Below are 72,089 nucleotides of genomic sequence, written 5' to 3' on the forward strand. Positions count from 1 at the left end.
TCTACATCATTATAAAAAATTCGAAACGAGAAAAAAGAGTTATATACAGTACACGCAATTTAATCAATAAATTTATACTCAAGTTGTAATTATTAATATTTGGAATCAATAGTTCTAAAACATCAATTTGAAACTATTAAAATGCTATATTACACGAAGATGTTACATTTTAATTCTGTAAATCAATTAGAATGAGCAAGTGATTTTCTGAATAAAAAAGAAAAACACCATTTCTTTATATATCATAATTTTAAAATGATGGAGTGGATTTTTGTGCATTTTATGTTTAATTCCATGACAACTAACTATTTCCGAATTATTAAAAATAGAAACAGTTCAATCCATTAATATTTTTTTTCAATAGCTATTATTCAATGAAAAATTTTGAAGATTAAAATAGAAAAATTATCGATTCAAAGTTATTATGCTTCTAATAAATTTCTAGAGATTTTAATAAGGTTTAAAACTTTAGGGTGATATTTTTGAATTTTATCACCCATGACTTTGTGCACGACGGTTCTGTCTTTTTGCTTTCTGGCTTATATTTTGATATTCGTAGCACATTATATGTGACTCTTTATCTCTAACGGTGCTTATTTTAGGGATTTAATTCCATTCTTGCTTATTACTTCTTATATCAGGGAGCTAATTCAATCATTGTATACCTTTTGACCCCAAAATAATTATAAAATCATATCTGCCATTATCCATATCCAAAACAAACAAAGTAAATATTATTTTATGCTTCTACACAATTCAATAATATATACAACAAACTGCTATTTTATTCTTGCGATTAATTTTTTTTGGTAGATTATCTCTTATCGAGGGCCCTTATCTTCAGATTAAATTCGAATTTCAATGTTTGTTGTTGTAGGATCCACAAATATTGATTTAATTTTCTTTCTAAAACCAGTAAAATACAATCCGGGCTAATTATTTTTTATTTATATGTTAAATTTCTTTTTATCCATTCCATCTATTGAGAAGTAGTCACCATATCGGGAACATTGCAGAACTTTTTGATACATCCTTTGACACCTTCCCCTGGTCTATCTTCATCAACAGCCCTTCTTCTCCTAAATGAGATGAGTACAAGTGTCTTGCGTTTTCCGCGTTAAAATAATTATCTTTTATATATCGATCTTAAAATTTTAGCATATGCAATATAATATAGTGATGCTCTTTTCAGCGTTTAAATATCGATTCAAAATTATTATAAAAATATCGAATTAATATATCCCCGATATGTTCATTGATACCAAGTGTAAAAATTCTTCGATTTGGCTAGTCAAACTCCCAGCATTCTTAACCGAAAAAATACTTGAATCACAAAATGAGCTGAATGTTGGAACCTTAAATGTAATAAAAGACCAAAATGGCCAAATATGCTTTTCATTCGTTCTTAACGATGATCTTCTTAAAATTGGATTGCCGTCACAATATAGTATTGATTTTACAGAAACAACTAGCAATATGTATGTATTAAGAAACGGTTCATCATCAGCCACTATTGAAGGCAAAATAATGAAAGATTGTTGCATTAAGCCTATAATAAATGAAGAATATTTGAAATACAAGAGAAATGTATCGTTGAGCAATCCAAGAAAAACTAGGAGCATAAATGCCATAGATCATAATTATGGTAAAATTCAAGATAGATTTGAAAGTTTGAGTGAAATTCAATATTTAGCCAATAAGAGAAAGAAAATGTTGTGTGATAAGAAAAGAGAAAGACTTAGTTCTGAACAGGTTATGGACATGATTTTTAATGCATATGAAAGGAATGATTTATGGACCGTCAAAGATCTCGCTGAATTCTGTTCGCAGCCCGTGGCTCATATTCAAAGCATTGTGTCGGAAATATGTTCTTTGAACAAAACAGATAATCGAAATACTTGGGAACTCAAAAATGAGTACAGGATGACCAGGAGAAAAGAATAAAAAAATAATGACGGCAAAAGAAAAAAAAATACCATTATATTTTGCGATTATATCTTATAGATTTTTTTAAAAAAAGTATGGCGCAATTAAAATCCTTTGCAGCTGATTTTTATTATAAAATAAATGATCAAAATTAAATACTTTATAAAGCCAACAACATAAATCTTAGCAAACAACATGAATTAAAATTTCAGTGATTGTTGTATTATTCTTATCTATTTCTTTCAGCCTTCTCACAAAAAACCAAAATAATTTCAAGTCTAACATTATTATTTGTTCTTTGAAATTTTAGTCTGTGTAGTTGACCATAAAATTTTTATATATTTTTCCTGCCTAAATGTAAATAAATTTTCGTTGGTGTATTTTTTGGAGTTTATATACAAAAATTTCAACCCATATTTGTATATCAATGATTTATTTTAAAATTTGTGGGATTTATATGCTGAAAGAAGCTATTAATACAAAATAAATACTTTAAATCAACTTACAAGTAAATTCTGGAAAATATAGATGTTTGCTGTACCTTTTTTTACCATTATAGAAGTTTTACTTCTGAACATTTAAAATTATAATACATTTTACCCCAAAAAGCACATTTTTCGATCTTTGCTTAAAGAAAACTTATATATTATTCTTAAATTTTATGATTAAAGTGAATCTATAAACAAAAAATGAAAAATCATGCTTTACTTTGTATTACAAATACTAGAAAAAAACAAATTTTAATGAACCATGGATATTTTACTTTTTTATAAAAAGATTCCAGCTAGTTTCTTTTTGTTATTGTTAGTACAACAATCAAATTTATTATGGTGATATCACTTTTCGAATTCAGACAATGAAATTTGAATTCAATAAAAGTTCAAATATAATAATAAGAATCCCAATTTTATGGGTGAAGATCTAAGAATATGATTGATATCTCTAAGATTACCCAGAAGATCATCGATCCAGCTTAGCAACGAGCGAGATTTAAATACCACTAGATGGATTACACAAAAATAATATGAATTTTCATCTGATAAACTTTACTTTAGGCATATACAACACGAATGCTTCCCAAAATCTGGTGCGAACAATAAAAACCACTTATTTGGTCATAGGGATATTTACATGAGAGATTTTACCCAATTATTAGGGTAAATAAACTCGATACACGCCTTTTCGGTATAGTATTGATAGCATTATAATGCAAATTTACTATTTTCTCATTAAAAATACCATTTTTAATCAAATGAAACTCTAAAATTTTTTTAAAGAACATGAAGCTGCTGTTAAATAGTAATAAATTTATTTTCATTATTTTTACCTGTTTTAGAGAGAATTACGCACATATGGCACTAAATCATTTTTTAAGTTCTTGCTACCAGAAATATGCAGCCATATATAATTTAAGGGATTTGTAACAATAATTTCGACATGGATGCGACTTAAATTCCTGTCATATAAAGATAATTCTTTTTTTATATCAGTACATACTGTTTTTACAAAAATAAAATGAATGTTTTTCTTGCGCTGCTTAAAGATCTCGAAAAAAAATATTGACCATTAGCCTCTATTTATTTATTGTGCTATAATAAATTGTTTTTAAAACTAATAATGTTGGCATTTATTAATTTTTATTTCAAATTTTCCTTTCTTCCGTTTATACAATTTACTGTCGTTTTATAATTTTTTCTTGCATCATATGACTGATCTGTATTAATCAGTTTCTAAAAGTTGATAGAGAACACTAGAATAAGAATTTTATCCAAAAAATGTAAATATAGCACGCTCCATTTTCTTTTTCATGTTATAAAAAGGATAGAACCAAGTGTAATTTTTTTGAATTCAAAAATATTTTATTTCGTGACATTGAGAAATATCAAGCTTTTTTAGATACAGTTTTATGGCATAAAAAGATTACTTACATTTTTTATATTTAGAAAGAGCCCCTTATGGGGTTTGAAATATGTTGAGTAGATAAAATTCTAGAAAGGGGAATGTTATGCTAACACAAGCATAAAAATTTTAATCACCAGTTTTAAGTAAATCGCATTTTACCCAGATTATTTTTCGGTGATTCCATTTATACTGCTTGGGTTGTTTATTTTATTTCTTTATAATAATTTTGATGTAATTTAATAAAGATTACCTATGTTATAATGGTATTGAAAATCCACCTCGAAACATGAAAATTTCGCAATATCTTGGGTATAAAAATACAAAAAATATAAATGGTTGTTAAACATGCTTAAGTTCCAAGTTATTATACCTCGCTTTAGGGCATTTTAGCCATTGAAAATCTTGAAGTACAAATTTTAGCTTATTAAAAATAGTTAAAACAAGTATAAATAGTAATAGTGTCTATATGCATTCTTTATTCAAAGTTTCTCCTTATTTAAGTAATTCATGCCTACATTTAATACAAAGCGCATCCTTTTTATTATTGCTAGGTTCCTTGCATATAATACAAAGATTAACTACTTTAGGGTCTTTGTAATCTATTCCACAATGTATACAGCCATAGTAATAATCCGTAAAGCCCTCATTCATTCTACAGAAATAACATAATGAATATGTCTTGAATTTCTGCATTCGCATACACTTATCCGTGTTTTTACAATTGTTACATGTAATTGTGATGCTTTCACTATTTATTTTATAGTCTATCATATCGTGATCAAGCATAAAATCTACCCAGACTTTACTGAATTTGCAACACATTTTTATCTTTATATGATTGAATTTATGCAAGATGAAGTTCTTAAATTGTAAAGAAATCATCGATATTGTGCAATATCATAAATTCCAGCTCAATGAATAATAGGAACACAAATTTGACCATTTATAAATTTTATCTATATATTTCGGTACAGAAATTCTAAACTATCATAAAATAATTCTACCATAATAGCTTTTTTATTATTTTAATTTACTAAATTTTGTTTTCAAACGATAAAGAATAATTGACATACATTTTTACATAAATAGAAGACTGTATATTTATATATGTAATAATAATATTTAGCCTTTAATATTGAGGTTTTGCAACATATTTTTTTTTATTAAATATGGTAAATGTAAATTTTAAGAGAAAAATTATTAACAAAATTATAAAATTACTCTACAAATAATAAATACCAATAAATTAATTCTTTAAAAATAGAATTTTCGCTAATCATTTTACAATATTTATTTATGGATATAATATATAAATGAAAAATTTATTGAATGATCATATATATATAATCCAGTGCACGCACCTTTACCTAAAATCTAGAAACACAATAATTCAATTTAAATTGCAAAACATCATTTTTTTCTGTAATTAAAAACATATAGGCAAAAACAAATTATATAAAAGCCATATTTTACCTACATGAAAGGTTTTTTAGAAAATTATTTAGCTTTTAAAAACATGCAATTTGATTGGTATATTCAATAAATAAAGTTAGAAAATTTATTATACAAGTTATTTGTTAATTTAATGTCGCTTAGAATACACATTTTATTTTATTTTCTGAATTTGAGGGCTAAAAAATTATATTATTAGATCAAAGACAACAATAAAGCTCTGTATGTAAAATGTCACAGCGTTTTTAAAATTAAATATTTACATGTTTAGAAAAAGAACCAACAATTTCAGAAAAGAAAATGGATACATAAATTTTATATATAATATATTTTTATTTGTATTTACAGATTCAAGCTATTTGAAATGTATATTAAGAGTAGGTGATTTATAGAATGATTATTATGAATTTGCTATTTAATTTCTTTATATTTAAATATTTTTTTTGAAATATTTAGAATTAAACTTCAATTTCAATGAAACCTCAGTATATGCACGAAAAAATTTAGTTTAGCCACAAAAAACGAGTAGGTAAATATTTTTTTGCAACCCTAAAATTTACCCAGAATAAAAAATACAAAATTAATAATTAATAATTATAACTCTTCTATTGAAAAATTTACGCAAGAAAGGTATTTTTATTAATTTTTGAAATATGAATAATTATTATAATAGACAAAATTTTCAATATATATGATATTAAAACAAAGGAATAAAGAAATCATTTGTATTATGAAATACAAAGAACTATTTTTTTGGGGTTTCTGTGGAAATGTTTTCGCTTAGATCTAACGGAGGGCATAATTGAAAAAAGATTTAAAATTATAATACATAATAATAAATACTAACCCAATAAATATAAAATACATATTTAAAATAAATATAATAATAAGACCATACAGATACATGAAAAATTAGAAAAATTAGAAAAATTCATCTATAAAAGAAATGTTTTTGTTTTCTTATGTATCATAAATAAAGAAAGTTTTTCAAAAAGAAAATATCGCATCTGATAACATACATGTACAAAATATTTTTTTAGCATGTACTTTTTATCTTATAGAAACAATTAGCCACCTTTTCTTATTTATACTTAAACAGAGATCAATGATTTTTTTAAAAAGTTTAAAATATCGTATTTTGTCTTTATTTTAACCATATTGGTTGAATTTTCATAAAAATATAAATCAATAAAATGCTTAAAACGAAAAAAAATACTGGCTAGTTGCATTTTTATGTTCAATGAGTCTTATTTGGTGAATTTTTAAGGTTTATTATGATATTTTCTAAGATATATTATAAGGAATATTACTATTCGCAAATAAACAAATAGTATCTTTATAAAAATATATTTGATGCAATATTGCTTCATTAAACAAGATCATTTATACAAGAAAAATCATTAAATACCAAACTTCTATCTTTGAATCTTTAAAATAATTATATAATACGATTTTTTCAACGCAATATGAGTTTACAGGATAATTTCCTATAATATTATCACTTATACACAAACAAATCCACCTAAAAATTAGAACTTGATTATTTTTATATAATTAATACATGTAAATCGCGTTAAAAAAAATTCTGGTCATATGATGGTGTTGGTTTCTTTATAAAATTTTATCAATATTGATATATAATTTTTTCTCTTATTAATTTTTTCATTTTATGCCTTTGGCATTTAAAGTGCAGTAAAAAATCGTGAAATGTTATAAAAATTAGGAAACTTTCATATTATTTCTACTGTGCTTGGTTAACCTTATGTGCTAGCATGTATGTAGTTTAATTATAAACTATATATTGAAATAAATAACAATATATATCTTAAAAAAAGAAAAAGCGCTGAAATAAGTTCTATTTAATATCAAATATTTGCCAAATGAATGAGAAAAGTCAGTGAAAAGCTAGTAATAAAATATCCCAAAACATGAATAAATGTCATATTTCAAAATAAGAAGCGGTAATACCACAGTTATTATACATTAAATTTTATAAATACTTATAAGGTAGTATTTTCTGTTGGTTAAAACTTACACAAGCTTTTTAATATTTTATCAATGAACATACGACTAAACATAGTTTAAAATATCAAGATTTTTATAAATAAAAAAATCATTTCCGTATAAATAATATAGTACAGTAAGCCCCATATTTGGGTGTCATAAATACTAAAATGACTTCTAGGTTTTTAAAAATCGGCTCTTTGCCTATAATAATTTTAGCTTGGAAATATTAAGAATTTAGCGTATTTTTTGATAAAAGAAGGAGCCATAATTTTCTCTTCTTTGTAAAAACATCACAATTTTGATGTTTCGATTATACGAAGAGTGGTTAAGATTATAAATTAGTTTAAAATTTTTCTAATATATTCATTTTGTTCACTAATCGTATATTAAGGTGTTAGAAATACCAACGGAAGCATAGGCACATACTCAAACAATAGACATGAGGAAGATACGCGATTGATAAGCCTTGAATGTAAAAAAATGCTTGAAGGGTAATTGTTAAGAGGACAATATTGAAAGAAGTTTACTGTGTTACTTTTTTATAGAGCTTATTAGGTTTTTTTGGGTATTAAGGGGTAAAAATACAGTGTAAATTTAAACTATATAATCTACAAAAAATTATGCTTGTAGTGTTTTATAGACATAGATAAAGTTTCTATTGGTTGAAAAAAAGTAATAAGAAATAAATAACGCGTAAATTATTTAATAAATAAAAAATTACCATCGAACTGTTTTATAGACACATATAAAAATTTATTTTGTTTGAAAAGGGGTTATAAGAGCAAATCCCAATAAACTAATTATTTAATCCACAAAAAAATTATGATCATAACGCTCTATAATAGCGCGATCTAAATGCCTTTTTTTTAACAAAAGAAGACTAAAAATTATTGGAATAAAACTACACTATAAATAAATTTAAGTTTTTTTATTGAATATTATACGCTTAAAATCAGATGAAATAATTACGATCGTAGGTTTATGACTAATTATTTGGTTCGCAAACATTTTCATCAATAATTTCCCTCTAAATTATCAAGATATAAATAAGAAAAAAACATATTATAATTTGCAGCAGTACTGCCCAACATGACATATGTTTAATATATTTTCGCGTATTGATAATATCATCGTGACGTAAGTGATAATACAGATGCATAATCTAGATATTAAATCATTACATCAGATAATTATATGGTATTTAAGTATAAATAATTTATTTGAAATATACAGTTTAATACAATATTTTTTAATTGATAACCATGCCAAAATCGAAGCCTGTATATTAAATCAAACTTCATCCACAAAAAAAACCTTTAGCTATGTACATAAATCTCAAGAATTTTATATTTTTACACATATTAAGCAAGAAAACGTTCCAAAAATTCACTATTTGAACTTCTTATCTAATTTAAAAACGAGCATTCCATGAAAAATACTGGAACGGTTTTAAATATGCATAGATAAGAATGAAAATTTCATGACTTCGTATATTAAATAAACCTTTCTTATCATTTACTGATTGCAAAATTTTCGATTTATCGCATTTTTTTTTTATTTAGAATTTCAAGTTCCAATCATTTATTTAATTAATAAATGTTAATTTAAAAATACGATTTAACAAATCAACATACTGAAATGATCTAAATAATTTAATAATATTTTCTTGATCGAGAGAATATTTTAACTATGATAGAATATCCAAATGTATTCCAAAGGTCTTTTACCACTAAAAAAGGAATAATTATATCAATATTACAAATATAGTTATGACTCTAAAATATTTTGCAGCATTTAACACCCACGAATTGTGCCATGGCTATATTTAACAGAATTCGAAAATTTTATAGAAATAGATATAATAAAAAGGAAAAGAAAGCCGATGAGCTTCCAATATCTTTTGCAGAAATATCACAGCAAAATCACCAATCAATAGAGTTGACCGAAGAAGGAGCAGATGAAAAAGAAAAAAATAATTTTGAGAGTAGACGAAATGAAGAGGAAGATTCAAATTATTATAAGAACAAAAATATTAAAACTACTTCGGTGAAATACAACGATAATTCTTCCTCATTTACCACGGACGATGAAGTTACATGTGAAAACACACAGACATCTCTCTTTATAATCTTGGCGTTTAATATAAGACTAACTGATGATCACAATATTCCACAAACACTACAAATAAAAATTAAAGAACAAACTTACAAAAGAAAAATAGTTGGTAATGAGAGTTTTAATTTATTCGTCAATAGAGAATATATTGAAGACATTTCGATCAAGCTATTATCAAATGGATTTTTTCTTAATAAAACTATGAGCCTATTTAAAAATATAGTAATACCAAATACTTTGGATTTTGGGGCACTATGTCTAAATATAGAAAAGAAGCAGGAATCTGTTTTTCCAGTAAAAACTTATCACGCATTCTACACAAGTGAAGAGTATTTAAAATCTTTGATAAAAAACAGCACAAAAAATAGTTCTATATTTTCGAAAATACTTTTTTATTTTGTTTTTACGAACTCAAGATTTTCATTACCAGATACAACTATATTTGTTAAGGATCTTCATAGCGGAGAAATTAGTGCTGAGAAGATTTACGCAAAAATGAAATTTGCACTTACTTTTCTCTTTTCAAATAGACTTATTGAAAGCAAAATATACAAGAAGATCGTCAAAAAAATGACCTTGAGAATGGGATCGAAGTTCGAAAATCCGAAGAGCAGGAAAGCAATTGATCCCTTCATTCGCTTTTTTAATATTGATATGACTGAAGTAAAACTCCATAAAGATAGTTTTAATTCATTTAATGAATTTTTTAGCCGGGAATTAAAACCCGGTGCTAGAAATATCGAATTCAAAGATGGTATTTCATCACCCACTGATTGCAGGATGCTAGCATTTAAAACTATAGAGGATGCTACAAAAATATGGATCAAGGGAAAGAAATTTTCCATTGCGTCTTTACTCATGAAAAAAGAGGATATTAAATCTGTTTTCTTGTGTAGACTTGCACCACAAGACTACCATAGATTTCATTCGCCTCTAAAAGGTGTTATAAGAACAATAGATTATATATTTGGCGAATATTTGACTGTTCACCCACTTTCAATCAAAAAAACCAATGCTTTGACCGAAAATACAAGGGTAGTTATTCAAATAGAAACCGAAAAATTTGGAACAATATACTTTGTGGCTGTTGGCGCTACATTAGTTGGTTCTATTAAATTGAAAATAAAGTTAGATCAAACTATCGATGTTATGGAAGAAATAGGGTGGTTCGAGTTTGGAGGAAGCACAATCGTGCTACTTTTCAAAAATCAAATAAAACTGAATGAAAAGATATATGCCAACTCTTTGGCGTCTATTGAGACCTTGGTCAGAGTAGGTGACTGCATTGGAAAATAAATACAAAATAAACAATTACTATTATAATTTTTCGTGTATTTTTTTATTATAATCCCCATAATCACTTATCTCAAAGTCATATCTAAATATAAATTTTGTAAAAGGTGTTTACATATAGATTAAAACCATTTTTTTTTAGAAATATAAATTCTATTTATACTCCTTTTTATTTTCATTCATGGTTTTTAATCTATTACTTTGAAAATACCCCTGTTAATTGTATAATTTTACAATAAAAATTTACTGTACATGATTATATACACAAAGAATCAGCAATATTTTTTTTATTTTTTTATTTTCATTGTGCGATAATAAAATTTATTATGTGGGGTCTGAAAAAAGCACATGTGGTTTAAAAATAACAATAGTAGTAAATTTTATATTTTTAATCGCATGTGGGAAATTATTTATCTTCAGGTACAAGTGATTCAGTAATTGAATTTAAATTTTGTCTTCTAAGGGCTAAACATGCATATAAAAAATGAGCATTTTATAATCTAATCAAAAATTGTATTTTATAAACATTTTTATCTCAATATATAAATATGGATCAAACTGTAAATAAGATTTAATTTTATAAAATATTTTTCGCAATTGGATATATAAAATTATAAAAATTGAATATATTCTTTCTGACATTCTTTAATGTCCTTTTCGTATTTATTGAATAAAAAAAGCTAAACATATTTTTTTTAGTTTATAAACTTGAAATAACAAGTTTTTTATCACCCTAAAATCAAGTTCACGGGCTAAAAGGTATATGATTATTTTTTGTGTGATTCTTATATAAGAAAGCATATGTATATCACATAAATTTTCTAAATATGGTATAATCATATATACACATCTCAACATCGAATGCGATCTTGTAAATATAAATAATCACCGCAATCACAATGATAAGAATAAACGAAGATTGTGGCATAAATGCTTTATAAATCAAAGTATTATTTTCGTAAATTAATGATCAAGAATGTTATAAATTATTGCAATACAAATAAAGATCGCAAAAATTATACACTATGGTATATTTATAAATTAAACTAACGAATTAACTATTTTTAAAGATAAATAAATATCTCTAATTAGTTTATACGTTTTTTTGACCTTAAAAAAATAGTCAAAATAGATCACAGTTTCTTATATGCAATCAAAAATCAATTGAAACAATAATCTATCAATATATAAAGATTTTTAATGCTAAAATTATTGATTTTTTATAAAAGATCAAGTAACTTTTAAAAAATCTTTTTGTCGAATATTATATTCAATAAAAAAAATATAAGGATGAATTTATAGAACTCTATTTACTGCGAATCTGGTTTGAATGATTAAAAAAAAATATTGTAATAGAAAAATGGTAAATATACTTGTGTTACTCAATATAAATAGAAATAGCCGAATCTGGATCTTGCATGGTAAAGAATATGAAATTTAAAAATATAATAAAAAACAACAGAGCTTTAAAAATCATGCGTATTTTGTTCCCCTAGTTGTGTTTTCAATTTATTCTCTATAGACCATGAAAAATATTATTTGTTTCCAAAAAATAATATTTCATAAAAAAAAGTCATATACAACATCTTTTAAAATCTAAGACACATACATAATATTCATACGGGGTCACAATCACATTCGGGATTTTTTTTGTTTATGATTTTTTTATAAAATGGTCTTTGATTTATTATATATAGCTATTTATTTTAGCTAGTGTATTGTGCCTACTAAATTAATATTGGCACCATTTTTTATGTGTTTTTGTAAAGTCAATATTGATTCTGAATTTCGGATATAATTATAGCCTTATATGTGCACAATGGCATATAAATACCATTATTTCGTTTCGAGTAACAATTATTTTATAAATAAAATATAGATTTTAGAAGAATAGCATATAAATACCATTATTTCGTTTCTAATAACGATGCCTTTACGAGAAAAATCTAGATTTTATTAGAATGACATATAAAGTCTAATATTTGGTTTCTAATAACGATGATTTTATGAGAAAAAATTGGATTTTATTAGAATGACATGTAAATACCAATGTTTAGTTATGAGTAACGATGATTTTACAAGAAAAATCGCAAATTTATCAGTTTTCTTATATAATTTCGTTTTTTTGTGTGTTTTATTCTTTAATAGCTTCAAACTTTTTAGTAAAATAAAATTGCTATCTGGCTCATAATTTTATCCATAGATCTCAAAAAAATGATACGCTAGGTATTTTAACGAATATAGGAATTTTTTGGTGTGGAAAACGTATTTACTCAAACATATTAGGCCCCAAGTTAATAAACAAATCAATTAAAGATCCACAAAGATACATTTCGCTATCTCTTAAACACATAAATATATTTATTACGGTTTTTATTTTGTAAAAAGATGAAGTTACAAATAAATTTCCATTTAATTTATAAAGAAAGAGAACCATAAAGGCTAAATGTATAGTTTATTTGCTTAATTTAATTGATATATTTTTTTACCTTAATTGTCTTTGTAATTAATTTAATAGTTTTACATTTATTTTGATTCCTTTTTATATTTTATTCTACAATTTGTGTTTAATTTAATTTTTTTCTTTTATAAAGTCATTTCTCATAATATAATCAATAACTTTAATTTTATGGGATTTTTCTATCGGGTTCATATGTGAACTTTACGGAGGTAAAAAAATCAATTTATGATCAGCTTCTTCGATTAAATATTTCAACCTTTTTTTTATGTATAAAAACATCAATCAAGATAATTTACAGACTATGTATTTTGTAATTATGCTTGAATGAATATTTAAAATTTTTTTTGGTCGAATAATTATTAAAATATCATATAATTGCTCATTTTTAATTCCTCATAGCAGCGATAACACTTTTTTTTTGATCTTTTGATAAACGTTTTTAATTATAATAGTATTCTAAATATTTTGAAAAACATTTGTCGCAAAGATATTCAGATTCCGAATTCACGTAAAGAAATGGTTTTTCATTATTTAAAGTAAGAAATCTATTGAAATATTCGTTTTCCTCGTCAGATTTTTGCAGAAATCTATTTTTTTAAAACCAACAGTAATATTTTAAACCAATAGTGTATGCATTCAAGTTAACTTATACTGTCTATTCACAGAAATTTATTCAATGTTACATGGTTTATGGCCTTTAAATTTATAAAATTTTTCAAAAAATCATCCGGTATCACACGGTATATCATTTATATTGTTTCTGAGGCGATTTTATTTTGTTTATTTTATACCGAGCGGTTTTCTTAATTCTTCACATACTTTCACCTAAATTAATAATATAAAAAATGATATATGGGTTTATGAACAGCATCAGCGCTTTGATACGTAAATCTTGCCCTCTTCATGGCCTTTTAAGATCTGATTCTATCGCCGATGGCCAATTTTTTGTTCATTTAATTTTATTTTCAAGTAGTATTTATATATTAAAATAGTATTGATGAATTTCTTATTGTAGCGAATAATAAACATTAAATTGCAAAAGTATAAAATTAAGTTGAAAATGTTTTACCGTATAAATATTAGTGTAATGCCTAAAAATATTTATTTGCAATAAAGAAGATTGTTAAAAGTTTTATAATGTCATATATATCTTTTTGTACAATGAAATATATAATCACTGTTTTTTTGATAATTTGTATGGGATGAATACATATGACATCGACAGGGTGATAATAAGTGTAAAGAAGTAACCGTAAAACTATCCAAAATGATATAGTGGTATAATCAAGGACTAAATAAAAATTAAATTAAACACTCATGCTTTATTAGAAAGTGACAATAACATAATTGAAATTAATGAAGCACCACAAAAAATATAATAATGAAGAAAGTAAAAATACAAAAAGAAGTTTGACTGTGGTGTAAAAAAATAAGAGATTTAAACAAAAAAAAACAAAAAGGTAAAAAAAGCTGGTAAGTTTGCCCATCTAAAGAGCTGAAAAACATCAATTTTCAAAGGATTATTTATTAATTAAACATTTATATTTTAAACTTATAAAATATTTACGCTCAACAGATTAAAATTGTGAGAATTTACAAATTACAGTGAATTGTGTCAACAGATTAAAATTGTCTGAATTTACAAATTACAGTGAATTATGACAACAGATTAAAATTGTGTGAACTTACAAATTACAGTGAATTATGCGCATATTGAATACATTATAGCGTTTTTTTTAGAGGATTGGAATGATTTTACCTGTATTTAATAAGAACTGGTGTCTCATATTGATTTGTATAGTTTTGTAGTGATGTGTAAGATTATAAAACTCAAATTATTCTTGTCCAGCTTTGGGATTTTATATTGAAAAAACCTATATTTTTTACCATTTTTTTTTTGAATTGAGCATTATTTATTATACTTTCAAAAAAAAATATTGATATTTAGACTTTTGCCTCCAAATTTAGATTTCGTGGCATTTAAGTATTTCACACCAAATATAATTCTGTATCTGATTCGAATTTACCTCTGAAACTTGATTTGCTTCTTATTATGTTTTGCCTCCAAATTATGTATTTGCCTCCAAATTATGTATTTACCTCCAAATTATTAATTTAATTCCCAGCTCTGATCCTTTTCCATTAGAATATTAAACCGATTATCTGGCTTTATCTTGCCTCTTTAATTATCACCGCTCAGACTATTGATTTGTGGCACTTACTAAATATCAAATAAATTGGAAAATATCAGTATAGAAACGACCAAAAATACAAATTAACGCTTAAAAAAATACAAATGAATATTTAGATTTTAATAAAGTTATTTAAAATTTAAATTGCAAATTTTATATTTTACCTGTGAAAAGCAATTTTATGATAAATATATATTTCTTGTATGCTGTTATGGTTTCAGCAATAAAACATCGTGCTATAAACTTTTTTTTATGTTTTATTTTAGGATATTTTTAATTTTTATATTTCTGTTACAAATGTCTATTTTTAGATAGCTACTGCAAAACTTCCAGCTTATGTTATATTAAATAACATATTAAAATGGTCGTGTTTAGCTCTATATACAGTTATATATACCTCTTTTGTTAATTCACATTTTAAATTGAAATTATAAATATTATAGGCCTGGGATTTTACTTTTATTCCACAAATCTTACAATCATAATATCATTCACAAAATAAATATAAAAAAAGTCAAATTTTATGATTTTTATATTTTTCTTGCGTTTTTTTATCCTTTCCCTGAAATTTTAACACGAGTTTACAAGATTTTTATGCTGCAACGTTCTGAATTTATTTTTTTCTTCGCTAATACAAACTTTTTACAAATAACCATATCTTGTTGATGTGTTTTATTGTTTTTTTATTTAAAGCTACTCGCTAGATATTTATTTTGAACTTTTGACAGAAATTTGCGGTCTTAATTGCATAAACCTTCCTAAGAACAGAATTTCTTTTTTAATTTAAGATTCAGCCATATTTATATCTAGTCTAAGATTTTTATATTCATTTTAGAGGAAAAATAACCAAATTAATAACATAAAACCCGAGAAAATATTGCTTTTAAAGCACAAGGAAAAAATTTACAATGAATAATCGAAAACAATTTTACTTGCGGATAAATTTGACACTAAAAAAAGAGAGATTCTATGTTATGGCAGATAAATTATTCCTGTATTTGTAAAATACGTTGAAATTGAATTCATTAAAATTAAACAAACGCTATATGCCAAAATGAGCCACTTTGAGTAGCAAAAAACAACAATAAAATAAAAAAAGTAAGATTTTATTTTTAGCAAGAGATTTTGTATCATAATTAATGGATGATAATATAACGTTGATTTAATTTAGTAAAAATCAATAAGCGTTTGTTTAAAGCTATCATGGAGAGGATTTTACAAAAAAATACTTTAGAATAAATAAACCACTTGATTAGGAATCATTTATTTAATTTTATTAAGATTTTTTTATTAATGTATGATCCAGTATGTTTTTTAAATAAGTAGACGAAGGATTTCTTGTTTAATTTTTCTATTTAAACATAATTTTTTTTGGAATATAATATGATGGTATTATTAATATAGGAGTTATAAGTTTTATGCTTGTGGTTGAAATTAATTTTTAATTTATTATGTTAGACAAGCTAACTGTTTTTGTTTTTTTATCTTTGAAAAACTGCTGTTAAATCGGATGATTTTCTTTTGTACATACCAAACAGCTTCTTGACACCAACAATTTGACTTCAAACATAATAGGCATAAAATAAATCTAATAATGTCATCATTTTTTTTTATTTAATTTTTGAGAACTTTATATACATGATCTTTTTAAAAATATAACTTGATTTCTTTTTGTATATGCATAAAATTTGTACAATCTAATATCTTTCACGATATAGATTTATTGAAAAAATTATATTCTACTCAAATACATCGTTATTTTTATAAATAAAAAATTTACAAATGGTTGATATGGAATTTATTGTATTATACAAACTTTTATTTAATATTTTTTTGTGTTCTGTCAAACATAAAATGTAATTTTAATATTCCAATAAATTATGAAATTCATTTTCAAAAATCAAAAGAATCGAAAGATTTGTTTTTATGGTAATAGTTAGCTCAAGTCTATTTATTTGTCCCATATATTGATATGTGTTTAATTTCGGTTATAGATGCACTATAAAAATACTTTTAGTTGGTTTCATCAAATAAAACTATTAAGTAGAGCATAGTTGTGTTTTTTACATTAGAGATTTTAACACACAAGTGACGATAAATATTTACCCCATTCAATTAGGAATGAATAAATTAGATGATTTTATGGATACGGAAAAGGAAATATTATTCAAATTAGTTCATAGAACTAAGAATGAGCACAAATCATCAATTATGCTTCGTAAACTAGTCCACCTCAAAAAGCAATTAAATAAATATCTTTATAAAAATAATTTAGAAAACAGTAGAAGTTTATTAAAATCTTGTGTAGATTTATATGTTTTAGTCAGTAGTATGTTGGCACTTGGTCATTATGTTGGATTAACATTTGTAATTATGGGGACCTGTGCCAGGCTACATTATATCATTTCTCATCATAAAAAAGATGGTAATAATATAGATAGTGAAATTGATAACTATGAAAACAAAAATTATAAACATAAATCTGATAGATCGCAATATTGTGTGACTCAAAGTAGTGAGCAAGACGAAATAGAAAATATTTTTGACTTTTAACCCGGAAATATAAATAAAAAAACATGTTTACTTTTTATGGTTTATTTAACAAACACAAGCATCTTATGATAAAAGCATGATCTATGCATCTTTTTTTTTCTTAGTAAGATATTTTTCTTCAAAATCTCTTTTGTTAATTGCCTTTTCGGCAGCGTCAGATAATCCGATGACATTTAACTTGATAATACCTTGCTGTGCAATATCTGTAAATCTATATTTTTGAATGGTTTCCCACACAGCAACAGCATCCTTTTTATTTTTTAGTCCTTCGATAGACATATTTATAACTTGCATTTTATTTTTTGATTCACTTTTCTTTATTTTTTCTTTCTCTTCGGCAATTTTCTCGGTTATTGTTTTACTTATGTTGCTGACATCTATATTCATCTCACCATCATCAGGTAAACCATCCGTAGGCAGTATAAAAATAAAAATAGCATTATGTTTCTCCAAACTCTTCATCATTCCATCGGTGTAATCGCTATTTACGAAGATTTGTGTTGTTGCATAATGATAAAACAAAAAGTTAACAAGCATTGCTGAAATTAAAACACAAGGCTGCACACAATATTGAAATTTGGGTGGAACAAAGAGACTCATCAGACATAATATTGGAATACAAACCAATAATATATTCAAAGTAGTATACCATAACAACCCATATTTGCAGTAAAAATATAGAATAGCGTAAAAAGCGATTGTAAATATAATCGTAAACGCGACCATACTGAAGCCGAATATCCTGTGCCCGCATCCATTGCTTGAACTCTCTTCATTCTTTTCTGTCATGATTTTTAAATTTTTTTTCATATTTATATTTTTATATTCAAAACAACCAATAAAAAATTGAAGTTATTTGACGAATTATACTCCCAGATGTCGATTGGATCATTTTTTGTTTTTAATCAATATATTCCTTTTATAGAAATATATATTTATCTAAAGGGTGAATCGAGAATTCAAGGATCATTTAATTTATATCGATCAATTTTTTTTTCATATGGTCAAATTAGATTTGTAGTGAACCGATTGTTTACCAATTATTATTTTGACATTTCAAATTTAATATGACACTGATCAATCAGCCAAGATGAATAAAAATTTTATTAAAATGATATTTTTATTTCCATTTATGCCCCTATCTTAACAAAAACGAATGAGCTGTTCAAGTTCGCCCACCCAATTTAAAACAATATTTGATTCTTGCTTAAATTAGAATTATTATTCGTTTGAAAATAAATAAATAAACTAATGTGCAGTTTTATGAATATGGGTTCGGTGATGGTGGCTTTGTAATTACGCTTATTTAATATGAAATTGATGAAATGATACATGGTTATTTATTTTTTTTAATAAAAAACCATAATTCACAATACCAAATTCAAGTTTTTAAGACTCATACACAATGTTTAAATAAATATGCTTCATATTTAGATATTGTATAGTCAAAAAAATTATAATTTTTATGTAAAAGTTAAAAAATCAAATAATCATATAATGTTAACCACATAAAAACGATTTAAGGCCAATTCAAAAAAAATATTTTAAGATCAGCAAATCAAAAGCGATTTATCTAAGTTTTAGTAGCATTTGAACTTCTATATTATGGTTTCAGCTCAACTTTTTATAATTCACCAAAAAGGGGGTTTTATAAAATTTAAAGTCCAATAAATGTAAAATGAAATCAAAGCGGAGTTTATCTATCGAAAAATAAATATAAAATCTTTTAATGCATATTTAAACAATATAAACACCTAAAATTGTTATAATATTGTTTAAGACGCAATTTTTAGCTTTATTTTTATTAAATTTATCCATTTTATAAGAACTGTGAAATATTCTGTTCAATTAATAGAAGTCTAACTTTCTAAATAAGATAATTATGCACGAAAATCCTAAAAATTTACGATTTGACATGAATTATATTTATTTATGGACCAATAATGATATAATTCACATCTAAAATTACCGCATATTTATCGGGTAAATTTATTGGAATTGATTTTAATGTATAAAACGAATAAACACCAATCTTTCTGAATTGTTCATTTAAAATTTGTAATTTGTTGTAAATACAAAATCAATAAGGTATTAATAACTGAAATAATTTGGAGACAAAAACATAATAAAATCTAAACGATTATTCTTATCATGTTCGGCATATTTATAATATGGAAGTTTGATAATTGAACTAATATGTAAACTTAATTATGAATTAAACTTTAGGCTCTCTTATAGAGCCAATAATCTCGACTTTTCGGCCTATAATATATAATTAATTTACATTGCATCATAGCCCATGGTACTATTTGAGATCCCCTGAAAAAATATGAAGAGCCCATATAAATTCTAGTAAATTTTTTTTTTACATTTACAATAAAACGATGGAAATAATATATTTTGTTAATTCGATTTTTTATTATCGTATATAACGTATCTCTGTATATGATGAACAATTCCCCTAAATTTGGTATAAAAGATTAATTTATTGTATATTTTTAATGTATTATGTTTTTTAGGATATAGTATTTTTTTAGCATTTACAAACAAGTGTTATTGCTAGCATTTCCCTTTAAGGCGGGGTTACAAAATAAGTGCTATCGCAGTAAATATCGGAAGATACAAGATCGATTTTCAAGCACAATTACAAGTAAATAAAGGTAAATTCAGTGTAAAGGTTACTCATTCCGAATTTTTCGCCCAATAGACTTGATAAAGTTAAAACATCTAATTTTATTATAAATATTCAGGCGAATTACAATTATATTGATTAAAACAAAATAATATAAGAAAAATAATTTAGATAAATATAAAAGAAAAAATTTGGCATATTTTTGAATGTAATCTAAACTATATTTTACGAAAATTTTAAATTAATTTTTATTGAATAGGTATTGAAATGGTGCAGGATAAATAAAAAAGTGTAATATTTGGCAAAAAAATATATTGATATTTATAACATGAATGATACGACCAAGATATAAAATAATGAATATTCTTGATTATGTTTATATCAAATTGCCAAAAGTTTTATATACAAAAAATACCACAGAAAAATGTTTATTATAATTTAATAAAAAATATACTGATCATGATGATTTTTAAATTTTTTAGAGCCATTTTTTGATGCATATATTTTTATAGCCCCTTAAACTAATAGAGCTCTATCTATTTATAGATTTTTTTAAATTCTAATCGAATTTACTTTATTTATTTATGTTTACTTCTATTACTTTTTAGGAAGTTCGCTTTATATACATAGGAACTATTGCTTAACTGCTGCGTCTCTCTGTGGGACTCCTCCAGCACTTCTTGTCACCCGTAATCACCGTGGATTGGGCCCTTTCTCATAGGCGGCAGTCATTATGTGGAGGGAATGAGATTCTGTCTACTGTTCATCGCTACAAGTTACAAGCTACAACCACACTCTACACTTACCTATATCCTTGCTGAACGGTGTGGGATCTTTTTCAATACTGAAGGCACAGTTCAACGGCTTACACAGCAACCTCCTTTTTCTCGTGGCTTGTCAGTGCTTTATGGTTTATCTTTTAAGGTCCACTGGCCGCCCCCTTGGGTATTTTTCTTTAGAGTAAATTCGTTTCGGAAATTAGTGGGGTGGGTGGAAATGGAACCCGCGACCCCTGACCTAGGGGTCAGACTTGTAAACCACTCAACCACACCACCCTTATTTATAGATAATCTATATTTAACTATATTTCATGTTTGACCCCGAAAAAATCATAAAAAAAAGATATCTGGCATTATGAATTAATCATACTAATAATACACAAGAAATTATTTAGTATAGGCTTGTTTTAAAATATAACTTTTGAATTAACGCTATTTAATTACCTTATATTATTATCAAAACTAAATATAATCCAACAAATAATTGTTATTATATTTCAGAAAAATAAATGCGTATTTTAGTTGTCTGTCTTTCAAAAATTCGGATGTTATTTATTAGGAGATACGTCAAATGATTAGAAGAAAAATTATTAAAAGAAATTTTAAACACCTTTATTTGTAAATAATTCAAAGGAAATATATTTCAAAAAACATAACAGTGGCTATTTAAAGCAAAAAAATTATGTTTTTTTTTGTTTTAAGTTAAATAAATCGCCAAAGTTATATTGTGTAAATATATCATAAGATTTATATAAATAATAAATATTCGAACAGTTTTCTTTTGAACCCTAATTTACAGTTTACCCATTTATTAAAAATATATCAAAAATCGCGAATTCTTTTTCAAAGTTCAATTATATTTGAATTCATGTGCGAGACAACACCTGAAAGGATAAATATATAACATGTGTTAACCATAGTCGGGTTAAAAGTTCTATTGTTATTATAGAGGAGTTGCAAGTAAATGCATTCCCTCGAGCAGTGATTAAATTTGTATGGGGTGGTGGCATAATAAAAAAAATTGAAATAATATTTATAATATAAAAAAGATTATGTAGAAATTTTCTATAAAGGGGAAACTTTGTCCTTGTGCCCTAAATTTGTAGTTTTATTTATTTTATTAAATATGCATTTTATAACTATGAATTTGTTATATTCAATTTCTCATACAAATTTCTTTTTTAATTTTATTTCATTATGTGAGGATATATTTTTAGACTACTGATTATATTATTCAATTTTAATCAAAAACTTTTCCTATATTAAAATAGTATATGTTTTATAAAAGCTTGCTGTAGGGTATTTTTAAACCTTTCTATATTTTCAATCAAGATAAATTGTATTGTTTCTAACTTTAAGAGCATATGAATCAACATATACAAACAATTAACTGATATAAATGTAAATTAAATTTATTTTCAGAATAAATTTACAACATACAGAAGCCCAGCCTATTTATCTTAGCTATTCTTAAGCCAATCATTTGAGTTTCTACCAGCATTATTGCCTATATCAAAGTCTAAATATTAAAAATGATGTTCTCTTCCATGATAAATATATGATCAAACATATTAAGGTGTTATTTATTCTCACAAGATCAAGACCATGCCATTAGAACTGTGGCGTTTTCGGTATCGACGCTTCTAGTGGTTGATCACAGTCTTTAAAAATAATTATAGAATCCATAAAAATAAAAGGACTTATTTCCAGCTATAAAATATTTAAATGAATTTAAAAGTTATGTTTATTATATGACACTGACCCATCTACAAAAATTGTTAGTCTTTGGTTAAACATTGATATTTTTTTATAATTATCAAAAAAAAAACTTGATATTTATATAAAAAAGGCGAAAAGTTTGCAAAATATTTAGGCGTGACACATTCTAAAGAATTGAAACAGAGTTATCAAGATAGTAAGGAATTATTTGGTCCGGAACAAAATTGTGGTTAAAAATATGTTTAATTTTTTTAAATAAAAGACAACATGAAGATTTAAAGATAAGAATTCTGATGTTTATTTCTAGATATACAATATATTTCATTTTTTGTTCTAGATATCAACATATATTTAATATGTAAATTTAGGCCTCCGTATTTTTTTTTCTTACAAATAAAATTTGCTCTTCGAGTTTATGGCTTTCCCTTATCATAGTATCCCAAATATCATAAAATCTATAAAACTAGGTATTTAAAAATCATATTCTTGTTAATAGGGCTAAAAATAGTTCAGATAAAAATTCGTTTTTTATTCATTAAGTATAAATTGCAAATAAAAATAAGGAATGCCAACTGAAGCATATGCACAAACAATAGGATTAATATAAAAACTTGAATTAATAATAATAAGTCTTTAAAGAAGAATATACATTGAGTGAGAATCAAAGCGTTATGGCAGAATAAAATATTAAGCAAGTATTTTCTAAAGAGCAATCCAAATTTTTGATGGCTAAATTCAATGAATCGAGAATAAAATTAACAATAAATACATTTATAGCCATCTTTTATAAAAAGAATTAATGTTACATGTCTTTATCACAGCCTCTGCCTCTCAGAATAATTTATTTAAATAAATATATGGAAGAATAGAAATATACAATAATGCTATTTTGTCATTAAAATTGATTATTCATTGAATATACCTTTTTTTGGTATAAAATATTATATGTCTTCAGAAAAAGAAGAATTATGAGGTATGACCTTAAAATAACGCTTAAACACAATTTAACTATCTTTCGAGGATCAATACTACATACGGAGAAGCTTTTTAAATTCGTAAAATACGATAATATATTAGTTTTAAAGCATGAAACTTTTCGGTAGTTACCGAAAGCTTTGTAAATGAATCGTATAATGATCTATAAATTTCTCAAAACGAGATGTTAAAATCTATAACAAAAAACTTGATAAAAATCAAGATTTATATCTTGGAAAATAACATTGAAATAATTTAAAATTATTATGGGGATTAGATGTATGAATAAATAATATCATCATAAATTATACGTGATAGATCCATATTGAAGGATTTTTTTGAATCTTGAATTTACTTTTTTCTGGAGTAAAATTCGAGCAAGAAACCGAAATATCTTTTACTACGCACCGTTTCGAATAAAAAATTTCAGACACACCAATACTTCGAACGGGAATCAAAGTAAGACTCAATATACACAGAAACACATTTAGAATGTGTCATCGCATATATCATCCCTCATACACCCATGAAAAAAAATTATTCTTCAGTTTATATTTAAAGATAACATATTTGGTGTAATTACGTTTATATAAAAATTATAAAATTTAATCAATCATGAAATACAGAACTAATTTGAAACAAACTACACGATGTGTTTTTTAATTTAACCAATGATTTTTGAAGACATTCTAATTTACAGCCCTGAAATTTTTGTAAAATATAATTATATTTTTGTTAGTATGTTTTTCCATGCATAAAATTTATCAGTTATCTTTTTATCTTTAAAATTTGATATTATGCTTATATTTTTTTTATTTTATCGAGTCTTAGACAAAAAAGTAATTTAGCATCTCTCTTAATGCAAAATATTCATAAATTATACTTTTTTTAAATTTTATCTTATTCTAACCATTTTTGTATCCGATTAATCTTCAGCTTCTGTTTGAAAAAAATTCTACAGCTAAATAATGATACACAATAACTTATATAATGCTTCAAATATTCAAATACCAGAGAAGATTCAATGGTATATTAAATTTTCGTTGCCTTCAAGCCTTATATTTTACTATCCGGTTCGTGATGATATATTCTGTATTTCTATTAAGAATTGATTCGTAAAAATAACAAACTAAAACGCATGCGATTCTGAAAAATAAAGTTATTCTAAATGATAAAATAATTAGCTTTAACATATAAAAATCTTAAATAATTTTTTTATACTTTATTTTAACTTATATTACGGTTGTTTTGGATGAAAAATCAAACAAAATTGTTTAAATATGGCACAAAATTTATATGACCTCTAATTTGTAAGCGCAATTGATATTTTTTATGTTAAATACTAAAAATAGTGATCCTTTAAAAAGGTTTTATATATGTTTACACATATATAAATGTATCAAGAACTTAGGTTTTTTAAAAAAAATCTTTTAGATCGTTAGTAAAAATCTTTTTTTATAAATTCAAAGAAAACTTTAACCTCTTATATATAAAATATTTTGTTTAATTGATTCAATTACATCTTACCTATTACCCAAAAAAAATGAATTTTTTACATAAAAACACTTATTTATGTAAACATCTATATAAAACTATTGTTTTTTGCGCGTCTTTCTGCAGCCATTAGTATTTTTGCTTCTTTATACATAATTGATGGTATTTTGAGACCCTATAATCAGAATTTATGACTTATGGCAGTAGTTTCTAAGCAAAAATATAAGGTTAAAAGTCAATAATAATTTAAAACTTAAATTTATTTTTATTTTTTTATGATTAATCTTTTATGTTGGTTTTAACAGCGCATTTTATATTAATTTAAAATATTCTACTGAATCCCGTTTGATAAGACATAACTATAACAACACACTTAAAGGAATACAACGGATATGTATTTTTTAAAACATTTTTTATTTGTACAGTTTTCAGAATCAGTTTCATTATTATATATTTGTTTACTTAAATTTCAAATGCATATAAAGTTTACTATATAACCCATTTAAGTTGGTCTAAAAGCCGAATAATTTTTAATACACGTTTCAATATTGAATATGAACTTTTTTAAGCCAAAGTTTTCTCATATTGAACTGCCTGCAAGGAACTATCATTGAATTTTATTTTGCATTAAAAATAATGTCACAAGTACAATATTACAGCTTTAAACACTAAGGCTGCTATATTCTATAAAAAATGTAAATATATTATCAAATATCTTTTTGGATTTATCTAGAATGAATATTCCTAATAAATAATGTAATTAGCCCCTATATTGTCTTTTTTTTGGACGCTAAAAAACGTTTCTATGGTTTTTATTTAAATTTAGATGTTGTTGAAATTCCAATAATATTACATTATATATATAATTGCATGAATCGATATATATTAAACCTACGAGATATTTTTTGTCAAGTTTTTTCTATAGTAGCAACATATTTTCAAGAAAAAACATACGAAGATGTTTTTACTAATTTTCACTATTTATATTATTTTATACACCACAGAACCTGTGTATTTTTTATAAACCGGCCACAAATCCATCTATTTCACTTGATTATTGCATCTAGATACATATTGATCATTTTCTAAGGATAATTATTCGTGCGACTAAACATCATTTCTCTCTTTTTACTTGTAAAAATAGTTTTTTATCAATTTTTTGCATTAAAGCTGCAGTGGATACAGTTAAAAATGATAAAAATCATTTTTTTTCAATTCACCAACAAAAAAATTTGTAATACGTTAAGGCCGTTTTATATCCATATTGATCAGGTCTGTATCTAAAACCTTGTTTCTGCATAATTTTTTTTTGAATTTCAGAAACGAAATGTTTCTTCAATCTTAATATTCAATCTTTTTTTTAAGGAGAATAGTACAAATTATAATTAATTCATGATTTAAGGGAATAAAATCAAAATTGATTTTACAAAAACCTTTTCGCAATAATGTCGTAAAAATACATAAAAAAATTTCAAGCATTTTCTTATTGTTTTGGTTTCTAGTATTCCTGCGACCGATTGAATTTTAGCACTATTTAAAATATTAATCTTTCAATCATTATATATGACTTGCATCGAAAATAGCTCTTTTTTTTTAGAAATTTAAGTAGGATGGAATTGCAGATTTTATTGTAAATAATGCCAAAAATATATAGTATGCTCTTGTTTGAAAACAATTTCAGCTCATTATTGTTTTCTTGGACGCTTAAGTAAACTCAACGCTATACAATTAATTTGCATTTAACAGAAATTATTTAACTCTTCTAGAATACCACATGAAAATAATCATCGTTAATTTTTTAGAATAATGAATTGATTAATATGAATTTATTTCTGAAAACCTTCGCGAGAATCAAACATACATATCTTTTAGCTTTATGATACTTACCGATTTAAAAAATTCAAATTTATTTGTGCAGTAAATACCTAATATGCTAAATTTAAAGAATAGAACATGTAATATAATCAGTTTATTCAAAAAATACATTTAATTATGGTCAATTTCTAAATAATGACTACAAAATTGTACTTTAACAAATGTATTTCTATAAATATTTTAAGAGTTGACACCTTCAACATTATAAATTGGTTACACGTCAAGAAAATTATAATGCATCATCGTATTAAGCAATATTATTTTTGAAGCCTTCAAATGTCGGCTTTTTGTGATTTATCTTTAGCATGAATATTAGATTTAAGAAGATAAATTTTTTCTATAATTTTTATTCAAGATGCAAGTGACATGTAAATTTAAAGTAGTTTTCTAGCACACATAATTATATGGTGAATTAGACAATAAATAAAGCCTGAATCCAGAAAAGACATAATTATACATTGGGTTTAATTGCGTGTATAGAACTATTCTATTTTATTACGTACGAAATATAAACTATCGTTAAAGAACCCTTTTATAAAAGTTTTACTGTACTAATTCCGTTTTATAAAGCTCTAAAAATATGATTGGCGATATTTACCGTAAATTTAGGCACTTTAAAGAGTACTTTATGGTCTGTAATTTTCAGAAGGTTTCTTTTATTCCAATAAAAAGATTTATATTCTTATATGCACATCACCAAAAATAAAAAAAAGCAAAGTAAACTTCTTACCAAAAAAAAATATTTTTATCTTTTAAAGCATTTGTCATGAAAAAATAAATCTTTAGCGATGGGCGAATAATCGCAGATTTTAGATTTTCATTTTAGCAAAAATAACATTAAAGATACAAGAAAATTTTTTATGTCATTAAATAAATGTTTCTTTATTATTCTACTTATGTTGTTCTGTTTAATTTCTATTTTAGAAAAAAAAACCAAAAAAGTAATTCAAAAAACTCATCTTATATCAAGATAATCATTAGCTCAGATAATAAAATATGTGTATAAGTAGAATATTAAGTTTATTAAGAATATAATAAATATTAATCTGCTTTAAAAAAAGATTCGGCAGTAAAAAAAACCTTTACTACTCAAATATACATCCAGAAATTACAATAACATTAACTATTAAGCGTTTTATTTATAAAAGTAGAGATTTTAATGGTATTTACTGTGATTTATTTAAAAAAAGTTGAAAATAAGCAATTAATCTTTTGAATTCGGGGTTCGGCTGCAGTACATATTAAAACTACGTAATACATCTTTAAAATTTTTTGTATATAATTGAAAAGATTTTGAGTTTTTAAATATAAACTATGCTTCAATATGTAAATAGGAATTACAAAAAAATTACTATAGATAGTTATACATTAATTTTTGTCATTTCGCAAAGCCATTAAAATAATAATTCTTGAACGGAGAATAGGTATTTAGAAGACTTCAGAGAGGAGAAATAGCCGGAAGCATTAATACGATGTGCGCACGAGAGATCAAGCAAGTTGGGCTTGTAAACAAAAACTAAGATTATAACAAAATATGTAGCCTTAAAATTAATAAATAAATATTATTTTTTGAATGAATATGAAAGTATTTTTTTGATAAAGCGATTAGTGTTGATACCTTTTTAGTCTTTTATTTATTTACAATTTAAAGATTAAGACTTGTAATTTCTCTAAATGTGGCTGTCCCGAAATTAAATTTGTCCATGTAATACAGAAACGTAGTTTAGTTTTAAATTTCGGATTAAAATTTTTTGATGATTCTATGTATATTTTACCAATTAAAAAACATTATGCTGTACTTTAGGATTTTTTTACAACAATAAAATCGGATTTCAATTTTTTCATAAAATTATCAGGCTAATATAGTTATATGATGAATTTTATGACACAAATTATTTTTATCTTAATTTAAAATACACATATCTATCTATTTATTTATTGGGATTTTAGTATCTTCGTTGCTAAATTAAAAAATGAGGCATGGTTAATTTGATTTTATTTATTTATAAATATCTTATATTGCTGTTTTATTTTCACATCAGAAAGGTTATAAATAATATAAATTAATTGATGTGAATAGGTAAAGTACAAAAAAGAAATATATTTTATACTTTTAGCCACGCATCATACCTAATAACATTGTCTATATTATTTACATTAAGTTTTAAAAACCTCTTTGAGAGATTTTTAAAACTTAATGATAATACAAGATTTTATTTTCCAATTTGAATCATGGTTTGCTTTACATCAGAAAAGAAATATAACAATAGGATCAAAAAACGACTTGAAATTCTAAAAAATTCACTTTAAATGTATTTATATGCAATATCATAATAAAATGTGGCTTTACAGATTTTTGAACGTGAAAATGCGGAAGATAATAGTTTACATTTCAATAATTTAAATATTCTTCGTATAAAGTCTTTGTCCAGGGTTTCATAATTTCAAACATATAATTTATTATTATATTCGAAAAATTAGACAGATATTTTCTTGATTAAAAAAAACAAATTACTGAGAACAATAATTTCTTTCTAGATTTTTATAGTTTAAGTCACCCTTATAGATAGAACTCTAACCATAAAATGTGTTTCAATCGCATGAAATTATAGATAATAAACTTTACCATAGCTTTTAAAAAAATATTCGATATGGATAAATATTACACGTGAAAATACAGAGTTTACATTCCAAGCTTTATTATTTAAAATAAAAATAAAGCTTCAACTCAATTTAACATAAAATAGAAAACAAAGGATTTGAAGATATTATAATTCAAAACATTTGTACACGTAAAGATTCATTCGGGCGCGTATCACATTCCACAATATACTGAATTCTATAGTGTTTGTATTTTTTTGAATTTTCTAAAAGAATATGCAAATATGTTTCTGTCTGTATCATAACTATCAAGATAAAATAATCAATTGCCAGAAATATTTTTAAATCAATTTAAATAATTTCAACATGTTATAAATATTTTAATTTGAAGGATTTATGATTTACATATTTTACGCCCTTTGGTGCACCCTGGATTTGGTATTAGATCTAATTCTATTAAAACATAAATCAAATTTATTTTTTATTCAAAGATGAAAAAACAAAAATTTAATTAGATCCATATAATTTTTATTTTAAATGTGAAAAATGAATGTGTTTTTGTTTGAAAATATATATATAAAAGGCATAGCTCGTGGTGTGGAATTGTTCTTTTTTTGTTGAACTCATATAGGGACCCCAAGTTTTAGCCATCATTTATGCCTAATAAAATTATTAAATTGTTCTTTTTTTGTTGATTCGATGATCTTAAAAACAAAATTCTATATATAATAGATCAATTAGTTTTAAACCGCTAAATTTAAACCAAAATTTCTTATATTCTGTAGACATACAACATATAATTATGGTTCCCTCATGCGAGACTATTTATAAATCCAGTAAACAGTACGTAAAATAAATTTACCATGTATAAGTGTTAAAAATTTTCCGATTTATTTAGATCTTTGCATTCATCTTAAAAATATACCATTGTAATGTCGAAAAGAACATTCATTATTACTTTTATCTTAACATTTAAGGCGAAAAAAATACAAAGATGTATATTTGTTCAATAATTTAACATTATTCAATCAATTATCTTTTTCGCGAAAATGAAAGATTTTTGTGCGATGATAAAATACTAAAATGTAATTATTGCTCTATTAATGTTTTAATAAAGTCTTAATTATTAGTCTAAAGCTTTATCAAGCTAATTGTAACCCAAAAAAATTTATACTTTGCAAATATATATTCTATCTACACCAATTCAACAATTAACATAGAAGGTTCAAAGATAAAATCAATCATAATTTTCCCGATATATGGATTTTTTAACCGAGGTAGACACTTAGAATACAATATTAAATTTTAGGCATAAAATGCAATTTCATATGCTGTTTGACTGCCCAGATAATAATATATTTCGACAAAATTTTTTTTTAACTTTGATATCCATAAAAACTATAAATTTATGATCAATTATATTAAGGTTTTTTTTTGTGAATAAAATTTCTCTTTTCTAATTCTACAGGCTAATAAATATAAAAGCTAAAATTTACATACAGTATAATTTTACCAAAAAACCGATAAATTATAAATAGTGATTAGGGTTTCTCTTTAAAAAGTATCAAGTTTTGTAAAATAAATAAATATTAACATATTCATGATTTTAATGACTATATAAATTTCCAACTGTGTGGTTCCAAAATAAAATGCAATATTTAAACTAATTGAGAATTTTAAAAGCCTATAATTTTTTATAAAGATAGAAGTTTTTTTAAAAATACTATTTTCATACATACTAAAATAAAACCGAATTATTTTATTTACTAGATTAAAGCCGAAATCTGTAGCATTAAACTAAATGGGTTAGAATTCTAGATTTTATTGATTAAAAAATATATAGCTTTTTGAAAATTGGGAAATTTTTAGTATAAAAAATATAGGAATACAGATATAGACTGCTATTGATGCGTTTCCTCTATTCTATGTTCTTTAGAATAGATTCTGGGTTCATATTAAGAACTATTGAATTGTGGTTTAAAATATGATTATAAAACCAAAATAAAGCACAAAATTTGAAATAAACATTCAATTGATCCCTTTTTATCGACAAAAAAATGTAATACATGGTTTTAGAAGATTTTTCCTATTTCCTACTAATATTAATGTTATATATTATTTTATTAAAACTAGAGGAGACGCTTTATGTAATTTTATTAAAAAACAGAAAATGAATATCAAAATTGGATGTTCATAATTTTTACAAAAAGTTTTCATTGTTTTTTGATTGATTTCAAACGTGTAACTTTAAAAGGATAAGGATTTATCTGAAATCTATATAATAAGGAATAATTATGATCCCATAAAAAATAAAATGAAGGTACAATCTATTTAATTTATCTATAACGTGATCCCTAAGAAAAATGATTTTTCATATAATAATTATTAAAAATAAAACAGTATATTATGCGAGCGATGCAAATAAATAAGCATTATTCAATATGTTTTTATTTCTTCATAATAATTCGAAGTAGGCCTAACAAAGGATAAAAGCATGGATCAAGTATATGGTGTAAGAGCTGTGTATATTTGACATAAACATTGCTGTATTTATCCAAGCTTTTTGCTAAAAATTGCATTATTATAGAAATTAAAAAATGAAATTTTCGGGTAATAAATAGCATCAGCCAACACTGCATGAATATATCTTCCATATAGAAAAAACCCAGACGTAATTGGCGTACTTATTTATTAGTCTCAAGGTAAATGATTAAACTAGATTTCATCATATTCATCAAATAAATATTAGTAAACTTTAAGTTTATGGATATAAAAATAAAACTATACGTTTACGCTGGTATTAAATTTTTAGATAGACTCTTTAGTTTGAAAAAACGCAAACAAAATAAAACAACCTTTTGAAACCAATGATACTGAAAGGGTACAATCCAGATCTTTTTTAAATATAAATTTGAAAAAAAATCCAATAAAAAGAACTAGATGTGTAAGCTTTGATATATTTTATCTAAATATTTGATACCCACCTTTTTTGTTGTATAGAGAAATGGAAAAATAAACGTTCATCTAATTCATTGTCAAAAACCACAATTGTGCTATTTAATTTGCTATAAATTAAAAAAATGTAAATTCAAAAAACTGTGTTAAAAATGCTAATTTAGAATGCATTAACTCAAAATGACAATCGTAAATTATTTTACGATACATTTAATTTTTACACTCTAGCTTTTTCGGTAAATTTGAATTTTACTTTGCAGGTTAAAATAAAAACTGTAACTATAAATATTTTTTCTATACAAAATCTTATTTACTATGATTTTTAGTACCCAATGTCTATTTCTACTCGCAAATAAATCTGTCTTTTGCGGAGAAAATAACACATTAGAAAACATTTTAGGAACAACAATGAGCAATTCTTCGTCTTTTATAGATCGAAGTATAGTAACAGAATATCCTACATCTTCAACCCAGAATTCAAATGATATATTATCCACGACCCTTGATTTGTCACAGGGAAAAACGTTTCCTTCACATAAAGAGGGCTATAATAGCTCAAAGGTTGAAAAAATAGATGATAATAGTGATGAAAAACCTTTAGATCTATCAATGACCGGACAAAATTCTTTCAAAGAAAAAGAATCAGCAAAAAAAATAGATGAGCAGGAAACTCAAACTAGGGGGCTGATCAATAGAGAAATAAACCAAAGTTTTGAAATTAAAAGCTTAAAGCGTAAAAAGATGCAATCACAGTGGATAAAAAATAAAAAATATTGTCTTTCAGCGCATTATAACTTTGAAGGAGGTTCTTATGATCAATTAAGAAAATATGATACTGATTTATCAACGATTTTTGGTCTTTCATATCCCAAAATGAGTGATTTTATAAATATGCTAATTCAGATAAAAGATATATTCGATTCAAAATCGGAATTAAAAGAAGGGTCAGCATTGTCAGAAAAAATAAATGATTCAAGAACAGATACATTAAATTTCAAGAAAGAAGCTTTTTCGGTGAATACTCCAGATAAGCTAGAGACCATTGAAATAATTGATTTAAGTTATGAAAATGACGTTGAAGAGACTAAAAAAGAACAAAATATTCAAGTTATGCCTGCGAATGAAATAGCAGGCTCCATAACCAAAGAAATCAATCAAGACGTATTTCGTCACAGTTTAGATAAGAAATCACGTTTTGATTCTTTCTATATATTAAAGTCTAAAATAATCGACACTTTTTGTGAAATATCAACCATTGAAAACAGGAATAATAAAAAAATTAACTTACATAAGATCAAAAAAGAATTCGCTGCACTACCGGTTATGTTTCCAGAATTTTCAGTGTTAATAGTTGAAATTATGAAAATTACAGATTTGCAAGATAATAAAGAATATGCAGAAGACTTCCTAAATTATACGGAAGAAGATAAGAAAAGAGAAAGTTTTTTGATATGTGAACATATAAATGGATTATATTTGTTCGTGGAAGAATACAAAGATATGATTAGCAATTTGTTAAATGTTTTACTCAATAAAAAAAAATGGAAGGATACAATCTTATATGAAAAAAATCTCGATATTACACTATATGTAGACTGAAAAAATTGACTTTGCGCGAAAATCTTATCAAAATGCATACATATCTATTTCACCTCGGAAAAAATTTCTTACCAAAAAGGAATTCGATTCAATATGAACAAGTTTTATTCAGTTATGATAAATGTTTTGAAGATTTGGTTAAGAGAGGGAAAAAAAATGGCTACACAAGATTTGTGTTCCACGTATGGTTCTTTGTTGCCTTTTTAACAGATGAGAAAGAAATATCAGACGAATACAAGAACTGGTTCGGATTTCCAGGTTCTAAAAAAAACCGTTTTTATATGAGAGCTACAGAATTAAAAGAATTTATTACAAAATGGAATGTTTACATTAAAGAATTAGCAAGTGTGGCTACTATTTCAAATGAAGAAACTACATCGATTTCTTTGACGAATTTAGATGCTAAAATAATAAACAGTGTTCAATGTGATGTGAAAAAACCTAATACATCTGAGTATGTCAGAGTTGATGCAGGAAAACTTTTATCCCATATTTTTAACATAGTAAATATTCATTTTATTTCGAAAAAAACTAAAAAAGAAGGCAATAAATGATCAAAAATAGTAAGACTCTTTTTTTATTTATATTAGAAATACTATTCAAAACCTTTTTTTAAATTTAATTGAAAAATTATCGGTGCATTATGTAATAATAAATATAATTTGTACGATAACAGAATAAAAAATCAGATTTAAACATCATTTTTTATAAAAACACGTTTTATCATTTGATATAAACTTATTCTTCTTCATAAGAATTCTTACATTAACACGCCAAATAAAAAAAATTACTATTGAATTAAATTTTCTATTTAAAATAATGCAACAAGTAGGATATTACTATTTTCGAGTACTAAGACAGACACTTAAAATAAAAAAAAGTTTAATAAATCATCAACTATCTTTTTTGGTTCAATCTTCAAGAGGCATTCTTAATATATACCATTATTTTATTCTCTACTTTTTTGTCTTGACACCAATAAAAATATTTCTATAATTTTCTCGTTTTTGACAAGTGTTAGACCACTAATTTTTTTATTTATTCAATATTTCGCATAGATAATGGACCTATGCGATACTTTTTTCGTTTTCTTTTTTAATAAAAAACCTTCTTATATTTTAAACTTGAAAATTACAAATTAAAACGGATCCACAATTCATCTCTATTGTTTCCAAAGCAAAATTATTCGTCTTAATATATTCTAATATTATCTATTAATTAAAAAACGGTCTTTTCAACAATATTGATAGTCAAGTCTTTATTAGATTTAAATCAAAAATAAATAGGTTATTTTTTTGCTAATTGAGTTATAAAAAGTAATATCGTACTTTCAAGCTGTTTCATATCCATATAGATCATGTACATACCTAAAAAATCGACCCTAAATAAAAAAAAATTTTATGGGAAATTTAAGCAACATATTAATTTTTAAATCCCAATATTTTATTACACTAGTTTCATAAAGTTAAAAATGATCAGGTTATGTTAACTATATGATTTAGAGGCAATAAAATTAAAAATTGATATATAAAGATGCAGAAAAAATACAAGTGGATTCATTTATTTATACTTTTGAAGTTAATACAAGCGAATTTTGATGTTAAACTTATGAGATATATTCAAATTATATTAATAACAATAATTTTTTTTTTTGCGTTCAAAAGAGACTTCTAAACATTTTATACTAATTAAAGCCGGTATTTAAAATATATATGATTATCAGTCTATACCACATCATGTGATATATTTTATTTTTCTGTATAATTAGGCATCTAATTTATTTTTGCTTTTATTAGATTAAAGTGTTTTTGGTTTGTATTATATATAGAAATATAGTTTAATATTAAGCGAGCATTATAGGTAATTTTTATATCATTTCCATCATAGATTTGTTTCAATTCTTTTTAAAAACCGCATTTTTGTGATATATGATTTCAATAAATTTTCAACGGTGTTTAGAAAAATATTTTTATTCTTTGTTGACGGGATCCAAATTTAATATATATAATATAAAAAGTTAGCTTAAGTTGATAATTTAATATTTAATCGCGTAAATGAACTTTCATTTGTTTATTATCAAGCAAAAATCGTTTTTATCATTAAAATAATTAATAATAATCATATTTAAACATCTTAGTAGCATTAAAAAAAAGTTCTAAAATTTCTCCATCTTAGTCTCGAACAAAGTTGTTAAAAAGGGATGTTATAAATTTTTTGCACTATAATTTTTTTTTGCATACTGGTATTGTCCAAATAAATGTTTTTATAATTTAGGCATGAAATAGGCCTTGCATTAAAATATTTTACAATAGCCCCGTAAAGAAAATTATATATTTGAAATATTCTCTATAAAACAACATTATTTAAATTAATTCTCATGTCCAGTATTCTTTAAAAGGCTTTTTGGTCGATAAACTCTTTTTATGACTATCATAGAAGTAACAAAATACGTAATATGACTTTTTATGATTTTATTCTCTTTTTATTTGATAAAATTACGAATAAAATTGCGAATTTTTTTTCAAAATACATCGATATATTTTTGGTATAGGCCCATTATATCATTGTGAAAATAGCTTTCTTGGTTAAAAATAAGACTAGTAAATATAGATCAATAAGGTGAAGAAACGTGTGTTTTATTTTTAAAAAAATTTAAAGAAAATCCCTAGTGTTAAAATTACATTAAATGCGTAATTATACAATTTCATGATATCATTTTTGAGATTTGCCTTTTTTACATTCGAAAATAATCATCGGGATAATATATCTTGTTAAATACCAAATATACACAATATATCAACAATGTTCGTATAAATAAATCAATTTAAGAAGTTAATTAGCAAAAAACCATCAATAGTTATTTCAGAATTATTTGAATGCCTTTTTAGGAAAAATAATGAATTTTATAAAAAACTAGCACTTAAAGTTTTTTGTCTTAGTATCTTCTTATTTATGGTGTTTGTTTATCTTTTGAAAATATAATTGTATGATCAGAGGTTTATTTAATATTAAATTACAAAAAACTGCTGTAAGTTTATTCATAAAATATTAGGTAAAATGAAGCTTATTCAAAATATTTTATTGATTATCAGAAGGATTTTTTGCTTATTTAACGATACAGAAAATATTTTATATTTTGGTGTTTTCTGTTTGAATTATTACGATAAGCTTCTTTTTTCCGTTGATTTATAAGAAATATATATAGAATAAATACTATTTAACACGAGATAATATTAAATAAGATAAAAATTTCATCGAAGTTTTTAAAATATTGCAGATGCACGAGTAAAAAATGCTTATTATTTTAAATTGTACACTTGATAAAAAAAAAGAAATTATTGCATTACAGCATAGGATTAGATCATTAAAAAATTAATCTTTATAAATTTGCGAAATAATAATAATATGGGGTATAGGATACTAAGGAAAACTAAAAATTAATACATTATATCATGATCCACCAGAACTTAAAAAATTATAATTATTCATCATAAACCAACCAAATTATGTGATGTTAATTATGAAAAATGTGATTTGAGTTTATACAAATGATGACTGTGTGCATAAAAAAAGACAAACTCACACAATAAAAAGCAGATTTAAATTAGAAAGTCTATTTAAGAAGGCGTTCATTAAGAAAACCCACAGATATATGTACATATGATTGTACCAGAGCATTTAAGAGATTTAATATATTTTCATTCACTTTTATTTTTATTATTTATTAAAAGCATAAAATACCGCAAACAGACTTAAGAATCAAATATACATTTAAACCGCAATATCGACTAAATATTCCAAATTTTTGTGAAGTAATTTTGGGTAAAATTCCCATAAAATATAATTAGAATAAATGTACATGTAATTCGCTTTTAGATAGTTATATTTTTTTCTGATATTTTATATTCCAAACAATTCTTTTTCCTCACGGAATTATTACGGTTTTTCTCATATTTTCCAAGTCTAAAACAAATTAACCACACAAGAAAGTCTTTATAACTCATGAAAACAATTCTTTTTTCGTCACAAAATTATTACAGTTTTTCTCATATTTTTCAAGGCCAAAAAAGTAATAACAAAAGGAAACCCGTTCAATTCATAGAATAGTGATATAAAACCAGTTCTAGATATTTTTTTTACAGCTGTGGGGTCACTATAAAAAGTTAGTTTTGGTAAAATGACATTAAGATGCCAAAATAAGAAAAAAAATAACATAAAAAGTTTTGCGTAGAAGGTTTTAAATTTCGAAATCTAAAAGCATGGATACAAGAAAGGTATATGTATTGCCAAAACCAAGAATCGCAGATACAAACATTAAGTTATAGACACAGAAATATTGTTTCGGAATAGAAGCAAAACACAATGAGCGATATATAAATTTATATTCTAAGACTAAATTCAGAGTTATAGATCAATACCTATTGTCTTAGGATAGACATGAAAAATAGTAAGACATGTATACACTATATTAATATCTAACCACAGAATTATAAATTCAGAAATATTATTTTATAATAGAAGTAAAGTATAGTGTGCCATGCGCAATAAAATTTATTTTCAAAGTCATAATGGTTTTAGAATGTTATATTATGCTGGTCAATTATAATATAGCTCATCCTGATTTTCACTAATAGTTTAGCCAGAAAAATAACAATTGCGCAAGATGTATAATATAAAGATATGCTATTATTCGATTAGAGTGGCATCTTTACCACATAGATAATTTTTAAACTTAAAATAAGATAAATCAAACTGTTAATGCTTATTTTTAGGTAATTACACAGATAAATTAAAAAAATATGCACTACGAGCACATAATAAATGATATAACAAATAAATAAAACGAAAATTTATATATCAACGCGAATATTTAATAAATCAATAATTTTCAGATTAATATACCGATTTTTTCTAAGTCTAGATGTTTTAAAGGGCATAATTTTTTTTTGGATTGGCTATACAAATATAGATAGAGTTTTTCAGCGTTACTTAATTACTCAAAATGTTGAATCGATAATTTAACCTTTGTAATTTTAAAATTTGCGTGAAAGATATTTATTTTCTTGTGTGACACTTTATTGTGATTATTTTTTGATAATATTGAGAATGATAATTTTTGTGTAAGATTTAAGTTTAAAAACCTTTAGATAACATTTTTATATAAATTGAAGGATCATATGAATGATTCGTGTAGGAGCATAGTGTGAAAAAATACATTTCATAAAATATGATGTATATTAGCTCATTATTACGCAGGATTTACGGCTTTAGTTATTTATACTTGTTTTTAGGAATTTTGTTACCATATATTGCAGCAAAATCGAATATTCTACAAAATAAATGTTATTTACTTATTGAGCAGGGTTTATCAACAGCCTCATTTTGTGAAGCAACAATATTTTCTGTATATTAAACAAAACTTCGATGAAAAGATAATATTTTTTTTTGATTTTAAGCGGGGATATGTGATTGATATTTTCTTTGAAAAGACCATTTAGCTAGAAGAATAGGAACCAGTCAGAAGATACAAAACATGAAAAATTTTCTTGTTACATTATTTATACGAACATGAAGAGTAGAATTTAGAAAAAAATGTAGGTTATACAGATTTTGAAATTAAAATATAGATATTATGAAATTAAAAAAAAGTGAATGAAGATATTATTCTTTACAAAAAAAATATATGTAGAGAATCATTTACCAGAATAATAAATCAGAAGAATTTAGCAAACAAAATACAGGTATAAGGGATTCGATCTTACAAAGTAAAGATACAATAGAATCGTTATTATTTAAACAAACTATGGGGGTATTTAGCTATCAAAATAAAGGTGTAAGAGAACCATATAATAAAATAAAGTATAGAAAACCAAGAAATCAGAATAAATGGATAAGAGATGCAAGCAAATAAAATAAATGTAAAAAAATGTTATATAAAATTGCAGAAGATTTTTCCAAAAAAAACAAACATAGAGAAACATTTCATGAAAATATATTATCTCATATTAGATAGTTCTTACATTATTAAAAGAAAAACTAACCACTCTTATTAAAATCGAGATTACCAGCATTGGTACCTTGAATAATGCAGAAAACAAGAAACCGGAATATATGGTTCACTCTTGAAAGAACACGCATTAAAGTACACGTCTAATGATGAAAAATACCATAATCCGCATATTAAGAACTTAGGAATGCCAACGAAGACCGAAGAATAAGCAAAAATAAATAAACAGAGGCGACAAAATAGTTGAAATAATAAGTCTTGAAAGGCAAATATAATTGAGAAGGAATTTAATTGTTATGAGATGAAGGAGTATTAAACGTATGTGACTAAAAAGTAAACTAAAGTTTTGCTAGTTGAAAAATAATAAAACTAATAAAGAGTTTATATAACAAAATTAAGCACAACAACACGTGAATATAAGGTTGATGAAACCTAGTAAAGAGTTCACATAAGGTTATCAAATGGAATAATAGTCTATATAACAAAATTAAGCATAACAGCATATAGGGTTATTAAATATAGTAAAGAGTTTATATAAGAAGGTTAAGCACAACATTGTATAAGATTATTCAACCCGTAAAGAGCCTACATAAGGTTATTAAATATAGTAAAGAGTTTATATAAGAAGGTTAAGCACAACAGCGTATAAGATTATTCAAACCCATAAAGAGCCTACATAAGGTTATTAAATATAGTAAAGAGTTTATATAAGAAGGTTAAGCACAACAGCGTATAAGATTATTCAAACCCATAAAGAGCCTACATAAGGTTATTAAATATAGTAAAGAGTTTATATAAGAAGGTTAAGCACAACAGCGTATAAGATTATTCAAACCCGTAAAGAGCCTACATAAGGTTATTAAATATAGTAAAGAGTTTATATAAGAAGGTTAAGCACAACATCGTATAAGATTATTCAAACCCGTAAAGAGCCCACATAAGGTTATTAAATATAGTAAAGAGTTTATATAAGAAGGTTAAGCACAACAGCGTATAAGATTATTCAACCCGTAAAGAGCCTACATAAGGTTTTAAATATATAGTAAAGAGTTTATATAAGAAGGTTAAGCACGACTGCGTATAAGATTATTCAACCCGTAAAAAGTATACGTAATAAAAAGTATACGTAATAAAACTATACGAATAAGACGTGTGTATATATAACAAATAAAACAATTATCTGATATATATTACACTAATCTGATATATATAACACTACGATATTTAGTAACATATGTAAAATAAATAACTGATGAATTTTTCGAAATAAAAGTTTAAAGAAAACGTTTCAGGCTAACGATTTTATTTTAGTTAGTAGCATTTCCTGTGAACGATACTAGGACCTTCTTCCTCGAATTCGCTTTTAGTGATCCACATATTTTGGAAAGAGCTGAGACTTGCAAGAATACTTCCACCAATCCATACGGAGTATTTTCTTTCGGGTGGGCTTACAACCTTTACTTTCATAGAAGGAGCAGCCAAGTTTTTGAGTTCAAGATTAATCCTATCGCTCATACCAGGGTACATTGTTGTTCCTCCACTCAAAACCACGTTTCCGTATAAGTCCTTTCGAATATCGACATCACACTTTTGGATTGTATCGTAGCAAGTTTCGTGAATTCCTAACCATTCTCTTCCCATCATCTTTGGATTAAAAAGGACTTCTGGTGCTCTGAATCTTTCAGTTCCGATTGTGAGAATCTGACCGTCTGGCAATTCGTATGTTTTTTCACATTCTCCGCTTTGTGCTTTCTTGATTTCATCAGCATATACGAGAGCTATGTAACACAGAGTTTCTTTGATGTCTCGAACTATTTCTCTTTCAGCTGATGTGTTGAATGAGTATCCTCTTTCAGTGAATATTCTGATGAGAACGTCGGTGATGTCTCTTCCAGCGAGGTCTTCTCTGTTAACTGCGTGAGGTATTGAGTATCCTTCATATATTGGTACGGAGTGGGAAACACCATCACCAGAGTCAAGAACGAGTCCGGTTGTTCTTCCACTTGCGTAAAGGGAGAGAACGGCTTGGATTGCAACGTAGAGTGAAGGAACATTAAATGTCTCGAACATGATTCTTGTCATTTCTTCTCGGTTCTTTTTTGGGTTCAATGGAGGTTCGGTCAAGAGAACTGAATGTTCTTCTGGTGCTACTCTTAACTCATTGTAAAATGTATGGTGCCATATTCTTTCCATATCTTCCCAATTGCATATCATTCCGTGGGCTATTGGATATACGAGACTCAGTATGCCTCTTTTGGCTTGAGCTTCGTCTCCAACGTAACAATCCTTTTGTCCCATTCCTACCATAACTCCTTGATGCTTTGGTCTTCCTATTATGTTTGGAAATACTGCTCGTGGTGCATCATCACCAGCAAATCCTCCTTTGCACATTCCCGATCCATTGTCAATAACTAATCCTTGAACTTCTTCTGCCATATGAAGGGGTTCTTTTTTCTTTCTATAAATACAGAAAAAAATTAAATTGGGTCGGAAAAAGGAAATCAGACCGTATATTAGTGATAACATATAACTATCAGAAGATAACAAATATATAAATCATAAAAATACTTATAAACAAAACAAAAAAAAACAAATATATATAAACGTATGTTTTTATAAAACCAGTTAACGAGTTATATATAATCTAATCAACAGTAGTTAATGATTTTTATTTTGAAATTAAATACAGTTTCGTACCAATTAGAAGAAAAGCCGACTTTTTTGAACGAGTATTTGACAGTAATAGAAAAATCGACGGTATTAGAAGAATATTTTAACAATATTGGATTAATATATGATCGTAATAGAAGAATCATTGCTGTAATAGAAAAATCGACAGTATTACAAAAATCGACAGCATTAGAAGAATTGAATCTATTAGAAGAATATTTTAAAAGTAATAGAAGAATCATTGGCTGTAATAGAAGAAAAGCCGACTGTTTTGAACGAATATTTGACTTTAATAGAAAAATCGACAGTATTACAAAAATCGACAGTATTAGAAGAATTGAATCTATTAGAAGAATATTTTAAAAGTATTAGAAGAATCATTGGCTGTAATAGAAAATTAAATTTACTAGTAGAATATTTTAGCAGCATTAGAAGAATCGAATGTAAAAGAAAGATCGACAATATTAGAAGAATTGAATCTATTAGAAGAATATTTTAACAGTATTAGAGGAATATTTTAACAGTATTAGAAGAATATTTTAACAGTATTAGAAGAATAATTGACTGTAATAGAAGAATAATTGGCAGTATTAGAAGAATTGAATATATTAGAATAATATTTTTACTGTATTAGAAGAATCGAACGTAATAGAAAATTGAATGTATCAGTAGAATATTTTTGCAGTATTAGGAGAATCATTGACTTTAATAGAAAAATCGAATGACTTAGAAGAATTGTGAATATTAATAGAATCTTATAACTATATTAGAAGAATCATTGATTGTAATAGAAAAATTGATTTTATTAGAATAATTGAATGTGTTAGAATCTAATTGACCGTAAATAGTGATTAGTTATAAGATTTGGTGGTAGGCAGATTTATGTTTCACTGCAGATAACAAAATCATCAATATGCTAAGCAATATAGTAAAAACACACTTTTACATGCTAAATAATTTAAACGTAAAATTTGCCTTTAATGTAGTATGAAAAGAAACAAAAAATCTTTATACATAACTATTTTAAATATTCGAAAGATATAATTTAGTATTAATGAAACCAAGCATCCCAATTCAATCTCAAAATAACCATAATTTCCCATTTGTGGTTATATTAAAAAAACTCTAATATTTTTTTTGCAAAAATTATCAATATGCTGTTTCAAAGAAATAGATAAATTAATTTGATCTAATAAAAATTTACAAAAATGATATATTGTTTATATCACTAATGCGGAAAATTAAAGTATAATAATGTTAATGAATGACATTAAAACTCTATTCTGCCATTACAAAATACTTTAGTTGAACACAGACTCTTAAATAATGCAAATTTATGTATAGATTTTTCAGAATTATAATGATTACTGATTATATGTAAAAATCAATTTTGGAAATTTAAAATCATACTTTAAAAGATTTGGTATTATATTTTACAATAATGGAAGATTTATGTCAAGCAATATTTGAATCTCAGATTTAATACAATGGTAAAGTTGCATTACAAATGATTTAAATAACACTTGAATTCTCAGATTTAATAAATTTAAAATATCCATTCTAGATGAATTAAGCAATATTTGAATCTCAGATTTAATATAATTATAAAGTTGCATTACAAATGATTTAAACAATACTTAACTTCTCAGATTTAATTAGATTTAAAACATGTATATAAATTGATTAAAATCCATATTTGTCATTATTAAAAAATAAAATCTTTCATCGCAATTCTTATAATTATATTTAGTAACCACATACATACATTACACTCAAGTCTTTATAAATATATACATTTATTTGCAATCATTATAGTTAAAAACCAATAAAATTCTTGAACCATGTTAAACGAAATTCTATAATTTTAAAATTGGCGACAGTATTCTGCATCAATTAAATGTTAAAAGGCAATATACACTTAATTGTATATAAAATCACAGGTGACTTAAACTAAGAAATTAAAATCGTTTCTAATATGACTTAAATAAATACATTCATTACAAACAGCTCTCTTATACACAAAAATACTAATGTAAAAATAGTGTATTGATAACTTAAATATTAGTATTCTTCTAGCAATAATTTTCATTTTTTAGATAGAAATCATTCTTTTGATCAAATTATGAAAAAATAAAATGTTCTTTGATTCTTTGAATTGATTAATTTCAATAATAGAAAAAAATGTATCAATTAAAAATAAACTATTGGTCTAGTTATTTTAAACAAAAAAAAGCTTTTAATCTTTACATTCATCAAGAAAAATACATATATGTTGAAGTAAAATTATGTTATTTGTACAACAGTTATTTAACAAATTTCGAATCAAAGTAATGCTTATTAGCTCGTCACTGACTAAACAAAAAGATAGATCCAAGTAAAATAAGAATATCACTTTAATTTACGTATTAGACATGCTCAGTATCACAAAAAATATATTTTAAAACACCAAAAAGATTTTAATATCGAAATGAATTAAAAAATTATAATTATACTAAAATGTTTCCCTTTGAAATTGAAAAATTTAAGCATCATTTAACACTATTTTATTTTCATATTCCATATTAAAAACTAATTGAACCACTTTATAAATTTGAATCTAAAAGAAGAGAAATTGATAAAAAAAATATAAAAAAGAATTGAAATTCACTGTTTTTTTGGAAATATTACGATTACATCTCTATCAAAAAAAGTTGGTTATCTAGACTAAAAAAAAACATTCTAATCAGAAGTAGAAGTTTATATTATTCAAAATAACATATAAACATTTAAAATTTGAAAGACAATTTGTAAATTTAAATTTATATTGGTCTGTTGTGCATAAATATTTTCGTTAACATACCATATAGGGATAGATAAGAAACAAATATAAATACATTCTTATCGTAATTATTTTCAAAATCTTACATATAGCTGGCTAGATGAATAAAATTGGTCCATATATATAACTTTACCAGTATTTAACATATTTCAAACATTATAAAACATCTATCTATTGCACAAGCAGAAATTTTTTTTTGCCATATTTATCGTTTTTTCTTGTGTAACGTTTTTAATATTATCTTTAATTGCATGAGAATTATGATTAAACAATATTTATTTCACTTGTAAATTGTACTTTACCACATAACAAAATATTATTATTTATTTATGATGAATTGTACATTTAAGACGTTCAATTTCCTTGATAATGGCGCGTTTTTATAAATTATGAAACATTTATTATGATACGCATATTGTGCATGTTTATATATTATCAACAAATCGTTTTTTTATATAAATAAATCACCATTTATTATCACACGTAGATTGTGCATGTGTTTATATTATCTACAAATCCTTTCTTTATATGTATTATACACCATTTATTATGATACGTAGATTGTGCATGTTTTTATATTATCTACAAATCCTTTCTTTATATAAATAATACAACATTTATCATCACACGTAGATGGTGTAAGATTTATAAAAACTTCAAATCATTTATTTTGTTACTGGAAGTAATTTCTTATATATGTTTACTTTGTTCAGCTTGATCACAATGCAGTATACATCATTCATCATAATAAATTTCTTAAGCAATTCAAAGTAAACATATTGCTATACTGTTTTAGAGTGCCCCTTATCTTAAATGATGATTGCAATATTATCCTTCATGAAGATTTATTTGGATTATTGATTGACTGATAATTTTAAAACAATAAAGAATATTTATTCATTTTATAAATCGAATGCGTTTCATTATAAAATCATCGCAAGTGCTGCTTTTTGTCCCTCTTCTATATTTGGATGTATATAAATGTACACATAGACTAGTTATAATCTTAAATATACTCTAATCAAGCATTTTTATGTATTTTGATAAAACAGTTTATTAAAGCTGTATATCACAAATTATGCTTCAGAAAAAGTTTGTAAAAATTATTCATAATTGATTGATAGTTTTTTCATTTAACGACAATAAAATTATATTTATTTTTGGCGTTTACTTTTTCGTTAAAGTCGCTCTAAATATTCTAAAATTTTGTAAAAAAATATGGATAATAAGATTTAAGATGCCGAATATGGCTAATATACACTGAAATAGTCATTTTATAAGAAAAAAAACGTTAGAAAGTTGATTTTATTGTTATTAACACATTTATTAAACTCGCTATCATGTATGCCATATAATAGATAATACCTACTTTTAAAAACACACTGAAAATTAGTTTAATATGTGCCAAATATCTTACCTTCTTCATACAGAAATACTATAGATATAAGACTTTTTGAATGTGCCATTTATTGTTGCATAAAAATAATATAAAGGTGGAATTTATATATGTACAGCCATCCATACTTCAAATAGACAAAATATTTCTTTAATATACAGCTTAATTTATTGTTTCATCAAAATAAGTTTCGTTTACTTCGTAAAATAAATTAAAAATATCTGAATATGCATCGTCGGCTAAAATTTTATTTTATCTAACTATATACGATATTAGAAGCCACACAATAAAAAATATTATTTTCGCTTTGATTTATATAAAGTTGTTTAAAATTTATCGGAGTAGTTTACAAGTTGGCTCTTAGATCAGTAGTCGTTGGTTTCACCCCAACCACTTATTCGTCACAATAATCTTCTCTAAAAAAAAATACCTACAGGTGGCTGCCAGTGATAAACTAAAAGATAAAGAATTGACCAGCCATGAGAAATAGGTGGTTGCTGTGCAAGCCGTTGAACTGTGTCTCCAGAATGTTAAAAGATCCTACACCGTTCAGCAAGGATATGAATAGTACTGTTGTAGCTTGTATCTTTAGCGATAAACAGTAGACAGAATCACATTCCATCCACATAATGACAGCCTCATTGAGAAAAGGCCCAATTTACGGTGATTACGGATTACAAGAAGTGTTGGTGGTGTGCCACTGATATATGCAGAAGTTAAGCAAAATTCCGCTAAATAAAATATAAAGCGAGCTTCCTAAAAGCAATAGAAATAAATAAAAGTAATTCGATTAGAATTTTAAAATTTATCAATTGCACATAAGTAGAACCCCCTAAAATATCTTTGTATCACCGTAAGTATGAACCATTTGAGATGAAACATTCATATTGTCAAAATAAAACCCGTCATACATACACAGAAAATTATGCTTTAATTATAAGTGATAAGATTTATTGATCGCAAAAAACTAACAGCTAATCATATCAATAATTTCGGCTTATTTTCCTAATGATCGCAGGATTTCATAATTTTAAAAATCGGCATCTGGTGTTTTTATATGCCGATTTCTTTAAATTATTTTTTTATAAAACAAATCAAAAGATAGCAATATTGAAGAACTAGACGCATGAAGTTCCGATATAATCAATTTGGAATAAAATGTAAATATAGTTTATGTTATACTTCAATTTGAAACATAAATTACAGATTTTATTGTATGTTGCGTATAGTTGAAAGAAATATTGAAAAATTAAACGTATTTTCAAATCTAAATATATAATAAATAGCATCGAAATCTAAAAAAAAAACTTTAAATTTGTTTGAGGATTATATTATAGCATCAAAAAAAACAAAGAAATAATTAAATAACCTGGTATTCTATGAAAAATGGTTGGCTGAAATAGAGGGAAATCAGAGAAATATTAGAAGTTAAATCGAAAAATATTAATAAAACAAACAAGTTAATACAACACTCATTTAATTAATACTAACTAAAGTAAATCGCAATTTTAAATATAAATAGGGTTCATAGTTTGTGTCGTGCGATTTTCATGAATTATAGAAAGTAGTAAAAAAAGAGAAAACTCTTTAAAGTTCTAAATATTGTAAAAAAACAAATTATTTTTCCACAAAAACTTTCTTTCGTCGTTCAGTAATTTGTAAAAACATATATTAGGGTATAATACCTTTGGAGGAACTAGAATCATATATAAAAAGTTTATGATGGAGTTGAATGTGTGAACGTAGTTACTGAATGCCCACTGAATATATTAAGTATTCAATTATGTCTAAATTTTTGATCATAAAAAACATAAACACCTAAAAATATTAAATAATGCTTAATTTTAGAAAAAAATTGCAGAAGTGAGAGCTTTAAACAATATAAACGCATTATTAACAATCCAAAATAATAACAATTATATTTTGAAATGCTTTTTTTGTATTTATCTATTTTAGTTATTGCACCATTATTTGGCAATATATAAAACATTGGGGTTAGTATTTAAGTTTGAGTCAAAAGAGGAACGTAATAGAGACCTTTCCTTAAAAAAAAAATTATTTCACCATAAATATATTTTACGTGTCTTGTGATACGTAAAATATCTCTATTATTTTTGTTGCTGCAATTTATTTCTTGATCTATATAAATGATAAGAAAGTAAGATTATTTAATTTGTGGGTGTTTTTAATCAAAATTGGAGCTATCCGGACTTAAAAATGAAGTGTATACAATTTAATTTGCAAAACGATTTATAGGCATATAAATGCTGTAATATGGATTATTTTTTAAAAGAACAGTCAAATAAATGAAGTTATTATTATTTTTTTATTTGCGTCTAACTCCATTGGATAGAACGATTATTTTTAGGAATAAAAATTCTAAAATATTTATCTACATAAAATACAATGAATTAAATAAATTTATTTATCGAATAACAAAAATGGGTATATATTAGTATGTCATGACTTTCTATTAATCCAAAAGCAAGCTTAATATAATTACTTCTCCAATTATTTTATCATCAAAAAATCGATAAATGATGCATGAAAATTAATACATTGCATCGAAAAAAGAATTTGATTTTATAAAGAGAAATAGTATAATTTAATGTCTTAAATATGATTTTGTAGGGCTGATTCGTTTCCTACTTATTAAATAAGATGCTGCAGGCAATCTCAATTTATATTATACAACAGACATAACTATGCTGGTGTGACCATAACAACTAAAAACGCAGTATATCTGCAGCAAAGTAATTTTTGAGGGATGTACGGATGGTTATTTCGCATAGCAGATAATAATCCGAAAGAATTAAAAGAAAAATAATTGAGCAGATATAATCAAAAGAGTGGTGTCTATATAAGATATTTAATCAAATATAAATCCAAAAAGATTTCATGCTTTTATTTTTATTTTACTTCCATGAAAAATATATGTTCTGCTCCTTCTAAAATTATAAAAAAATCTATAAATAACGACTTTTGAGCAAAAAAATTTAGTATTGCACCTGCATGCCTGTATATTATAAGATCTTTTTATTCACATATTTACTCAATCACACAATAAATATACATATCAAATTTTGAAAGAGACTGGCAACCACCGATAAATTTAAAAGATGTTTGGTTATTTAAAATGTATCTTTCTAGAACATGAATATAATTATCGCTAGATTTACTAATATCAAACTATTTTCGAGCTTTATTAATATTTAAGATGAAAATAAAACACCATTCTACACCAAATTAACTATGTGGTTTATATGCGTATCCCATTTTGTGACTTGATTAGGTTAAATTCTATAGATAAAAACATCTGGAATAATAAGTAAAAATAACTGCTTACGTATTCAATTTCTGCATCTATTGTTAGATTTCTAACATGTTAAACCTATGCACATTTTAGAATTTAAATACACAAACATTTAAACACTATATTTTTATCACTGAAAAACAAAAAAAAATTGAAATTAAGTGGAGTGGTAAATTTACTCAGCAAAAATACAATTAACCAGAAAAAATGATATAAGGCTTGTTTTTTTATAGATCATTAATTAAACAAATTAGAGATAATATTTTTTCAAAGATTTAACAAAAAATTCTAAGCTGACTTATTTCTATGTATCATTTTCTATCTTAAAACTAGCACATTAAGGAATTAGAAATATTAATTGAAGCGGATGCATACACACGAAATATGGATTAATTGCAACACTTTAATATGTAAGTCTTTGACGAGGAAGATGAATTGAAAAATTTTTAAAGATGATGAAGTAGAAAGAAGATTTAATAAAACTAGTTCTATACAGAAATCAAAAGTTTTTACAAACGAATTTAAAACGACGAAAATCAAATTAACCAATAAATAAATTGTCTCAATACTATCTATTGCGACATTAAAAAAAATCATTTGACTTGATATTTTTTAGATAATTATCAAGCAAATTTTTTTAAAATCCAAACACAACAATTACAATATTATATTGTCGTTATTTTCTTAATAGAAAAGTATCCTAGCATTTTATCGGTTAAGATTTTATAACGAACGAAAAATATAAGAATTTTGAGGGAAAATTATTTTAAATTCATTGTGCACAAAAAAATTTACTATTTTTCTATCATCACCTTTAAGACGTTCGTTTATTACCATATTAATCATTTCTTAAATGCTGCATCGCTTCGTGAGCCAGCCCAAAGCACTTGATCGCCTTTCCTTGCTTGAACTAATACCTTTGAAAATAATGAGTCAATATATGGAGTTAATTGATTTATATCTATTGCTTGGGCGAAAATTGGACGCTACAATCATTCAATTTCTCCATATATTCTTGATGAATGGTGTAAGATATTATCCATGCAGGTATATGGTCAGATGCATTAGAAAAGATATTCTTAATTTCTATTGGCATGTAAATATTGTCAGGGAATATTTTTATCTATTCTAATTAACCGCTCCCTTTCGGGTATTTTTAATTTTTGAGAGAATTCAATTTTTTTGTGGTGGGAATAGAATCCACGGCCACTTTTTATAGCGTCGCACAATCATACAACCTTTATAAATATTTTATTCTATGTATACTAGAACTTATTTTATGGGTTGATTGAGTTCGTATAATTTGAGGTTATTTAAATAAAAATTTGTATTATTGTAAAGGGGGAATTTTTTCATTCTTTCAGCTTCTTAATCCTCGCAAATTCCCACAATCAATCTTCTAATTTCAGAATTACAAAATTATGACTTTTTAGTTCTATCTTTTGTGTGTATGATTCTGCTTAAGTGGGTATTCCCATTTCTTTAATAAAAACATTATTTCCCAATATAGAGTTTATTTTGCTATATGATTCTATTGATTTTTAGCTATTTATGGTTGTTCAAACATAACTTTGGATTGCTTTTAGGAAAATATTTGACTGCGCTTCTTTTCGCCTAATCATGTTTACAGACCTGTTCTCTCAAGACTTATGATTTCAAGTTTCTTCCTCAATACTATTGTTTTTGAATATGCTTTGGCTTCAGTCTGCATTCCTAAATCCTTAATATTTGAATTTTGATATTACCCCATTCAAGTTATGACCTATTGCACTATTCAATTTTTGCATTTATAAATAAGTGTGAATTCATTTGCTACAGATCGTATATTATTAGCTTAAACATCATTTGAACAATATTTGATATAATTTACGATCTAAATAAAATAATTTTAAAAGAAAATATATTTTGATTTTGTATGCTTTTATTTTTCAGAAAAGTTCTCATTAGTATACTTAATTTTAAATTATAAAGTTGAAAAAATTGAAAATTTATCCTGATAAATCAATAAATTAAAAGTAGAATTTAATGCCAACAATTTTTTTTTTGAAAAATTGCGATTATTTTATTTTTTAATTGTTCCTTTATGTATCTTTCGACACATCTGGGTTAGATGTATCGAAACTTTTTATTATCCCTCCCCCTCTCCTTCCAACTTCAAATTTTTTTCGATATATTTGATCAATTTTAGCATCGATAATATATTGAAGTGTTATATGTTCGGAAGCTGTATTATTTTTATCCTTTACAGCTGATATCTTCTCTCCACTTTTTATTAAATCTAGTCTTATAAATAATATCAGAATATTCGTTAGTAAATATATTCTTTTCATATTTATTTCATTTAAAAAATCTGTTCTTATTTATGTGTGATTTTTTTATATATTATCATAAATGCGGTACAAAAATAGGCGAACATATATGGTAACAATTTCTAATCATGTTATTTAATCTAAAGAAAAATATTTTGGCATGGGATTTCCCGAAAATGTTTTGCTGCCCTAGTATTCATAAAAATAGAAATATTTATTTATCGGTTAAGTTTTTTTATGGAAATTTTATCTATTTAGACGTAGTCAGCCCATTAGGAATATTTCACAACTCCTTGATGCATCCTTTGACACCTTCCTCTGATTTATATACTGCTATCATTATTGTGTTTGTTTAATTAAAATATAAATCGATGAAACTAAAAAACTTGATTCTTCTAAAATATAGAAACAGCCACTTTCCAAATAAGGGAATTGTGAATGGTTGGCTATTTTAGAATATTACTAACGCTGATCAAAAATTTTAATATTATTGGTTGCCGCTCCAGCACGGGTATTAGTATTTTATTTTAATAGGCCAACGAACGTCTTTCTTAATTAAAATTATGCATATGCATTCACTTATATATGCCAATTTTTTTGACCGACTTTTTTTTTATTCGTCTTAAATTTAATAAAAAAACCAATAGACACACAGTTTAAATCCAATAAAATTCGAATAGAAAAATAAAATTCTTATTCATTTTGAGTGAAATATCATTCCGCATACTTTATAAGCTTGAATGATCAGTTTATAATTCTTCTAAAAATCATTTCGACATTTATGAATATATGGTGTGCATAAGCATACCGAATTCAAAAAAAAGGATTTTAATATTCAATATAAAAGGATTCTGTTACTTGAAAGGCAAATTTTGTTTAGTTAAAAGGCACGTAAGAACATTCTTGTTGTAACGAACGTTTAGTCGATACTCATACCCGAAATAGTGGTTGAAAGTAGTTTTAAGAAAACTGAGGTTTTTTTGATCGCTATATATTTTTCTGTTATTTTTACGCAATATTTATTCAACGTTTTAACGAAAATTTAATAAAAAAAAAGACGATTTACCTCCTTAATAATCCATTCTACGTCTACAATGTGAATAAAAATTAATGAAGATATAAATATAATGCATATTTGCTTCTAATATATACCGGATATTTGTTTTTTGAAATTATTGAAATGATAATATTTATGTGCTCTAGATTTTATTTGCATTCTCTTGTTCATAATTTAAAATTACCCAAAAAATTATAACGATTTTTAGAAAATATACTATACCATATTAAGTTAAAAAATATCATTACGATGGTTAATTGTGTCAAAATAATATATAAATTTCATTTTAAAAGATCGAAGAAGCTTATAAAAGCAGTATTATACAATAGATTTGAGGTGAATAAAAACACTTTGGCCAAAAAGTCTCAAAATGACACAAAAAATAGAATTACATATCTCAAAAAAAATAATATACAACAATATTATACCATGCAAAAATTTTATAATATTAGAAAAAAATCAATATGAAATGATAATTTTGTAGGTGAATATTTGCCCTAAACATGTAGACTTGAAAATAAGAACTAATTTTTACTTAATAAAGATATAAAACGCATTTAATTTGTATAAAATTAAATAAATACACCAAAAATTGGATCGGATTTTGTGATACTTTCACTATATTTTATTTTAATTAATTTTATAAACAAATTCAATCACATATTATTTTGTTTGAAAAAAATAGTAGGGATTAGTTTAAAAATATTATATGCATAGAAATAACACAAATAGCAATAAGAATCCCATAAATTGCTGTTATTACAACGCTTATCATTTATATTGTAGGGACATATTGGGATATATACGCCAATTTATTTCATTTCTAGATCACAATTCTTAAAAATCATATTAAAAAATAAAACAATCCTAAAATTCCGGCGTGTTTATTTACATTATTGCCAGCAACTTTTCCTTTTTGCACTTCATTATATTCAAATTAATATATACGACGTTTCTAGAAGCACCAGTTATCTATTTAAAAATCTTACCAGATCAAATTTCCCACCATTTCATATTTCATATAATGCTATTTTTAGGCCTAAGCCTGAAATTTTCTACATGCAGGTATTTTCGACCTATATTTATAATTTGCACGATTTTAAGTTTGAATTGTCGCAGGCAAGAATATTTTCAAACTCTAAGAACACGTAATTAATGCAACCATACAGCGATGAATTAAATAAAAAATAGTAGGAACCAAGGGTAACAGAAATCTTTTCGCTTTTAGCATTCTTCTATTATTTTGGTGTTAAAAGGAGTTGGATCGATTTCCAGAATGCAATAACAATTAAAAAAACCATGGTTGTTATATTAGAGATGTTTCTCAGAGCGTTGATTGATTTAGTTTGTCATACGAAATTATTTATCATTTTACTGCATTCTGGTAGACTCTATACATGAGTTTTTGCCTAAAAAACTACTTTATATTCATAGCTTAAATTCTGCAAAAATGTCAAAAATATAGGATACAATAAGAACCATAAGATTTATAGTATGATTACAGGCTTTTTTTGCATAAGTTTGAATTTATTGCTTGTTTTCAAGCACAATATTAATGGTTATATCTTAGAAGTGTACTTAGTAAGATTAAAACAGCCACGTGAATTACTTAAATCCCCTGCCATAAAAACAAAATATCTATGTTGAATTACCTTGGAATAAATTTGCTGTTGGTCATACTAAAAAAAGTATATTATATTGAGAAATGCATGTTAAATAACTTTATGTTCGAAAGTAAATAAAACTTTAGCAAAGAAAGTAAATGTAAAATATGCAGCTATTATACGTGTATTTTATTTACAATTAGCTTTTTTACTAAATCTTTTCACACAATAAATTACGTAAATTATTTCATGGTTAATTTTCAGATATTTCACATAAAAATGCTCCATAATGACCACAAAAATATTCAAAATAATAATTGTTTTTTCTTGAATCGAAACTTCAAATTTTTAAATAGGTATTTATTTTTTATACATATAAAAAACCATGCTTCTTTTAGCATGTGTACTTTCTTCGAAAAAATCAATATTAAATTTAAATTTCTTTTTGATGCAATTTGAATTTTCTTGTACAAAATATTCAAATAAATTTTATCAATATTAATTCCTTTGGTGTGTTTTTAATTAAATAAAATCTGAATCTAATAATTATTCAAAGTGCTATTTTCTGCTATACAGCCTAAATACTAGACAACATCAGGTATGCCTTGTGATAATTATCAATAAAATATACAAAATAAAGAACGATATTTTTATAGTTATATAAAGTGTCTTTAATTAAATATTTCACTTCTTTTATGGTTTTTTTTATATTTAGTATTTATTCTGTATCATTTTAATATAATATTATCGTATATCTTCATGATATATCAAAATTATTTGATTTGAGATTATATTTAGTATTTATCGTATATTTTCATGATATACCAAAATTATTTGATTTGAGAATAAACCATCCGATTTATTAGGTCTTTAGTCTAAATGGATTACTGTGTTATTGCGCATGCATCTTCTGATATTTTCACTGTCCCTTTCTTTTATATATAAAACACAATAATTTATTTTTAAGTGATTCTTTTACGAAAAAGAAAATTTGTTATATTTTTTGCGATAAAACGCTCAAAATGCAATTCTAAAGGCATGATTTCTCTTTCAAACAAATAAGAAAAGGTACTAGCCTATCACAAATGGAGTTTGTTTAAAATAAATATTGTATTAACAGTTTCGATGAAAATAATATTACAATCTTTAACTTATTTCTTTATATATTATTTTTTATGCCTTTTGTCTTTTTACGCTATAAATTACTATTTAAGTGCATAAGAGACTGGAATATACACAAATTAGCAACATATATATGAAAAATTATTTTTTATATATTTTTTATTTTTTATTTTTTATTTTTTATTTTTTATTTTTTATTTTTTATTTTTAACTTATTAAGTTTAATAAGACTTTTTAAAAAACAATAAAGCTTTAATACTAAATCATCCTTTAAAACATAATTTTTTTTATTTTTTTCTTAATTGACGTTTTAATCATAAATTAGACTTTCATCTGACGATTTCATCATAATTTTGCACAAAAATTAAATTAGAAACCAAATTTAAACAATTATAAATATTCGCCAGGCTGATAAAAATATTTTTTTTTGGATAATCTCTAATCTTATATCTTTTCCAAGCATGAAGTAAACGCAAGCATTATAGAATTGATGTATTTAGAAGCAATAAAATTCATATTTTTTACCTGTACTCTCAGATAGTTTTATTAGAAGTTTATAGGCTGTGTTTTATATGCAGAGGGTGACAAAAAGTCCAATTTTACAACAAAAACATCCAATGAAACTATTTAAAGCTGTATTTTCCCTTGAAATTGCTATTGCATGCTTATTTGGTCTCGATTGACGTCTTAGATTATGCTTAACAAAGAATAGGCGGTGGAATTTCATAATTTTGTCACAAAGCCATAATTTTCAATGTTTTAAGTTTGGCATTGGTTTAACTTTTAAATTCTAGTATTTATGAGCAGATTCAGAATTAATTTCAATTAGCGAAGATATTTAGAACAAAATATGCCGTTATACCAAAAAAAATTTAGATTTCCGCCATAGTCTACGATGAAAATTAGGAAATAGTTAGTTGGGTATATTATTTTATTGTATATATTAGATGAGTAACTCAGCAACTAGAATAAATAGAAGCAACCCACATTTATATTTGTTGAATGTGAAAAATTCATAACAGAACGGTAATAGTATCTTATAATGAATATGGTATTTAAATTAAATAGAACTAGGATTCATTAAATTAATATCGTACAACTTTTTGGCAGTAAAGAGCGCGCAAAAAGATTAAGAGCTAATCTCGAGCCGAAATCCATTAGATATTAATTTTTAATTTTAACGATACCCCTTTATACGATTTATCCTTGATATTTTTTTGTCATCATCTTCCTCAAAGTTATAGGATACTTAACGTTAGAGATAAATATTTAGATGACAAAAAGTCTAGGTTTTAATTTTTTGACAGATTGAATCTCTTGATTATTCATTTTGATTTTGAAACACCCTTTAAGTTGTTTTAACTAAGATCGCAAAAAATATTTTTAGTAAAATCTTTGGATAGAGTCAAAAAAATATAATAAATATGGACATATAGTAATCGAGTAAATCCCAGCATTTTTATTAGCACGATTGCATTTAGAATCATGTCAAGACCGGTAAAATTATTTTTCGCCTCTATTCCAATTTTTAGTATGAAATTAGCTAATTCAGTTATTAACATATCCGGCTCAATTTTTTTTTGTATATTAGAAACCATATTTCGAAGGGTTCTAATAATTTTTATCCCATGCTATAGATCGATCTTCAGCATACGTGCGAACTTTATTAACTCAATTACATTTATTGATACAACTATGCAAGATTTACCACGAGAGTTACACTTTTATTATTATAAATAAAGCACAAATACGGATTAAATTTAGCTTCATGATTCAACCCAATCTATTAAACTATACTCACCTGATTTCATGTTCCAAACAAGTGGAAAAATAATAGATAGAATCATTAAGATGAAGACATATGTTATATTTACAAATTAAATCAAAATAATTTATAGTCATTTATTTATAGATACTAGATAATAATAAAGTTTTTTCATTGTCTCCAACCCATATATCCGGCGAAAATCTTTGAGTTATAGGCCTTTAAGTCTATATATTTTGCATAATTTATAATTTGTAATTTTTTTCTTTTATTTAATAACCGTTGGCCTACTATGATTCGCATGCTGTTTTTGTATTAGGTATAATTTTTGTATTTTTCTCAATTCTGGAAATTTAAAAAACCAGCTATTTAAAAGGCATTTAAAGCCAGTTTACTTTTAAGGAAAATTTATAAAAAATGTTATCTTTATTATACGCTAAAAAAACAATGAAAAACAGATGATCGATGTGATATTATGTTTGATTCATCCAAATATTCGTAGTGCGTATGATTAATTATGCATTGTTTTGTAAAGTTAAGAGTATATATATATATTTTAAATGTGACATTATTGTTTAAAAAAAAATTTTCTTGGCTGATATTTATTCTAACGACTTTGTAAATATATTCCAATTCTTTTCAATTTACAAATGGCCATGAAAAATAAAATTTAGAAAAACAGTTGTGTTATGGGTAAATTTTTTGAATTTAGGCACATTTACAAGCTTTAATTATAAATTTCGGGTTTTAACATCTAAAAGACGAAATAATATTGAAAAACAATATATATACAATTGATAAAACATTAAAAGTGCAGCCAAGAGTGACTCAAAAATCAATTCAAGACCTTGAAATAGTTGGAAATTCATATATTTAATGGGGAAGGATTCATGTTTTTATTCATATCTATTTTGAACATTTAAGTCTTGTTCTTTATAAATTTTATCACGTATATGATCATTTCCTGCATTATAGTCTCACAAAACAATTTTGGCTATTTTTTTTACATAAAATAACATTCAAATATTACAATAATTGTCTTTTTATGAATCTTACATATGTTTAATATCTTTCAGTAGAAAATATCAGAAGTTTTTTGTTAGGATTTTTACAATTAGAAAAGTTGTGTTTAAAACATGATTATTATGATAATATAAACCCATACAGTTTTAACTTCATGAAAATATGAAAAAGAATGCTTATAATCCAAGATTTAATGCAGCATTTAGTTTAGAAAAAATAGCTTGTATAAGTTTCAAAAGCTTATATAATTGCAAACAACAAGCAAAATAAATTATGAGTAAGATGTTTTGCATTAACATAATTATAAAAAAAATATCTTATGCATATTTTACTTGTGTTATTGCAAAGATAAAAAATAAATAGCAAACGATTTTCGTGCTGGAATTAAGCGATATTTTTTGAAAATTTAACAATTTCGACTAAAAAATTCAAGAATATCTATTAAATATAGATAGAAAACGCGAATATAGCTTAATATTAAACCATGACCTATAAAAAAAATGAAATAATATGACGAAGCTATCCCAAATATTCTTATATGTTCACCTCAGATACATGCTTTTATAAAATTTTATTACACTATCTTATCTTGCAAAAATATTATCCGATTGGCCACATTTTTAAATTCAAGGTTTAAAAAATCCAAAAATATTCATATAAAAAGCTAATTACAAGATTTAAAGGTTGTTAAATACAACTTTATTCGTTAATTTCTATTTAAAAGTCAAATAGTATGAGGCTATATTTTCGTTTCAATTTGGGTACTATTATTCACTTTAACAGCTAGTAAATACTAGTTGAAATATACCACTGTAAAATTCAAAATATTACGATAATTTTTAAAATCATAAATTGTAATATATTAAAAATCAACCACAATTTCCATATCCATTAGTAGCCCTGAAATTTCATCAATATATAAAAGAATCAACTGAGCCAAAAAACCCAAAAACTATTGAACTTATGACTATCAGAATCATCTAAATTGTTTCCAAAAAATTTAAATGCTATAAAGACTCAAATTATTAGGTTGAATGTATGCAAAAATTGTATGGATATGCAAATAACAGTCTATAATATTTCACAAAAGATAACTTTATCAAAGTAAAAAAATGAATAAAGAATTTTTTTAAAGTTTTTTTTGCAAAAATACATTTAAAGAAGTATATACTAGCGGATGGATTTGTCGATTGATGAGTTTTAAGCTAGAATTTATTGAATCGATATGACAGAATGCATAATGTCTCATTATTTGAAATTTATTTTGTTAATAAGGGTGCTTTATAATTATGTGGATATTTTTTTATCAAATAAAATAAGTTAAAATGATAACAACTAACATAAGCAGGTATTTTTCTATATTTTTATTGTATAAAATTTAAATTAATTATGCAATTCATTTTTTTCATTAGGAATTTATTCATATATGCATCATCATTAATGGCGATAAATTTATGCTATTACAGCCATTCTTGATGTGATCTGTGGTATTTTTACATCTAATTTTTTTTTATAATGTTAGAATCGTTTATATAATAGTTATTAATATTTTGTGATATTTATTGAATTTCCAAGTTATAAATATTATTGATAGGTTTTTTGTATTTAAAAAATTCTTAAAATAAAATTATATATATTTTTATCATTAAATCTATAAATTTTTGAAGTTTATTGCACAGTATATACATTATATTGTTTTATATAAATGATCGGCATTGTAAAAAAGCATAAAAAGTCTGGTAATCTTTGTTAACCAAGATTCAAGCTACTCATCGAAAAGGTATTAGCATATTTTAATTTTTTAGCTTTCAGAGTTTTCTTTTTCAGACATCATTTATACCTCAATTTATAACATCGATAATTATTGTGATAATTATAAATGAAAAATTAAATCGCATTCAAAGAATTTTTTTGATAAAAGAAACTTTATTTAATAGATTGATTATAGTTATGCTGTAAATTCTAAGTTTTTATACATAAAAAATTGATCAGGTGCCATTCTTTAAATATATTCTTTTGAAAGAGTTCATGGGGAAATAAAAATTAATGCCAAGACCCATTAAAAAGTTACAAGGTCAATAAATATTTTATACAATTTATATTATCTCTATAAGCCTTGATCGTTATAGAATAAGTAAAAAAATGGTATGGTGTATATATATTAAAGTATTTATATACATATCAATAATTATGATAACTTATATAAAGTATTTGCACCGAAAAATTCATATATGATTTCTATTCATCTATATTATAGTTTTGTATTTATATCGTCCTTTGGTAATCTCAACCTTGTGTTGGAATTTCTAATAAAAATTTCAAGTTATGTCAGTAACACAAAATTTTACATTTAATAACTGATATTCGGTTTTATTCGCATAATACGCATTTGATACATTCATTGCACAGAAAAGTATCATTTAAACCATCGTCTGGTAGAGATCAAATTTATTAGTAGAGTTTTGAAGCATAAATTTAAAACAAGATTGAAAATTTTTATCTTGTTTCTAATTTTCTTCAGATGGTTTGTAAACAGACAAATTTTAATTTGTGTGATATTTCGATTCATAGTGTATTCAGGTAAATTAATATAAAAGCAGTTTAATAAAATAAATTTACAGTGATCACAGTTTGGAAATCGAAGTCTTATTTAATGCTATTATTCGATCGCAAATATTTTTTGTCTTGGTAATTAAAATACCCACGCATCGTATATGAAAACTCTATTGGTATGCAACGCCGGGCTCCATTTGCATTTCATAATAGATGTTAAAGGGGGATTTCCTCTGAACCCTTATGAACTTAAACGGTAACATGGGGGCGACACCAGAGAAAGGCGGCAAAGAGAGTCACCGTAGCCAAGCGGCTAAAAACCTATTGAAGGAGATGTGATTCATTAATTGTGACATGGACATGAAGAAGATCATAATGGAGGAATAACATCTATTTTTATTTCACAGCGTCTAAGGAATTGAAGGAATTTTTGGTGGAAAGAGAAATTTTGAATACGGAGAGTTCCGAAATAGTAGAATTGCTAAAGAAGTAAGATGAGGAAGCCGAGTTTGAGGAGGAAAGAACCGCAATGATAAAGATGAAGAAAGAGTTTATGGAGCTAAAGAATATTTTAGTGGAAGAACGGGAAAAGAGAAATTTCAGCGAGAAAAAATTTTTAGAATCCAAGAGATAAGGAGTGTTTTTCATGTGGGCGCATGGGCTATATCGGAAGATTTTGTTTTATGAGCGTGAATAAAAATAATAATTCGTCCCATGTTTTCTTTAATTTTTTAAATTGTAAAGATAAAGAAGTTTTAGATGATGAAGAATATAGTAGTGAAGATGACAAAAAAAGAAGTAACTAAGAGACGTAAAGAAAACCTATGATAGAAAGAAGGATTGTCCGAACGATATCAGTCTGTTTTCGCAAAGGTGGACGAGAAAATTGAATTTTGTAAATTGGAAAAGTGTAAAATAAATACGCCAACAGGCAAAATTATAAGAATCAAAGGACAAGTGATCCCTCAGCCGTAAAAAAAGACGTTATCCACTTAAAATCTTTGGAAGCAAGAGGAGTAATAAGACGATAAAATTCAAAGTGGAGAAATCCAGTGAGAAGTATAGAAAAATCGGACGGCGGCATAAGGTTTATTTGTAACTATATTGGTCTAAATGATTTATTAGAGATAGATGTGTACGGGTTGGCTACGATAAGAGACGTGATGTGAGCAACAAATCGCACATAGTGGTTTACAGTAGTGGATTTAAAAGAATCTTTCTGCTTTATAGAGGTAGAAGATAGTGATAAAGAAAAAACGGCATTCGAACATGACGGGCGTATTTAAGAATGGCATTCAATGCCGATGGGCTGCAAGAACTCACCACAAATATTACATAGGGCTACTTCGATAATATTAGAAGAGTTTAAAGGGAAAGGAAGTGAAAGCTACATGTAGATATGTTGATTCATGCAGAAACACTTGAAAAACATGACTTTCTCGTAGATCAAGTGCTGAGTAAAATGTAAGAAAATAAAATGAAAGTCAATCGTAGGAAATTGCAATATATGAAAATTGAAGTAGAATTGCTGGGCGTAAAAATAAATGGAGAAACATAAAAGCCTTCGGATTTAAAACGCAGTGAAGCAATCGAATACCCATTACCGAAGGATGGAAAGGAATTAGGTAGATATATGGATCAAGCTGATAGGTTTAGATCCTTTATTCCGGGGTTTCGAGACGCGGTAAGCAGATTAACGGATTCCATGCAAGGAGACAAAAATAAATGGGAATGGACTGAGACTTTATTGAAATAAAAGAAAACTTAGAGAAAGAACTGTTTTAAAGTTACCAGATTATAGTAAAAGGTTTATTTTATAAAAAGACGCGAGTGATACAAGACTAGGAGCAGGCTTTATGCAAGAAATGAATGGTAAGCTTGTGCTAATTGATCATGCAAGTAAAAAACTTACACCGACGGAGAAAAGATGCGAACTAAGCGAAAAGTAAATGATAGCAGTTTTTTGGGGAATTTCAAAATTTGAATACGAGGTTTAAAGTAGGTCATTTGAAATAAATACAGATTACAAGGCTTTAGAAACCATTAGGATAAAAGGGTATTATGATAATAATAGAAAAAATAAGTGGATTGAAAGAATTAAACAGTATGACTTCAAAATAATATATAAGAAACCACAAGAGATTACAGGGGCAGCTGCATTAAGCAGAATTTTTGAGAACGAAAACGCGGAGAGCACAGAAAAAGTAGGAAAAGGATAAAAATAAATCAAGGCAAGCTTGAGAAGAATACAGTCGAAGAAAATGGTTAAATATTTGGTTTAAGGATAACGGTGAGAGGATAGAAATAATGAGTTAAAGAAAAGAAGAGAGATAGTGTTCTTAGCTTATGAAATGGTTGGTTACAGAGGATTAGTACCAACCTCTTACGAATCCAATGAAGATATTATTGACCAGGAATAAATAAATTTGTAAAAAATACACTACAACAGTGTCAAAAGTGTCTAGTTTATAATAGGAAACTCACGGGATGATGTGATTACGTCGAATACAAATGGGCCATGGAAAAATTTGCAGTGGACTTGATAAAGATAAGAAGGAAAATAATATCATGATGAGAATTGATTACTTTACGAGGTTTGGATTCGCAGAGATAATTTAAACAAAATCAGAGGCGAAAATTGCGAGACTTCTAGAAGCGTGGTGTATTGAGAACGTTCCGGAAGAATTGATAACTGACAATGGGTGTAAATTTATAAACGAAGAGTTAAAAGATTTTTGCAGAACATTCAATGTAAGACATAGGAGTACCACAGTAGAATCACACAGGAGTAATGGAATAGTTGAAAAAAATATCTGGACAATATGGGAGGGATTAGCTAAGTGTAAAGAAGGCGACCTGTAACAAAGAGTAAGGAAGGTGATAACAGATAAATACAACAGTTACCATAGCGCAATTAAGTGCGCCACAGGGAAAGCAAGATTGAAAGAAATAGACACGGACTATATAATTCAAAATAGTAAATACTTCTCATACGCGAGAAGATTTAAAGCACGATACAGGACAGCGTTTATACAGCCAAACGAGAAAATTCGAAGAAAATGTAGAAAAAAGCGTAAAAGGACGATTTTTAGGAAAGGGAAAGATTGTAGGAAAATATGGAGGCGATACATATTTAGTGAAAAATGAAGACGGCAAACTACTGAGAAAACGACATTACGACTTGAAAAAATATGACGGAAAGGAGATGGATATAGATAATAAGGCTTATACCTTGGAGGCGGGATGTTAAAAGGGGATTTCCTCGGAAACCTCATGAAAACAAACGGTAACAATAAATATAAAATCATCAGACACTTTTTTTACAGTGGAAGGGACCATTTTAAGACTCCAAAGAAAAATAATTCAAATTCACCTTAAATTAAGAATATAATTTTAATCTAAATAACATTTATAAATTCAATTTTTATTTTAAATTTTAGCACATGAAATTATATTCAACAAAACATATATTTATCAACGCATCGAAAGATAAATTATTATGTATTTTTATTTTTTTCGCTTTAAACTTATGATAATGGCTAATCATTGTTAAATAATAAAAAAGAAAGTAGTAAAATAGAATACTGCTACAATATACCTTTTATTTTATTATTTTTTTTGTGAATATATATAAATCAAATAAAAGATAGCAATAATTAACACAAATAAAAATTTTTCAAGCACAAAGCCGCGGATAAAACTTCCATTGATGCATCAATGTCAATTAATTTGATTGGAAAATTTATAAAAGTTATGTATTTTCTATAGGGGTTGAACACTGAGGCTTGGTGACTTATATAAATTTAAATATAGATCACAGAATACTAAGTTTATGCTTATGATAATTTGAGAGCTTGCTTATATCAAGATGTAATTTTTATTAACATACTAGCTTGTAATGGCAATTATATTTATGGTTCCGATAATCTTATGTATACACTCAATTTTTATTAAATTTTTTAACGCCATTTAAAAAATAATTTAAATAATTTTCGTACATATCTATCTTTGAATGATCATTTTATGCACGGTAAATCTTTTTTAAAGAGTGTCCTATTTTTTTGTCAATTATTTATAAATATTCGTATAAAATCATGGTATATTCACTAAAAAAAATAAACATTCAGAAAAAATCTTTATAGATATATTTTATTTAGATAGTATAGTTTTTTATACAGCTGAAGAAATTAATCTATTTTGTTTGTGGAAAACCTATCATGCAAAAAAAATTTAAAGAGAACTTCAAGCTATGGTGATTAGGTTAATTAGCGAAGACAGAGAATAAAGATAATATTTTATTATCATAAAAACACGTGCATATATGCCCCTCAGTCTAATAGGGCTAAATGGAGTACAGATATTTAAAGTGAGTAAAAGATATACAAATAGATATAATAATAAAAGTTATCTCAAAAATAAGAAGTTGAATTCAATTTTTTACAAATAAAGTATACAGAAAAATATAGCTGAGGTCCATATACGCGTTCTACGTATATTATAGAAAGTTTTGCATCATTCTTTGCTAAAATGCTACAAGCAATATAATTTAAATTTAGATAAAAAAATCGTGTTTTTTCCCATAATTACAGCTTTAAAGGAGAAAATTAAATTATAGACAACAATAAACAGTTATGATCTAGCTGATAGACCACGCGAATGCTTCTATTATGGAATAAATGTTTCTCTGATGCCTTTAAAATAAAAACTGATAATACTGACACCAAAAAAATTTATATTTAATTTATTACAGAGGAGTTCGAATATATTGGGCACTAATTGCGCTATTGAGTTTTACTGAATAAAAAGGGATGTATAATTTAATTTTAACCCAAAATTCTCAAATTTGGATTTCACATCTGAATTTTGATCAGATTATGCACAGATGGTTCACATAACACGACGGATAAAAATGAAGGGTCTATTAGAAATCGAGAAAAAATTGCTCTGATGATTCTACGATTCGAAATGATACTTTAAAGTATTTAATAAAATTTTTAGTGAAATTCGTTTTATGAAACAAGACATTGGCAATTTTGAAATTATTGCGATTGCACATACAAAATATCAATCTATAACTGTTTATAATACATAATTTTAATAGTAATCACCTGAAAAGTTTTGTCGTATTTATGTATTTGCAAGAATAATAAATCACTTTTTTTATCAAGAAAATAATCCAAATTTGATTTAAGGAATAATGGTTTCCAGAATAGTTCTATATTTTCATAATATAATTTTTAATCAAAATGAACTGAATCTAGCCATAAAAGATACAGATAGTTCTAGATATCATTTGTAAAAAATTTATTATGAATAAATATATAATTCTTTGAAATTTTTTTTCTCAAATTACATTCAATTCAAGAATTTTTGTTATTGATGTGCATAGTTAATTTATAGAATACGGCATACGCTTTTTCCCCAAGAATATGTAGGTTTTATTTATATTTTAATTTAGAATACAAAATAGTTTATTGGTTTATATTAAAATACAATGGCTACAAATCAGGTGTTTCACGTTTACATTTATAAAGTATATTATATGATCGAATATATTAATATTTATTTTATTTGTAAATAATTGTTTAATACAAAAAAAAACATTTTTTGTAATTTAAAACTGTCTTAGAATACTAAAACTTAAGAAAAAAGCGCGTTTCATTCCAAAAACTTACTGCAGCAATCCATTATGTTTTTTTATAAAATAAGTCAAAATTAACTATGAAATTAACTAAAATACTTATATAGATTTGACACAGATGTGAACATCTATGCCCTAACCAAATTAAAAACCACTTTGTAGCATAAAGAAAAGATAACTTGGGTATGAAATCAATATAATTTGACTTTTTAAATTTTAATATACGAAAAATGGTTTTTTTCTGTGTATTATTGCTGTTTCTTAGAAAAACAAAAAAAATACAAAAAATAAATTAAATAGATAAAAATCAATTTTTATTGAAACATAATGCACTATTGTTTTTCTAAACTGCAAGCTTATGTTAAATTTGCCATTGAATGATGCATTTTAAGATGAAATTTTTCTTTGCCCCTTTTATAAATATTTTTAGTTGAGTCTAAAATTTTTTCTTAAGGTATAAAATATGAAAATAAAAAGTCTCGAAAATATGTTGGATTATGTTGATAAAAATTAAAACGTTTATAAAGTAGATTTGATCAACAATAATAGCAAATTTTTATTTTATGGAGCACTTGAATTTATTTTAAGCATATACAAATAAAATATGATCGTGCATTATTCAAAGGTTAAGTGTAGGTTCAATAGATATTGTGTTACATTATTGCTTGATTTCTTGCATCAAAGCAAAAATATAGGCTATTTATTTTAAATAAAACCCAAACCAACAAATTAATTTTTTGTTCATCTAGAAAAAGCTTTAATTGATTTTTCAATTTTATTTACAATACAAGATCCTTATATGAGAAAAAAGTATCGTTCCAAAATTCTAAGCAAGGAATTGAAAATTTTTTAAAAAGAGCTATACCTTTTCTTAGAACGTAGAATTTTGCTCTATATATGGGTACTGTACAACCAGGTTTATTGATAACTTATTTATGAAACCGCCGATTATTTTTAATTCAAACGCATGTCCTTTATCATCTAAGAATTTTATTTATAGATACAATATTTTATGTACTTATTTGTTTTAACCATTCAAAGGAATGAAAAATAATTTATATGTATGAAATTACTAAAAATTACATTAGCGTTGGATTTATATGTATTTTTTTAGTTTTTTTTCACAAAACTTATATTTTTTTTATTGAATCGAAAAACATAATTTATATTTTCGTAATTTTTTCCTACATATAAAATATATTTTCTTCTAGGCTTAGAATGCTATAGATCGAAAATGAAATAAAAACCTAGTATATTCTTGGTATTTGCTTTATTTAAACCGAGTTCATTATAATTTATCCTTATTTATTTTGTAATTTTTCTATTGGGCTATAAATGATTTTCGGGCTAATAATAGTTGATATGAGTGTAATATTTTAAGTATATATGAAAAAAATCTTATAGTTTATTGATATGAAATATTGTTCTTACGGTATACAAAAATACGAAAGAATAGCTTTACTATATTAGAAGAAAATTTACATTAATATGAAATATTTTTCTTACAGTATACAAAAATATGAAAGAACAGTTTTATGATATTAGAAGAAAATTTACATTAATATGAAATATTTTTCTTACAGTATACAAAAATATGAAAGAACAGTTTTACTATATTAGAAGAAAATTTACATTAATATGAAATATTTTTCTTACAGTATACAAAATACGAAAGAATAGTTTTACTATATTAGAAGAAAATTTACATTAATATGAAATATTTTTCTTACAGTATACAAAATACGAAAGAATAGTTTTACTATATTAGAAGAAAATTTACATTAATATGAAATATTGTTCTTAGAGTATACAAAAATACGAAAGAATAGTTTTACGATATTAGAAGAAAATTTACATTAATATTAAATATTGTTCTTACAGTATACAAAAATACGAAAGAATAGTTTTATGATATTAGTAGAAAATTTACATTAATATGAAATATTATTCTTAGAGTATACAAAAATACGAAAAAACAGTTTTATGATATTAGAAGAAAATTTACATTAATATGAAATATTGTTCTTAGAGTATACAAAAATACGAAAGAATAGTTTTATGATATTAGAAGAAAATTTACATTAATATTAAATATTGTTCTTAGAGTATACAAAAATACGAAAGAATAGTTTTACTATAATAGAAGAAAATTTACTGGTGCTACACATATTTTTTATCAAACCTTTTTTCTTTTAATTTATTTACTCTTTGAAAAACTTAATATTTAGACCAGAGATTTTATTTATATAAAATAGAAATCAAAAAATTTCTTCATCAATGAAACCTTTGTATATCTCTTCAATTTTCAATGTTTCGGCATCCAAAAGTGGTGTTTCGCCAAGAAATTTATTATACGCATCGTTTACCAATTCTTCGTTTAATTTAGTAATTTTCTTTACCTTTCCTATCTTTTTAGGACACAAAACATCGTATAAATTAGTCTCATTTATCAGCTTGAAATAATATTTTATCGTTATTAGTTTTCTAGATATATCTGACATGAAATTAGTGTTATAAAAGCAAACATTTTCGATCGATTTTTTGAGCTCTCTTAATAATATTTTGCCTTGTTCTTGGTCAGATGTCTTTTCCGGGGATTTTTGGTCGATTTCTGAATAAAAATAAAAACTTGCAGCTTTTTCATTAAAATAGAAAATTATATTTGCCAAAAGATTTAAATAGAGTGTAACAATATCGTGGCCTCTATTTTTATTAATATACAGCAAAGATATTTTATGTTCTTGGAGTATTATTTCTTTGTATATTTTTGATATGAATTTTAAAGACTCTATTTCACAAATGCACTCATGTAATATCATTCTTGTGTTTTTTCTAATTTCTACGTAATCCCTTTCAGCAGTTTTAATTGTTTCATCATGGTTTTTTTCATTAAAATAAGTATTTTTCATTGGTTCGATATCTTCGATCATGTTTGTAGTTAAAAATATAATTATTTCTAGTTTTAATAGAAGATTTAGTTTGAATTCATCATTCTCCTTTTCGAATGCAAAATTTTCGAATAATTTTTGGAAAGTGTAGAGCTCCCTTAAATAAACATTTTTTTCCATGTTCAGAGTTTTTATACGTTTTACTAATATCAAATCTAAATCTTTCGATTTATCTAGATTCACATGACTGTAAACAGCTAGTTCTTTGTATTTATCTTCGATTATATTTATATTTTGTATTTTAAGCCAGAGATTTTTCGAATCCCTTTTTATTTCAGAAATTCGATGACAAAAAATCCTTCTATTGACAATATTCTTCAATCTAGATATTTCTTTCAAGTACGTACCAGATGTTATCGGTGTAATTTCAATGTTACTTTTGATTATATTCATACAACGGTCGAAATAATCAATAAAAACCCTGCACTTCTTATAAATACATCCGGTATCTTCTTGATCAGCAATTGATAGACTAATATTTTTAAACGTATCCACTATTTGTTTCATCGTATTTATAAGTATCCTCTTATGTTTTATGTTTGAGATTTCAATTATATTGCACAACGCAAGAGTTTGTTCGAAAACGGACAAAATATATGCTTCCTGTATTTTAATAGTTTCAGAAAATTCTAGTTGAGTATATCTGTTCTTCAATAACACTATAGAGCAAATTATTTTGTCTGTTATTTCCCCAAGTACGCCTTTCCAATCACATTCAGAGGATAGGGGAGGATAATTATTGATATAGTTCATTTTAGAGATAGCATAACATGCATCTTGCTGTTTATCAACAATTAAACCCGAGCTTTCGTCTCTCTGCGCATATTTATGTTCTGATTCTCGATCGTTAATGCAAGAATTTATAGCCGCTTGTTTTAGTACCGCTGATCCTGAGACTTCGGGAAAATGTATTTTATCTCTGTCTGGTATTATTAGATTGTTAGTTTGGGTAACGATTGATGAGGTTTCCACTGATTTTTTTTTTCGAATAGATGTATTTCCACTCTGGCAATCATGAACCAGTTTAGCCTTTGTTCCTATATTATGACTGCCTGAACTATCGATCGAACTCGTTTTTGGTATCCCTAATGTATTTCTGCAATATGATTTCTCACATTTATCTTCAGTGCCACTCAAGAATGCTGAATCTATCATAGAACTCAACTCGTGATATGCTGGCTTTTCCGCCACAAATTTAACATCCCAGTATTCTTCATCTGATTGTACCGGCACATTTTTCAACTCAACTCGATCAACATTCGTATGTTGAATCGGAATGTCTATAGCTCCACCATGATTGTCATTTTTTAATTCTGAAGATTGTGCACGGGAA

The 72,089-nt window shown here is 25.2% G+C and overlaps 1 protein-coding gene across 1 annotated transcript; it reads right to left on the reverse strand.

The window, feature by feature from the left end:
- Positions 1-41,848: 41,848 nt before the first annotated feature.
- LOC147065844 (uncharacterized) lies at positions 41,849-42,973 on the reverse strand. The gene has a single exon (XM_085956234.1). The coding sequence runs from the start codon at positions 42,971-42,973 to the stop codon at positions 41,849-41,851; it is 1,125 nt and encodes a 374-aa protein (XP_085812360.1).
- Positions 42,974-72,089: the final 29,116 nt, after the last annotated feature.

The sequence above is a fragment of the Rhyacophila brunnea genome, unplaced genomic scaffold (assembly GCF_057557595.1).
Source record: "Rhyacophila brunnea isolate RB1 unplaced genomic scaffold, BYU_Rbru_1.0 scaffold_51, whole genome shotgun sequence".
NCBI classification, from domain to species: Eukaryota; Metazoa; Arthropoda; class Insecta; order Trichoptera; family Rhyacophilidae; genus Rhyacophila; species Rhyacophila brunnea.

What these genes read in the sequence shown, in the direction of transcription:
- LOC147065844 (XM_085956234.1), bottom strand. Translation starts at nt 42,973, where the DNA reads ATGGCAGAAGAAGTTCAAGGATTAGTTATTGACAATGGATCGGGAATG.